Source organism: Schistocerca nitens, chromosome 1 (genome assembly GCF_023898315.1).
Source record: "Schistocerca nitens isolate TAMUIC-IGC-003100 chromosome 1, iqSchNite1.1, whole genome shotgun sequence".
Taxonomy (NCBI): domain Eukaryota; kingdom Metazoa; phylum Arthropoda; class Insecta; order Orthoptera; family Acrididae; genus Schistocerca; species Schistocerca nitens.
Window position 1 is genome coordinate 75,562,815 of NC_064614.1, and position 72,089 is coordinate 75,634,903.

Below are 72,089 nucleotides of genomic sequence, written 5' to 3' on the forward strand. Positions count from 1 at the left end.
GACTGTGAGGGACGTTCGGTACACCTCAGTGGAAGTACTACTCTTGGTACTTAGAATATACCCGATGGGAAGAAACCAGATAAATAAAGTTATCGCTGTATGCATAACAAACACCAACTTAAATTCTGGCGAGATGGATACATAGCAAGATGAGTGGGACACAAGTGTCAAGGGGCATAGAGTCAAAGGTGGCAGCATTAAATGACCTGTCATCTACCTTGTCTTCTATTTTTACTCTTGCTAATTACGAAAATATCATTCATATTTCCATTTCAGTTATCTGGATTAAAAAGAGTGCAATCAAAATAACAGAAAAAAGGGGAAAATGGAAACGGCCCACCTGCACGTTGGGGAGCACGGGCAATGGTGAGTGTGGGTGGGAGAGCTGTATGTAGCTACAGTCAGCCCCCCCTTAGACCCCTCAAAAGGGCATATTGGCAAAGCTACCAATTCTAGTCCCAACTCAAGAAATCGGATGGTAGGCTACTAAAAATACATCAGAACGTGAAGAAAAAGTATTCAGTGCAAAATTCTTAACTGATGTTCCGTTAGGGCTGATTGCCTTTTTCGCTCTAAGTAGCCTCAAGTGCCTTTCAGTAGGGTGGCAGTAATATCAAGGTCTTTCCATTCATGGTGTACTTCTGGGTACACAGCTAGTTCTTGTTTCAATATTTTGTACAATATTTCGCCGACCGACCCATTTGTCGTCTTCTGGAGCTGTGAGTTTTGCTGTTATGTTCACTCAGTGCATGGACTCCAGCCTGACAGAGGACGCACGAAACAGTAATACTCGGCAAAAATATTGTGCAAAACATGGAGACAAGAACTGGCCGTGCATCGAGAAGCTCGTCACTAATAAATGATGCTGAGAACATCCGAGATGTCGTGAACTCTCATTTGGGAGTCTTTGCATCGGTCATACATTTGTAGGATAATAATTATGTTCATGCATGAATACATTTTGAAATAGGGAGTTTAATATCGAAGGAAAAACCAACAATCAACCGGCTGCATGCCCAAACCTGATTGAATATTCAATTTTCGATTAATCATTAGAAACCACATTTAATATAACTCGGTGATTGATTCAGCTAAATGCATTTGGTTAAGCCTCCCCCCCCCCTCCCAAACTTTGTGGGTAACCACAATCAACACAACCATCCCCTTGAGAATACGTGTGTGTGAGTGTGTGTGTGTGTGTGTGTGAGAGAGAGAGAGAGAGAGAGAGAGAGAGAAAGAAAGAGTACGGTCGCAGAAGGCCTTAAGCCTCTCCGGCTGCAGGCGAAGAAAGCCCCTCTGCTGGTGCGCGTCTGCCCCAGGGCGAGACTAGACTGGTAATGAATGCCCCCGTCAATCGTACAGCTGTTTACGTCACTTCCTGCACCTTTGCGAAAGGCAGGCGGGGCGACGCTCGCCGCGCCTCCATAACATTTTATGGAGATATTTTCGGACTGGTTGTGCGCTGCAGTACGCAGGAGAAGAACGGCGAGTGGGGAGAGTGTGTGTGTGTTTGTGTGTCAGAGTGAGAGGGAGAGAGAGAGCGTGGGGGTGGGAGAGAGAGAGAGAGAGTTACCAGTGCCGGGTTCTGACGGAGGCGGTGCTGAAGGCCCCCGGAAACCGTAAAGTCGCGCGAAGACCTGTGCTTCTCAACATGATCTCCGCACAAACAGGGACAGAATCGGTCTGCGCTTCCAGAGGCAACATGAGGTGAATGCTATATCAGTGGGACCGGATTTTTGCTATTTCCTTCCCGAAAAAGAGAGCTCGTTCGAGTCTCTTTCAAAACCAAAAAACAAAAGTACAGTTTGGCAAAACAGAAGATTGGGTGAAGCAAGAACAGTGATCATTGTGGTAGAAACGGTTCGAAAAAGCCAGGGTAGGATTTTGTCTTTTGACATACTTAAGTGTCGTACCAGCAACACAAGTGCTATTGTTGTCATCTGCAGACAGTCGTCTGCAAACGCTGAAGTGATGAGTATAATGGATCGGTTTTTGATAGTGTTATTTACCAATGGCTTAACAAAATGTTCAAATGTGGGTTGGGTTGTTTGGGGGAAGAGACCGAACAGCGAGTTCATCGGTCTCATCGGATTAGGGAGGGATGGGGAAGGAAGTCGGCCGTGCCCTTTCGAAGGAACCATCCCGGCATTTGCCTGGAGGAATTTAGGGAAATCACGGAAAACCTAAATCAGGATGACCGGTTCAAATGTGCGTGGCTTCCTAAGGGAACAAACTGCTGAGGTCATCGGTCCCTAGACTTACACACTACTTAAACTAACTTATGCTAAGAACAACACACACACACACACACACATCCTTGCCCGAGGGGGGACTCGAACCTCCGGCGGGAGGGGCCGTGCAATCCGTGACATGGCGCCTCAAACCGCGCGACCGCTCCGCGCGGCAATGACTTAAAAGATAGTATTACTTGCAATCGCAGGTTTTTCTGAGATGATGCAGTTATCTGTGAGGAAAACCAATCGAATAAAACCTACAGTAGTGTTCTATCAAAAAGGGAAGGACCTGAACGCTGGGACAGAACATTAATAGATATTGAACATGATATTCAAGGCCATCAGCAGATAGCATACAAAGCTTTCAAAGCATTGTGTACAACAGAAAACAATACAGTGCGTTTGTCTAATATTACAGATGATGATTGGACTGACAAGGGGAGGCCGCCAATTGTGAAATTCAGATTCGATTCATACTGCGCATAATAAAAGCTCATGGCCAGAGGTGTAATGTGGCAAAGCACGAAGATGCACTTCTCAGCCATTGTCAAGAAACTCGACAGTTAAAAGCAACCGTTACACAGCGTCGTGGCGCAGCGGTAAGCTCTCTGGTTTGTAATCCGTAGGTCGCCGGATCGAATCTCGCACCATGCAATTTTTTTTTAGTATTTGTTTTTTGTAATTCATATATATATATATATATATATATATATATATATATATATATATATATATATATATTTCCAGGCAATCAGTTGCAACAATTATGCATACAGTAAGTTGTTGAAAGTCGTTTGTCGTGGAAAAACTGGCGACTTCGAACATCATTATGTTTTCCGCAAACAAAGTTGTATTTCACAAATGTTATTAATTGTCTTCATAATGTTAAACACGTATAGTTAACGGAAGACGTAGAAACGATATTCCGAAACGAATACGTGTAGCGTAAGTCAAGCGTTCGAATTAGAATAGAGACCCCACGAACACAAATTCGCTGCGGCAGGTATGAAATATGAACTCCGTTACTCGCTCGTTACACTTGAAGGACAGATGTTGAATGGGCCGAAACGAGCCGTCGCATAACAGCGTAGTTGCCTGCTAACTTCGAAAGAAGGTAGATGCGGTCCCTAGCGCAACTTATAACATCGTCGAAAATCAGTGCGGACGGGAGAGCTTTGGTACACCCTGTTAAAAAAACGGAAAAATGGAGGCGGTACAATTGGAGAGCGATCTGCCTTCACCAACATGTATAAGCAATTCATTAATATATATATATATATATATATATATATATATATATATATATATATATATTTGAATTACAAAAAACTAATAACAAAAAAAATTGCTTGACGCGAGATTCGGTCCGGCGAACTTCGGATTACGAACCCGAGCGCTTACCGCTACGCCACGACGCTGTAGAAAATTATTAATCGTATAGAGTATTTCACCGCAACCGTTTCTTTTAACTGTCGACTTTCTCGACAACGGCTGAGAAGCGCATCTTGGTGCTTTGCCACATTACACCTTTGGCCATGAGCTTTTATTATGCGCAGTATGAATCGAATCTGAATTTCACAATTGGCGGCCTCGCCTTGTGAGTAAAACAGCCTTTGCAGCAAATCCGCTTTCCGCAAGTCAATCAAGAAACCTCGCGTCACTTCTACAACCGAGCTAGGTAATGAATGCTACATCTACGTCTCCATCTACATCTTTGCAAACTACTATGAAGCCCATAGTAGAGCGTACTTCTTATTATAGCACTTGCTAAGGTCAACTAGACCAAGTTAGATTGGCATCATGATGGTGAAAAAAGTTTTCATAACCTATTTGTGTAAGCAAGGGAAGCCATGTTGTGTAATATAGATTACGAATAGTGCGCTGAGCGATAATGTATTACCAGTCCCCTCCAGGATGTCTCATCCAGTGAAGGCCTTAGCACTGTAGATATTTATTCATCCATTGCCTAGGTATATTATGCAAGGCGATCATCATTGAGGATATTTGACAGAGTTATTCTATTTGCATTCTACGTTTACATATGTACTTCACAACGGTCCTGGAGTGCGTGGAGGAAGGTAATTAGAGTGGAAAATTAATTGCGTAGTCTTAAGTTAGAGTGTCTGTAACAGCTAATCGGTATCGTAAGCTGCTTCCATGAATGTACTGACAACAACACGGTACATGTGGGAAATTAAGGATAGGATATTAGCAAAAATGAATCTATAAGAACGGATGGTCAGGCGAGAATTCCCAGAAGAGAAAAATGTTCTAAGTTAATTACCTCTGTACGTTAAATAAGGAGTTTATCTATTTTAGGCGCAGACTTCTGCAGGAGGCGATATTATGGCCAGTGGCTTGTATAAAGAATGCAGATGACTCAGAATTAACCATTTTCACTCCCTGAGATAATGTTTTATGAGGTAACAAATTAGTTTATTATGTTCCATTAACTGATAAAAATAACTAAATATAACTAAAGTCCATAGAAACTGGCACATTGCATTGCATTATAAGGAAACGCAACATTCTCTTGTCTTCAGGGTGGCTAGATAAGAGAAAAAAAAAAGAAACAGAAAAGAGCCGCGATATCAAGCGTGGCAGTCACAGGTAGCGGATGTGGTAGACGCGGTATTGTATATGCGAACCGCATTCTGGGTGTATACAAACGAGAATTTCTTCGTTTTATTCGTCTTGCCAGATGTATGGACTTTTGTTGCACTCAATGAAAACTGTCTTGGCATCATAAACCGTTAACTGAAAAGTGGTTGCCGACTGCTATCCAGCCAACATCTTCCTAGCGACTAATGTACCATCAAAGAAAAGTGACTAAGTACCGACGACAAATCGGTGCCTGCTACGACAAGGGATGCTGGATGAGTGTTTGAGGTGACCCGGAATTAGAATTTAGCGATGTTTACCTCACATGTATGTTGTCATCTGTGATGTCCCAACTCTACTGTATGCCCAGTAGCACTCTCAGGTTCTGGACGTGACAGCAAATGGGGTTAATTTAGAGAAAGAGAGAGTCTTGCTTTGGCACGTGTTTATTATCCGTCAATATTCATGAAGTACTGATGAAAGCCGTACAAAACTTACGGCCGATGTTATGACGTTTCCTGAGCCCTCATTCAGTAATGCTAAAAACGTCATCTGATGAATTTCAGTGGCTGCAGAAGACAAAAAATTTCAGGAGTGTGGTCCCAGAGTTCACTTGTACTATTGTATTTTTCTATGTGCCATGTAAATACTAATAAGTCAAAATATACCTTCATAATACAATTATTAAGTAAATAACTCATAAAAAGTTCCACAGTAACAACTGACATCGGACATGTTTCCGTACCGTTGCGAACCTAAATTTGGCTTGGTGTAACAGGAATAGTGGTGGTTTATAGGATCTACCATAACATCAGTTCAATCTGAACTGCCATTTCGAGTCTTTCTAAAATATTTTTATAGACGCCTCTCTCTCCTGACCCAGTTTGAGTGATGTGAGGTCAGAAAATCGAAGCATAAACGTCAACTCAATAACGGAATTAAGACGCCTGACGACAAATATTATTTTAATTTATATTAGCATTCAGTGAAAAGAGTTTCTCGTTTACGTACTACATTTGTTTGGGTGTACATCGATGTGGTAGAAATCACACCTGAGTCCACTACTATTCCCAAAACACTGTCTGCCACCACAGCAAAATGAAACACATGTAATTTTTACCGAATTTAAAACTACTGGGAAATCACGTGTAAAGCGTCTCATCTTAAAGGAATTTTCGCTCTGATTTGAAACTGGTTATCAAATTTTATGAATCTAATATTTCTGAAGTTATGAGAAATTTAACAATATGATCGATAGTGTGGTAATTTTAATTCAGCTGATCCATTTGGGTTAATGTTCATCCGTAAAATATAATCGTTATTTTTCAAAACAGTCGTTTAGTTCAACAATGGCTTCCTCTGTTAATGTGATATTGTTTTAAAAGTAGCTAAATAAGTAGATCCCCTGGGAATCTATTACCGTACTGTGGTCTTTAGTTGTTACAGTTCCTCAGATCGTGGTAGCAAACTATGGGGTGATGAATTTATATTTCTTATGGGAAGCCTAAAACACGATTTTAGAAGGACTCTATGCTATATGTGGAATCAGCAATCAAGAATGTTATGCTGTTGTTGTAAATATATCTTATGAACGAGAAAAAATGGAATTGGCGTGATGTAAATTTAGATTAGGATCAAATAGATTCCAGGATGAAATTTTCATTCTGCAGCGGAGTGTGGGCTAGTATGAAATTTCCTGTCTGATAAAAAGTGTAAGCCAGACCGAGACTCTTACTCGGGATCTTTGCCTTTCTCAGGCAAGTGCTCTAGCGACTGAGCTACACAAGCCCGACTCAGTACTGTTGTCATAGCTTTACTTCCGCAGTATCTCAAAATGGTTCAAATGGCTCTGAGCACTATGGGACTTAACATCTATGGTCATCAGTCCCCTAGAACTTAGAACTACTTAAAGCTAACTAACCTAAGGACATTACACAACACCCAGCCATCACGAGGCAGAGAAAATCCCTGACCCCGCCGGGAATCGAACCCGGGAACCCGGGCGTGGGAAGCGAGAACGCTACCGCAGTATCTCGTCAAATGGCTTGTTGCTAGGTGTCTCGAGAGACTTTGTTCGACAAACGGTAATCAATTATTATATCGGCGTCGAACTCACGGTAGTAATCACTAATCAGTGACACACAGATAAAGGAACGCGAATATGTTTAAAAAATTGGATGTGGAGGCTCCTAGAAGGTCTCAGGAAACATACTCTGACCAGACTTCACGCCGAAGTCCTCTATTCAAAAACAAACGTCTCCGCTATGCCTCATGAAGTGAAGACGTGGAACACTGTTATTGTTTTTGGATCAATTCATTGTCATTCAAGAGGAACAGCTATGCGTCATCAGATCCCTCACTATCCCTTCGCTTAACACCTCCAGCAACACGTACATTGCACTATACACCGAGATTCAGGTGCCCTCACCTGTGGGTTTTAAGCAACCTATACCATGAAAAAGACATTCACATTTTCTCCCTTGCTACTGTTGGGAAGCAGCCTACTCACGCCATATAAAATTCACATGCTTTCCATTGTGTGCCAGCCTAGTCCGCTGTAACTAGCTATGACGTCACAAATGTTCCGCAATACCTTAAAAATAAAGTAAATAATCGGAAAAGTTAATAGCATGTCATGAGTGATGCTAAACTAATAATGTATTAGTTTCAGTTTGGTTACTTAAACAGTTTTCGAAATTTGGACATTTTACGTAAAAATCATCGGCGCAACAGAAAGGAGCTAGAAACGTCAAAATTGATATTCAGATTCCTTTTTCATTGTAATTTAATGGAAACAGCATGCTGGATCTCACAAAGTAATATTTTGGTTGACACTCATGATTTCCTGTTTTTGTGTCCTAAGAGTACAGAAGCAAGACAGATTAAGTAAGTCATTAGATAAAGCTAGGACGCTTAGGTTTAGGTAGAATGGAGATACGCTATAATAACAAATACGTGAGAAGATTCAAAAAGGTAGCTATAAAACTATAGCTGTAGCGTCTGCCCAAAGAGCAAGTTCAGAGCTCATCTATTGCGTGCAGGACAACTAAAATAATTCCCTCGCCAAAAGTATTTAACCTAGCCACATTAGAATTTTATTATAGATACTTACCTGTGTGCTGAATGCACAATTAAATGGAGAGCTTCATTGGTCTTCAGCGAATGAAGCAATTAATTATTTAGTAACTTGAAGTGGTGTTTTGTTGGCCCAGCGGCTTGCCAGTAAGGCAAATGTTGTCGGCTGCGTCTTCGGCGGTCCGCATGGCGGTTATATAAATAAGAGCGTGCGAGCTAAAGAAAGGCCCCAGCTCTCTTCTGTATTCATATCAGCGCGTACTCCGTGTCGGAAGCCGCGTCGCGTTTGTGCAGTTGCCAGTAACAGCCTTGGATGCCATATTATGTAACTCGATATGCACTTGACAATGAGTTCGCATTGGGGTAAAGAGTTAATAACGGAACGACTCCAGTGATTTAGTCTCAGTTTGCGTATGTCGTATTTTCACGTGTCGCCGCGGGACAGACTTTCTACCATTATTAGTGTGGCGTTTGATGAGTGTTAACATCAAATTTTGGCGAACATTCACTTTGAACATTTACATCGATAACGTTTATTGAACAGTTTCGTTATCTAGCGATAATTGGATCCGCACAATAGACTCTGAATAGCTCTGATAGTACAGTGGCTGATATGGGTAATCATTTGTCTGGGATTTTACGCTTTATCGTTTTCAGAATATATTGAAGATTGTTATAATAAGCTACATTTTCTATGAATCCCAGACATCATCCTAAATCCTCAGAATAACGAACTCCAGTAATCAATAACTTAAATTCTCCATCAGAGTGGGTACAGTGAACTTTAACTACAGGCATGACGTTTTTGCTAATCACTTTCTGGTTGCCAACATTGTGGTTAGAGAGCCTGTGTTGAGGATGGCAACAGACAATAGAAAATATAATTCTTTTATTTTCCACCCGCTGCCCCAAACTACGTTCAAACTACTAGTCCTACAGAAAAAAATGAAGAGCATGTTTTTGTAGAAAATTTAATGTAGTCCGATTTTATACTGGGATGCGTTCTTGCTAGAGGCTCCAGTTTTCGAACTGTCCAAGAAAAATGTACAAAAGTAACGTTTTTCTTGAATAACTCGGAAACCATGGCCTCCAGCGAAAATGTAACCCGCGACAAAATTTAACTACATTAAATTGCCTACAGTAAGGCCCTGTTCACTTTTTCCTTACGAGTAATAGTTTACACGTAGCGAGCGAGAGAATATGAAAATCTCGTGCATGGTTTATGAGGGCACAGAGGATTGCGTAAAACATATAGACATGGGCAGCTGAATCACCCATATCACCCATTGTGTACACTCATCAGAGTCACATACACTAAAAACATGCCATTGAGGCATATGTCAAGTACCCGTCCAAGTACTGCCTACTGAAAGGGCTTGGTGCACACTGTGTACAAGACGAGAACGACAAACGTGATTTGAAGTAACAAGGAAGAAATCATTCTTCGCAGAACTACATATGAGTTTTTTTCGTCCAGTAGAGAAAAAATCCACACCTGGCGGTAATGACTAAGGTAGCTTCTGGATGCACAGTAACGTGAATCTTCCGTAACAGTGGGACACACAGTGATTTTAATCAGTAGAGCCTAAATCTCCTCGCAGTTCCGCTTAGGAGAATTGTGGCGCCGGCGCTGCGTTGAAAGCAACTAATCGCAGCAATTCTCAGATAACAGCGCCGGCTCGACAATAAATTCTGAGCGCAACAAACACGCAGATAACCGGAAGAGAAGAGCTGGGGAAAAAAGTACGCACACTTGCTCTTCCTACGTCGCTGTCTGTCTGTCTCTCTCTATCTCTCTCTCTCTCGCGCACACACACACACACACACACACACACACAGACAGACACACACACACACACTGGCCAGAGTACAAACAGCTCCAACATGTAGGAACAGAATTAACACAAACACGGTTACGTCGAATATACGACGTGCACTTGTGAATAAATTTAATCCTTTTTTCTCCAAATGTGTAGCCTACTCTCGGACCAATATTTAAAGAATTCGCCATCTCTTGAACGATTACTGTGAATGTTTAATTAAAAATTCCAGAGTACGTCACAGAATGCAGGCGACAAATTTCTCATATTCCCTCGTAGGAAAGAATGTCACCGTCTAAAGCGGTCAATGGAACTTCAAGTGCCCCTGTATCCTATGAATAGAACGTCAGTGTTGATCTTGTAACGACTATTTCTCATTTGTGCAACAGTTCAGAAACCAGCATGGAACGCAGATGATTTTCTCCCATGAAATTTTCTAGTATGTAATATTGTGAATCGCGAACAAGCGAATGGTGTCGCTGTGGCGTCTTGTTATGTTACCTGGAAGTATTTGACAGTCTGGAGTGCAATGTTTTATAACTTCGTGTCATATTGAAACTGCCTGCCACATCTGAACTCGAAACTGGCGGCTTGCAACGTAGTAATTACAGATGATTGCAGTATTTTGTTCCGCTTTATGAGCCTGTGTTTGAATTTTTACAGAATGATTTCAATGCAGTTTCTGGTACGTATTTCATGACATTTATGTCTCAGTTATAACCTCGTACGTTTTGGAACGAAACTGAGAATATACGTCGCAGTTATGGCTCCTCTGATTCGCTGAATGCGCTAATCCTTTGCTTTCTGCTCCTCTTCTCATGATAATGCTCATGATAAATATCGTTTATCTATTGAAAATATTTGTTTTATCGTTCTGCGTCGTATTTCGCAATTTTTCAGTCCTTTGGTCACTACACCTACTCCTAACAAAATTCTTTCAGCTTTTCTGCTCGACAGGTGGTTAATTTCTGATCTGTTTCACGGTATATTTTTACATACAAAGACGAGCCGTACTTCTAAAGCATTTTAGGAAGTTTTATCGGAGAGAGGCTACCATAAGTCCACATATTTGGTCGTCGCATTCTCACGTACAGTCGTAGAGAACGACAGGAGCTGTTGCTTCTGTGAGTTCAACAATATAGTGGTATGCTCCTGGAAATATAAGCACTGCTATATCATTCAAGCTTCCAAACCAACTTATATTGACAGATGTGAAAATTACCGGACTATCCGTTTAATAAGTCACGGCTGCAAAATACTAACGCAAATTCTTTACAGACGAATGGAAAAACTGGTAGTAGCCGACCTTGGGGAAGATTAGTTTGGATTACGTAGAAATATCGGAACATGTGAGGCAATACTAACCATACGACTTATCTTAGAAGCTAGATTAAGGAAAGGCTAACCTACGTTTCTAGCATTTGTAGACTTAGAGAAAGCTTTTAACAATGTTGACTGGAATACTCTCTTTCAAATTCTGAAGGTGGCAGGGGTAAAAGACAGGGAGCGAAAGGCTATTTACAGTTTGTACAGAAACCAGATGGCAGTCGAGGGACATGAAAGGGAAACAGTGGTTGGGAAGGGAGTGAGACAGGGTTGTAGCCTCTCCCCGACGTTATTCAATCTGTATACTAAGCCAGCAGTAAAGGAAACAAAAGAAAAATTCGGAGTAGTTATTAAAATCCAAGGAGAAGAAATAAAACTTTGAGGTTCGCCGATGACATTGTAATTCTGTCAGAGACAGAAAAGGACTTGGAAGAGCAGTTGAACGGAATGGACAGTGTCTTGAAAGGAGGATATAAGATGAACATCAACAAAAGCAAAACAAGGATAATGGAACGTAGTCGAATTAAGTTGGGTGATGTTGAGGGAATTAGATTAGAAAGTGAGACACTTAAAGTAGTAAAGGAGTTTTGCTATTTGGGGAGCAAAATAACTGATGATGGTCGAAGTAGAGAGGAAATAAAATGTAGACTGGCACTGGCAAGGAAAACGTTTCTGAAGAAGAGAAATTTGTTAACATCGAGTATAGACTTAAGTTTCAGGAAGTAGTTTCTGAAAGTATTTGTATGGAGTGTAGCCATGTGTGGAAGTGAAACATGGACGATAAATAGTTTGGACAAGAAGAGAATAGAAGCTTTCGAAATGTGGTGCTGCAGAAGAATGCTGAAGATTAGATGGGTAGATCACATAACTAATGAGGAGGTATTGAATAGGATTGGGGAGAAGAGAAGTTTGTGGCAGAACTTGATTAGAAGAAGGGATCGGTTGGTAGGACGTGTTCTGAGGCATCAAGGGTTCACCAATTTAGTCAATTTAGTATTGGAGGGCAGCGTGGAGGGTAAAAATCGTAGAGGGAGACCAAGAGATGAATACACGTAGCAGATTCAGAAGGATGTAGGTTGCAGTAAGTACTGGGAGATGAAGAAGCTTGCACAGGATAGAGTAGCATGGAGAGCTGCATCAAACCAGTCTCAGGACCGAAGACCACAACAACAACAACGACATATATATTAATTTGTTTGAAAGATGCATGTTCCTGTAATTACAAGTACAGCTACCCACGAACCCTCGGAGGTCCTATGTGGGCTGTAATTATCGTATGGCAGCGAAACTTGGTGGATACGCTAATGTGTTAATGCAAAAGCAATTGTCATAATGTGAGAGAACAGTGTGGCTATTGGGAAGAGAAACGGTGCACTACTAGTGGAAGTGTTTTGTGCGAACGACAGAAATTACAATGCTGCATTAAGAGGGTTTTACCGACTGAAAGATCCAAGGAGAAGCCTGATGTTATTCAGTGGTTTAAAGAAGATGATAAATTCGAAAACACCGGTGAGTCTAGTGTGGCACCTGGAAGAACAAGGCATTTTATCGCGGTGTAAGTTACTGACGAGGTTGCTGATACTGTTAAATCACCATGCAGCACGTGCCCCGGGACATGCTAGTGCTCGAGCAGTGACCCGAGAATTGTTCATCCCATGGTCAGCACTACGGAAAGGCTGGTACCTTTACGATGTCCAGGCGGTGCAGCAACTGGAACCTCATGATCCGGAGCAACGTTCTGAAATTTTTCTTCGGCTTTTGGCGTGGATCAGAGTTGATGATCTGTGGCAGGGAAATATTCCGTGGAGTGACGAGACCTATATTACACTGCAGGGTACCGTAAAAAAAAGAACTACCGAATTTGGAGTATTGTTAAACAGTGTGTTATGCAGGAAGAGCCGTTGCAACCTCCCATGACCCCCACCCCCTCCCCCCTTTGTCATTGTGTGGTGTGGATTCACCGTTACTATTAGTCCGTGAGCAAACAGAGGGCCTGGCAGGTTTACCGTGAGGTCAGCACGTTATCGAGACCTCCTTGTACGACATGTGATTCCTGCTTTTGAAGAGCGCAACTGCGTGAAGACCTCTGTTTTCAAGCAAAATTGGACAACACCTTATATCACTTGCCCAGTAAAACGTCTGCTTAATGTAACCTTCCACGAAAGTATTATCTCCAGAGGTTATCCAGATGCATGGTTGCAACATCACTTGATCTGAACCCATGTGGGGCTTACTAGCCACACTTTCCTGATGACAGGAATACGTTGCTCAGATTCCATCGGATATGCTGCGAGCAATAGTAAACATGGTGAACAAATCGTACAAGCTGCTGTTAATAACAGCATCACCATTATGCCTTTCTCACTTGATTCATCTTTTCCGCGCACCTCCTGCTCCTAAACCATTACTTATGGAAACATTTCTATACGCCTTTCATGCATTCACAATGGCAGATTTGCACGTGGTGGCCAAAATTGGAACTAATTTACTTTTCCAGCCTAAGTCGGTTACGCATTAAGGTTTTAGAACACCTGTCAAATTCCGTTGCCATACGACAATTACAGCCCACACTGGGTGTCTGAGAGTAGCTGCACTTGAATTATAGTCTGAAATTACAATGAAATCCAGACCATCAGCTGCTTACAGGTGTCGATAAGTATCAACGGGGACAGTTGAAAATGTGTGCCCCGACCGGGACTCGAATCCGTGATGTCCGGAAGAACAGATACCATCTTCATATAGATAAGGATTACCGGCCAATGATCTTCTTCAGTGCAGATGCACTCACATTGCTCAAACTCTTACGAGAATCGTGCCGCGTGTAATGAGTATAGTGGGAAGGGACACTACAAATGTAGTGTGTGGACAATTAGTTGCAAGTGTGGGTCTCACGGAGAGAGTGCCAGAGATCACTCCCTGCAGTCGAACTATGTGTTCTCCATGGCTCAGTCTGATAGAGCGATGTAAGCAGGAGATCCTGGATTCGAGTCCCGGTCTGGGCATACGTTTTCAACTGTTCCAGTTGATATTTACCAACGCCTGTATACAGCTGTTGTTGTTGTTGTGGTCCTCAGCCCTGAGACTGGTTTGATGCAGCTCTCCATGCTACTCTATCCTGTGCAAGCTTCATCTCCCAGTACCTACTGCAACCTACATCCTTCTGAATCTGCTTAGTGTATTCATCTCTTGGTCTCCCCCTACGATTTGTACCCTCCACGATGCCCTCCAATACTAAATTGGTGATCCCTTGATGCCTCAGAACATGTCCTACCAACCGATCCCTTCTACTCGTCAAGTTGTGCCACAAACTCCTCTTCTCCCCAATCCTATTCAGTACCTCCTCATTAGTTATGTGATCTACCCATCTAATCTTCAGCATTCTTCTGTAGCACCACATTTCGAAAGCTTCTATTCTCTTCCTGTCCAAACTATTTACCGTCCATGTTTCACTTCCATACATGGCTACACTCCATACAAATACTTTCAGAAATGACTTCCTGACACTTAAATCTATACTCGATGTTAACAAATTTCTCTTCTTCAAAAACGCTTTCCTTGCCATTGCCAGTCTACATTTTATATCCTCTCTACTTCGACCATCACCGGTTATTTTGCTCCCCAAATAGCAAATCTCCTTTACTACTTTAAGTGTCTCACTTTCTAATCTAATACCCTCAACATCACCCGACTTAATTCGACTACATTCCATGATCCTCGTTTTGCTTTTGTTGATGTTCATCTTATATCCTCCCTTCAAGACACCATCCCTTCCGTTCAACTGCTCTTCCAAGTCCTTTGCTGTCTCTGACAGAATTACAATGTCATCGGCGAACCTCAAAGTTTTTATTTCTTCTCCATGGATTTTAATACCTACTCCGAATTTTTCTTTTGTTTCCTTTACTGCTTGCTCAATATACAGATTGAATAACATCGGGGAGAGGCTACAACCCTGTCTTACTCCCTTCCCAACCGCTGCTTCCCTTGCACGTCCCTCGACTCTTATAACTGCCTTCTGGTTTCTGTACAAATTGTAAATAGCCTTTCGCTCCCTGTATTTTACCCCTGCCACCTTTAGAATTTGACAGAGAGTATTCCAGTCAACATTGTCAAAAGCTTTCTCTAAGTCTACAAATGCTAGAAACGTAGGTTTGCCTTTCCTTAATATTTCTTCTAAGGTAAGTCGTAAGGTCAGTATTGCCTCACGTGTTCCAGTATTTCTACGGAATCCAAACTGATCTCCCCGAGGCCGGTTTCTACTAGTTTTTCCATTCGTCTGTAAAGAATTCGTGTTAGTATTTTGCAGCTGTGGCTTATTAAATTGATTGTCCGGTAATTTTCACATCTGTCAACACCTGCTTTCTTTGAGATTGGATTTATTATATTCTTCTTGAAGTCTGAGGGTATTTCTCCTGTTTCACACATCTCGCTCACCAGATGGTAGAGTTTTGTCAGGACTGGCTCTCCCAAGGCCGTCAGTAGTTCCAATGGAATGTTGTCTACTCCGGGGGCCTTGTTTCGACTCAGGTCTTTCAGTGCTCTGTCAAACTCTTCACGCAGTATCGTATCTCCCATTTCATCTTCATCTACATCCTCTTCCATTTCCATAATATTGTCCTCAAGTACATCGCCCTTGTATAGACCCTCTATATACTCCTTCCACCCTTCTGCTTTCCCTTCTTTGCTTAGAACTGGGTTTCCATCTGAGCTCTTGATATTCATACAAGTGGTTCTCTTATCTCCAAAGGTCTCCTTAATTTTCCTGTAGGCAGTATCTATCTTACCCCTAGTGAGAAAAGCCTCTACATCCTTACATTTGTCCTCTAGCCATCCCTGCTTAGCCATTTTGCACTTCCTGTTGATCTCATTTTTGAGACGTTTGTATTCCTTTTTGCCTGCTTCATTTACTGCATTTTTATATTTTCTCCTTTCATCAAATAAATTCAATATGTCTTCTGTTACCCAAGGATTTCTACTAGCCCTCGTCTTTTTATTTACTTGATCCTCTGCTGCCTTCACTACTTCATCCCTCAGAGCTACCCATTCCTCTTCTACTGTATTTCTTTCCCCCATTCCTGTCAATTGTTCCCTTATGCTCTCCCTGAAACTCTGCACAACCTCTGGTTCTTTCAGTTTATCCAGGTCCCATCTCCTTAAATTCCCTCCTTTTTGCAGTTTCTTCAGTTTTAATCTACAGGTCATAACCAATAGATTGTGGTCAGAGTCCACATCTGCCCCTGGAAATGTCTTACAATTTAAAACCTGGTTCCTAAATCTCTGTGTTACCATTATATAATCTATCTGATACCTTTTAGTATCTCCATGGTTCTTCCATGTATACAACCTTCTTTCATGATTCTTAAACCACGTGTTAGCTATGATTAAGCTGTGCTCTGTGCTTAATTCTACCAGGCGGCTTCCTCTTTCATTTCTTAGCCCCAATCCATATTCACCTACTACGTTTCCTTCTCTCCCTTTTCCTACACTCGAATTCCAGTCACCCATGACTATTAAATTTTCGTCTCCCTTCACTATCTGAATAATTTCTTTTATTTCATCATACATTTCTTCAATTTCTTCGTCATCTGCAGAGCTAGTTGGCATATAAACTTGTACTACTGTAGTAGGTGTGGGCTTCGTATCTATCTTGGCCACAATAATGCGTTCACTGTGCTGTTTGTAGTAGCTTACCCTCATTCCTATTTTCCTATTCATTATTAAACCTACTCCTGCATTACCCCTATTTGACTTTGTGTTTAAAACCCTGTAGTCACCTGACCAGAAGTCTTGTTCCTCCTGCCACCGAACTTCACTAATTCCCACTATATCTAACTTTAACCTATCCATTTCCCTTTTTAAATTTTCTAACCTACCTGCCCGATTAAGGGATCTGACATTCCACGCTCCGATCCGTAGAACGCCAGTTTTCTTTCTCCTGATAACGACGTCCTCTTTGTAGTCCCCGCCCGGAGATCCGAATGGGGGACTATTTTACCTCCGGAATATTTTACCCAAGAGGACACCATCATCATTTAATCATACAGTAAAGCAGCATGCCCTCGGGAAAAATTACGGCCGTAGTTTCCCCTTGCTTTCAGCCGTTCGCAGTACCAGCACAGCAAGGCCGTTTTGGTTATTGTTACAAGGCCAGATCAGTCAATCATCCAGACTGTTGCCCTTGCAACTACTGAAAAGGCTGCTGCCCCTCTTCAGGAACCACACGTTTGTCTGGCCTCTCAACAGATAGCCCTCCGTTGTGGTTCTACCTACGGTACGGCTATCTGTATCGCTGAGGCACGCAAACTTCCCCACCAACGGCAAGGTCCATGGTTCATGGGGGGTGTATGGAGCAAATGGTCTGTATTTCACTGTAATTTCACTCTTCGAGAGCTGCAAGACCACCAATGTCCGACATGGCAGAAAGAACAGACACCATCTTCATATTAATTATTGTCATCCGGTATATATCAAAGATTGGTTGATTCAAGATGTAAGTCAAAATGGTTCAAATGGCTCTGAGCACTATGGGACTCAACTGCTGAGGTCATTAGTCCCCTAGAACTTAGAACTAGTTAAACCTAACTAACCTAAGGACATCACAAACATCCATGCCCGAGGCAGGATTCGAACCTGCGACCGTAGCGGCCTCGCGGTTTCTAGACTGCTGCGCCTTTAACCGCACGGCCACTTCGGCCGGCGATGTAAGTCACTTACATTCGGCGCACACGTATGAAAAATAACGATAGTGATGCATGCTAGTAAATACAGCCTTGGAGAGAATGAATTTGTGTTTTAATCTGACTTTCTCTTTTACTATTTATTAAGCGAGAACCTCTTACCAAGATATTACCAAGAAAAATGTCTTTGATACTCGTCGTAGAGTTTTCCACCATTCTCCAACATTGACATGAAATACACTAATGGCCATTAATATTGCTACACCAAGAAGAAATACCGATGATAAACGGGTATTCATTGGACAAATATATTATAATAGAACTGATATGTGATTTCATTCTCACGCAATTTGGGTGCATAGATCCTGAGAAATCAGTACCCAGAACAACCACCTCTGGCCGTAATAACAGCCTTGATACGCCTGGGCGTTGAGCCAAACAGAACTTGGATGGGGTGAACAGGTACAGCTGCCCATGCAGCTTCAACACGAAACCACAATTCATCAAGAGTAGTGACTGGCGTATTGTGACGAGCCAGTTGCTCGGCCACCATTGACAAGACGTTCTCAGTTAGTGAGAGATCTGGAGAATGTCCTGGCCAGAGCAGCAGTCGAACATTTTCTGTACCCAGAAAGGCCCGTACAGGACCTGCAACATGCGATCGTGCATTATCCTGCTGAAGTGAAGGGTTTCGCAGAGATCTAATGAAGGGTAAGGCCACGGGTCGTAACACATCTGAAATGTAACGTCCACTGTTCAAATTGCCGTCAATGCGAGCAAGAGGTGACCGAGACATGTAACCAATGGCATCCGATACCGTCACGCCGGGTGATACGCCATTATGGCGATGACGAATACATGCTTCCAATGTGCGTTCACCGCGATGTCGCCAAACACGGATGCGACCATCATGACGCTGTAAACAGAACCTAGATTCATCCGAAAAAATGACGTTTTACACCCAGGTTCGTGCACCCAGGTTCGTCGCTGAGTACACCATCGCAGGCGCTCCTGTCTGTGATGCAGCGTCAAGGGTAGCCGCAGCCATGGTCTCCGAGCTGATAGTCCATGTTGCTGCAAACGTCGTCGAACTGTTCGTGTAAATGGTTGTTGTCTTGCAAACATCCTCATCTGTTGACTGAGGGATCGAGACGCGGCTGCACGATCCGTTACAGCGATGCGGATAAGATGCCTGTCATCTCGACTGCTCGTGAAACGAGGCCGTTGGGATCCAGCACGGCGTTCCGTATTACCCTCCTGAACCCACCGATTCCATATTCTGCTAACAGTCATTGGATCTCGACCAACGCGAGCAGCAGTGTCTCGATACGATAAACCACAATCGCGGTAGGCTACAATCCGACCTTTATCAAAGTCGGAAACGTGATAGTACGCATTTCTCCTCCTTACACGAGGCTTCACAACAACGTTTCACTAGGCAACGCCGGTTAACTGCTGTTTGTGTATGAGAAATCGGTTGGAATCTTTCCTCATGTCAGCACGTTGTGTAGTTGTCGCCACCGGCGCCAACCTTGTGTGAATGCTCTGAAAAGCTAATCATTTGCATATCATAGCATCTTCTTCCTGTCGGTCAAATTTCGCGTCTGTAGCACGTCATCTTCGTGGTGTAGCAATTTTAATGTCCAGTAGTGTAAAATAAAGGACTAGTGTGAATAATAGTCGCTCTCTCAAGGTTCAGTACAAACTTAAATATGTATGCGCAAGGTAGATAGTTCACCCTTAACTTTTGATGATTGAATTTGCCAGCGTCAGAATATGACATAAATGGCAGTATCTTTTGACTGTATTGATACAGAAGCTTAACTGTTTTTCACCGCCACGGACCGTAGACCTTAGCACTTTACAAAAATCTCAACTTTGTACCTCTGCCCTTTCCTAAGTAAAACGGGTCTTAACAGATGGAATGACAGACAGGCGGACAGCAAAGTAATTCTAGAACGGTTCTGTTTTTACCAACTGTGGGACAGAATCCTAAAAAGTGTCTAAAAATGACCAATTAGTTTATTAAAACATTTCTAAAAATTTAAACTCGTATATCTTTGTTATAACTATTGAATACATATGGTGTTTGATTTTGTGGAAATCGTAGGACTAAATCCTATTTCATGTAACATCTAAGAAAAATAGAAGCGACGCACTGCTAAGGATATATCCGAATGGGTCGGAAATCGGTAGATGTAATGCACACTTACAGACAAACGAATGATGACAACTTCTGAAAAATGTACATGATTTATCCGAGGGAAAGAGTTTCACTAATTGAGCCAGTTAATAACGCATTGGTCTACCTCTGGCCCTTACTCAAGCAGTTATTCGATTTGACATTCAGTGGTTGAGTTGTTGGATGTCCCCCTGACGGATAAAGTGCTGTTCAGTTGGCACGTTAGATCGGCAAAATTCCGAGCTGGTTGGAGGGTTTTGCTCATAATGCTCCAAATGTTCTCACTCGGACTGAGATTCGGTTACCTTGATGGCTAATACACGGATTGGCAAGCACAAAGGCAAGCGATAGAAACCCTTGTCGTGTGCGGGCGAGCATTATCTTCCTAAATTGTGAGCCTGGGACGGCTTGCCATGAAGGGCAATAAAACTGGGCGTAGAATATCGTCGACACACTACTGTACCAAACCATGTAATCTTAATTCTTGAATCTGGTACCATCTACAAAATAAAGTGTACAGCACCTTCATGGATACAGTTAAGGATATGGCAGAGATGTGTACAGAATTACATCCACGTGGGAGGACGACACGTGAAATGCCTCAGGAAGAGCGCTCATTACATCACCATATTTCACATCGTAAGTAGGACATAGGTCAAGTCAGAGACCATTTACGTATGGGCTTAATCGATAAGTGTAGATTTCTAATAGATTTGTACAAATTAGGGCAGTTTTTCGTAATGAAGTGAGTGCCTTTCGTAGCCACACATCCGCAGTTATCTCGTTAATTCCTGTCATAGCCAGGATGGAGACAAGTGATTTAAAAGGTTTACATTAAGTTAGATTATTTTTAAATAAAAACTTTTAATAATCAAGATCGCATATTAATAACATTAAATGATGACCAATATCAACTGATACTACAGCTATCTTCAGATCTGGAATAATAACAGAAAAGCGCACTAAGGTAGATTAGCAGAAGGTATTATACAAACCGTAATAACACAAGCAAACGTTCAGTTAAATACCGATTAGAAAAACATGTGTAGTTTCTGCTGCCAAAGCAAGACTAAGACACGTCTGCACAGTTGACCCTCTCGTAAGAGACAGATCTCAGTAAGATAATGGGGTATGTTATTCAGACAAAGTATTATGTATTCGAACCTAAGAAATAAAAAGAGGCGCCATTACAAAACGAAATACAAAAATGCGTTAATCCGAGCAAAGTTATTCATAGTACCAACTCTTCTTCGTAGTCCGTATTGCTGTGCAACATCTTGTTCGTGATATCGTTACAGCAATAATTTCTTAACTAAACCAGGCTATGTGTTGGTTGTTTGTGAGTCTAGTAGTATGTGGCCCATCCGCAGCTATAATTACACTAATTGTCTGTACAGGGATCGCACGTCCGCAAGGAAACGGCAGCATGCCCATAGATGGAGCCCGAGTAGAAATAATTAGAATAAATAAGACGTTGCAATACACGTAATAAAATGCAACAAGTAAACAGAGGATAAAGGAATTAATTGTTAGATTTACTGGAAAACTTTTGGCTTCTGTTGTATATTTTCTACGTGTCACTTTTCTCTAATACATATTTTGCAATAGACTTCGTATATTGTTATTATTGAAACATGTACAGTGAAAGGAAATTAAGAATTTCAAGCTACAGTGGTTGAAAAATATATAACTGTGAAACATAAACGTGTCAACAGCGAAATTAAGAGATTGTGGTTTACGTCGTTATCGGATGACTGCATTACTTAACAAAGATGACCGTTAGCTACAATGAGACGGCTGTTAGTTTTCTGCAGTTAGACTGCATTGGTTTGGAAGAAACTGTGTATTACGAGGAAGTAACAGCTCGAATATTTGTATTGACTAAACGGAATTAAAGCTGATAGGTAACTACCGAAACACGCACAGACCAATTAAATTATGTCAAAGCGTTCTGCAGCAAACTTCACGCCATTTCACGTGAGTGCAGAGTGGAATCCAGATTAGTGGATTAGCCAGTCTAGAGTGATCCAATACGACAGAAATTCCTTTGATGACGCTTATCGCCCGTGGTACCGAAACGTTAAGTAGCAGGAGCATCGTTACACGGCCCAACAGCAGTCCAACTCATGCTCTGAACATCTGCCGTCGGTCGACATGTTAATTAAAGACGCATACACGCGGTTCCTCAGTTATGGTAGATCGGGTGGTTAATTTTAATTATCTAACAGTGGATCTGGTAAATATGAAAAAAACTAAAAATTGAAACGGAGTGTTTCTTCTTTTCATTTCTTATTTGTTGCATATGGACAGGCTCCACGATTATTCACGTAATAAATTGTGACGGCATCAATAACACTAAAACTTTTTCGTAAATCAAATTGCTCAATCATAATTATCTGTTTGCTTGCGTCCACAATCCTGCAATATTTTAGAAAGGACAGCATTTTTGGCTGGGAAGTTATTACATGTATTTATTCAACACGCTCGCGGTTTCGGCATAATCTGCCACTCTCATGTCCGATATCAGCTTCAGATAGCAGTATTATTACATTAAGTTATATGTTACATTACATAAATGATTACGTGTATAATTATACAAAGGGAGTATGTAAACATGGTTGAAACACAGGCAATGTTCTCTTAAAAGGATGCAGTGACACATTAGTATGTCAGCTATCACATGAAAAACGAGTGATAGCCCGAAATCGTGACCGTGGTATTCGACATATTATTCATTTTTAGGTATTCCTCCATCATCATTTGATGTTACGTTTTCATCTCATATATATATATATATATACTTATTTTGTTCTTACATTGTCATATAATCTTTGGAAAAAGACATATGATTGCTTGCCGTAACTTGAGAAGGGAGGGCAAATGTTTCTCACCTTGTCGACGTCTGCGTTATTAGAGATGTAGCATAAGCCGTAACTGGAATCAGATTCGGTTAAGTGTCCATACGTCGCTTTATTTTAAGAATCATCTGGACATTTGCTTATGTGGGACTAGGCTAACCAAATATTATGAACAACCGGATACTTGAAATAATTATTAATTTCTACAGATTGAAACACTATATGTCACATTCCTTGAATTTCGACTGTCTCAGAAGCTAAAGCACGTGGTGACAGTTCTGAATATTACCGAACTATCAGTTTAATAAGTCATGTTTGCAAAACATTGACAGGAATTCCTGACACAAAAATGGAAAAGCTGGTAGAAGCTGACCTCGCGTGAGATCAGCTTGGATTGCAGAGAAATGATGTACCATGCGAGGCAATAGCGACGCTACGATTGTCTTAGAAGGTACGTTAAGGAAAAACAAACCTTCGTTTACAACTTTTCTAGACTCAGAGAAAGCTTTTGAGAACGTTGACTGGAACACTGTCTTTGAAATTCTGAAAGTAGCAAGCTAGAATACAAGAAACGAAAGGGTATTTGCAGCTTGTACAGGAACCAGACGGCAGTTGTAAAGATAGGGAGGCATTAAAAGTGAAGCAGTGGTTGAAAGGAGAAAGACAGGGTTGTAGCCTATCCCCGATGTTATTTAATCTGTACATTGAGAAAGCAGTAAAAGAAACCAAAGAAAAAGTTGGAGTAAGAATGAAATTGCAGGTAAAAGAAATAAAAAGCTTGAAGTTTACCGATGACACTGTAATTCTGTCAGAGGTAGCGAAGGACTTGGAAGAGCACTGGAACGGAATGGACAATGTCTTGAAAGGATGATATAAGGTGCACATCACCAAAGGCAAAACAAGGATAATGGAATATAGTCGAATGAAATCAGGTGTCGTTGAGGGAAGTAGATTAGAAAACGTGACACTTACATCATCAGATGAGTTTTGCCATATCGACAACAAGACAACCAACAATGCCCGAAGTGCAGAGAATATAAAATGTAGACTGAAAATGGTGGCCGGGGGGAGGGGGGGGGGGGGGCAGGAGGAGCGTTTCTGAAGAAGAATTTCTTAACGCCGAACATAGATAATTAGGAAGTCTTTTATGAAAGTATTTCTATGGAGTGTAGTCATGTATCGAAGCAGAACATGGACGATAAACAGTTTAAACGAGAACAGAATAGAAGTTTTTGAAATGTGGTGCTACAGAAGAATACCGAACATTAGGTGAGTAGATCTTATAACTAATGAGGAGGTATGAATGGAACTGGGAAAAAAAGAAATTTGTGGCACAACCTAACTAGAATAATGGGTAGGTTGGTAGGACATATTCTGGCACATCAAAAGATCTCCAATTTAGTACTGGAGGGAAGCGTGGGGGGGAAAATCTAGAGGGAGACCAAGAAATTTATACAGAAAGCAGCTTCAGAGTCATGTAGGATGCAGTAGTTACTCGGAGATGAAAAGGCTTGCATAGGGTATAGTAGCGTGGAGAGCTGCATCAAACAGTCTTTGCACTGAAAACCACTTCAACAACACAACAAGAAGCTAATATGATTCAAAAATTTTATTCGGCTTGTTAAGACCCCCATACACGATCAAACAATTCGTCAAACTTTACTATTTTTGCCAAATATTTGACCATGTACTGTGCTGTTTGACGTGTTTATCGGTGAAAGAGTATGTTTGATGTATTCGAGAGAAATCGTGATTCACCTTAAAATTTGGCAAGAGGTCAGACTGTTTTGCGTTGATGTTTCGCTGCATATGATTAGTGAAAAGGAGTTTTATTAACAATTTACCTCACTGTATCATGAGTTTGTACAACTGTTGAAACTACGATTAATAATAGAGAAAAACAGCGCTGACAGTTATCAGAATGGTAGCAGTAACATATCTTTCCAAGACATACATGATGCAGGAAGAGGTTAAGAAGAAAATAAATTTTCTATACACACGTACAAGTGGAGTTGGAATAAAATAAAATCGTAGTTCTCTGGTCCTTCGGCATACGATGTACGCTCCATGTTCCCCGGTGTGGTATTGTACTGAACTTTCATTAGAGGTACAAGTGAAACATAAACGTTCGCAGAGCTGTGTCGTCTTTTCCAATGTGTGGTAAGGGGAGCTGAGGAGAAAGTAACTCTAACAAGTTTTTAAAAGTTTCACCCTCCATTCTGCAAAAGTTGATGTAATCATCACGTTGCATGTGTAACATTTCTTTTAACGGGTTTTAATGTGTATATTTGTCTCTCATTTAAACAATTCCCTGGATCAGAATCTGTTTTCTTCTTCTTCTTTAAATACAGTAGCCAGAGTTAGTGCTAGATTATATCTCTAACCATTCCCACTAATGTTAAAATACAGCGTACACGAATAGCTTCTGCTTCGAAAGTAAGGTTAAAGTGACAAACGTGCTGTATTGTGTGGGGTCTCGTTTAGGAAATCGGTGAATAGATAAGAGCGAAGTTGACAAATACGTTTGATAGTGTGCGGAGGCCTTTAGTCTCACTGATCTCATAGCCAGCTCGTATAAAACAATTTATGCCCGCATAGGTTGTTATTCGACAGTGATTATTTCTTAAAATTTAAAATAATATAAACAAGAGTACTAGAAACGGTCATTGGCAGCGCCCTTCAAAAACTTTATACGTGTTAGTAATCTACTGGGGTTCCAGAAAAAAACAGTCTCGGTTGAGAAATTATTTAATGTCAGTGACGAGTTTCGCCCTTTTGGACATCATCAGATTGCAAGAAAACAATGAATTAGATACAAATGGAGGAAAAGAACATTTTTATATAATTTGTCGGTTTCTTGTTTTTGTAAATAATCTGATGATGCCCCAAAAGGGTGAAACGCGTCGTTGACATTGGATAATTTCGCATCCGAGGCTGTTTTTGTCCTGAAACACTTTTAAACTGGTTGCTGTAACAGTTTGCCATTACGGAATGGGAAAATCTATTGTGAACTAATGTAAGTAGGCTGTTCAGGTTTTCTTATTGGTAACGCCACGTAGCGCTCTGTATGAAAATCACTGGCTGTGCTTTGTGCAGTCTGTGGCTGGTTTGCATTGTTGTCTGCAGACAACAATGCAAACCAGCCACAGACTGCACACAGCACAGCCAGTGATATTCATACAGAGCGCTATGGCGTTACCAATAAGAAAACCTAAACAGCCTACTTACACTAACAACGGCTATAAATTGTTAGGCTATTTTCCTTGCATTCACAGATTGAAATAAAATTACTGGAAATAATGATAGCAGTATTTGTGTACAAACGATGTTGACGGTAACGTACGATATTTAGGGCAACATCTGTGCACAGAAATGAGCGCTAAGGATTATGTACGTTGAAACCTACTGCCTGATCAAAACTATGTACCGGCCTGGGACTCGAACTTGGGATCTTCGCCATTTGCGGGAAAGTGCTCACAAATTGAGCTATCCGAGTTCGACTCACGAGCAGCCCTCACAGCGTAAATTCCACCGAACCTCACACAAGTTCTCCTGCAACCTCGCGGGCCTGTTGGAAGAAATGGATATTGTCGGAGATACGACTTAGCCAAAGCCTGGAGTACTGTTTCCCCGACGAATTTCCACACTGCAATTAAGTGTGAGCTTGTTTTAAATTACGTAGCAAATTAAAACTGTGTGCCGGAAAAGAACACCCAGGTGGTGGGTTAGTCGTGTCTTCGTAATATCCTTTCTTCCAGGAGAGCTCGTTCCTTGAGGTTGCGGGAGATCTTCAACGAAAACTGGAATATAGGTTACGAGGTACTGGTAGGAGTAAAGCTGGGAGGACGGGATGTGTGTTGTGCTTGGATAACTCAGTAGGTGGCCACCCACCCTCGAAAGCGATAGACCGCAAGTTCGAGTCCGGGTCCGGCACACAGTTTTAATCTGCTAAGTTTCAAATCAGCTCAGACTCCGCGGCAAAGTGAAAATGCATCCAGGCATCTGTATGTTGTTCACCCGTACCCATTTTAAGGCATTTCACCAGAGTTAGGCAGCTTGACGAAGTTCATACTCGCTACTGAAGCACCTCATAACGAACTACTCGCAATTTGAGAAGAGCTGTGATGTCCATCAGAAGGTAAACAGTCACTTTCCTTAATCCTTACCACAGTTGTCAGTGGCACGTAGAGGTATTCAGTATGCAGATTAAAAAATGGAAACATCTTTTGTACGTTGCGCTCTAACGTAATATATCCGTCAGTTTAACAGAAAAATAATTGTCAAATCTTAAATCTGCTTCGCGAGAGAATTACAGCTGCGAAGTTATTTCAATTTTTCATTAAAACTAGAAACCCTTGTAGTATAGAGGATAATGGTAATACCTTCGTTGTGAAATTTAAATGTTTGTTATTTGTAACGTGATTGCTATGAATGAATAATGCTTTAATTTATGTTAAATTCAAGTCACAAAGCTGTTTAGTAACCAGAGAATAGCCATAAAATTGAAGTATACACAAATAATAAACGGTAAATGTTTTGTTGTATTAGCTTCTCTTACTTGTATCCCATCAGATATAGCCGACTTTGTTGATAGATGTTGGTTGATTCTCTGCTCTCCACATCACATTCCCCGGGTCCTATCGTTCTGGTATTTGTTTGATTGTTTAAAGGAAGATATTTAATGCCACAAATTTGGAAGTCTATATACAAGGATACGTCTTGTTTGAGTCATCCCCGTTTCGGTACTTCTGCGATGGGCTTGGATATTTGGTAAGATCGGTAGATAAAATCTTACTTCTGAATCCATTGGAAGTTTCGCGTTTCTTTCGGTGTAGCCGTATTAACATAATACTAACGCCACTTGTAATGGTGAATAGCAGGTTATATCTAGCATACGGTTGTGTACTTAAACGAGTAACAGAATTATACGGAACGCAGCCTTTTGTGTTCAATGAATACAAATGTCTTGAGGGTATTTCTGTTCTGTCGTTGCAACTACAAAAATGCCTGATTTTTTTCACCAGACGCATTTCGCTTCATTGAGGTAAAGCACCATCAGTGGTCTGTAATTAAGTTATTTACCTTTCGTCAGTGGTCTGTAATTGAGTTATTTACATTCCCTATTTGAATAAAGCGAAATACGTCTGGTGAAACAAATCAAGTAACAAAAATACCTTCAAGAATTATAAAGCAACTACGGACACTGTGCCCACACAAATGAAGAATTTAGTATAGATCTCTTTTATCACCATCAGGCTTCAACAACGTGTCGCAGAACAAGAACTGCTTTCTCGTAAATGAGCTAGGATTTACAGATAACGTATACTCAGAGATCGGATGAGTATTTTTCAAATCTCGTTTCGCAGTCTTGTTTCTGTCAGTCCAGATAACCTTAATCTATGCTACACGTAGAATATTATGCAGATCCTTGGTAATGTGTAAGAGTTGTAAGCCATCACCAGTAATTTCTTTAAGTTTTATTTTGCAGTGTAGTACAAACGTACAATCTTTGATTTATAAATGATAACCAAAAACAGAATTTCAGCTGTACCAAACATTCGGCTTCACTACCATTCAACGAAAAAATAATTTAAAATATTGTCTGTACTATGAAACACTTAAAGTTTTTCTTTTGTTTGATCAGTACTGCAGGAACGTTATTAATTAGCGTTGGGTGGTTTTTATATTGAGTTGACGTCACCATCAGAGTTATCGGAAAAATAAAGCACATGACGCTAAAATCACGTTGGCAAGCAGTTTCAATGGTTTCTGAATTCCGCTGTTTGGCTTATCAGCTCCACACAATTCAATTACATCTGCATAGCGAGGTATCAATTACTGCACTTCAGTCGCAGTTTGTTTTAAAGATTTACTCTTAAACTGTATTTTCGACAGGCGGAAAACGAAATAACAAATGGTCCATTAATGCAGTAACGGGTTTTCGCAACGTAGTAAACAATAAATCACAGGCACGATGAATTAGTATTTTTACCGTGCAAACAATGTAATGATTCCGCCGATCACAAATTGCGCTTCTGCCGAAACAAAACAGCGTTTTGATGGACGGCGTCCGACATAATTTTGTATGAGAATGGAACTGATTACGGGGGACATTTTCCGCTGATAACCGCGCCGATTCGAATCACCGTTCAAGAGACAGATACTATAAACGAACGTGTATTCCAGCTTTGTTCCTTAAGATGTAAGATACAATAACTATTACTTTAAGCAAACTTGGAAACATTATGAATGAAAACACACACAACACTGGTGTAATATTCTTCGATATTTATTGTATATTTCACAAAGCGGTTTTCGGTTGTTACGCCACCATCGGGAACGAAGAATCATCTACCTGATGGTGGGGTAGCAGCCGAATACCAGTGAAATAAATAATAAATATTGTATAATATTACACCAGTGCTGTGTGTATTTTTATGGATGAAGTACAAAATATTCTACAAGGAACAGACGGAATAGTCAATCAGTGCAAACTTAGTAACATTATTTTATGCAGTAGGTGATGCAATTGTGACCTGACTAACCTAAGGACATCACACACATCCATGCCCGAAGCAGTATTCGAACCTGAGACCGTAGCAGCAGCGCGGTTCCGGGCTGAAGCATCTAGAACCGCTCGGCCACAACCGCCAACCTTCTGTTATGAAGCCCCATCTCTTGAGGTTGTCTCTGGATCGACCAACTCCTCATTGTAATCTGTTGAAAGATTTCCACACCATCCAGCTTTCATTGTGTCCAGGTGGTAGATCTTCAGCTTCTGGCATCCATCCACGCAGGTGGGGAGTCGACGCCGGCCGGTGTGGCCGAGCGGTTCTAGGCGCTTCAGTCTGGCTCCGCACGACCGCTACGGTCGCAGGTTCGAATCCTGCCTCGGGCATGGATGTGTGTGATGTCCTTAGGTTAGTTAGGTTTAAGTAATAATTCAAGAACAGTCTTAATCGCATTTATTATTGTTATAATAAGGCCAACCGGTTTCAACCCGACGTAGGGGTCATATTCTGGGCGTTTACACCATTGGTCGACTGCTGGTGGTGTCACTCCTGCCGCTATGTAGACAGGAGTGACACCACTAGCAGTCGACCAATGGTGTAAATGCCCAGAAGATGACCTCTACATCGGGTTGAAACCGGTTGGCGGTATTATGACAATAATAAATGCGATTAAGACTGTTCTTGAGTTATTGATTGATCATACTAATCGCTGCTTCTCTCCACAACCATGCTGTCCAAAAATCTAGGTTTAAGTAGTTCTAAGTTCTATGGGCCTCATGACCTCAGATGTTAAGTCCGATAGTGCTCAGAGCCATTTGAGGCGTCGACATCTTCCATAACTTCAGCCTTGCCTTCTCTGGTGAAATGGTGAGCTCCTCCGATGTGTTCAGGAAGCTCTTTGGCGAGCTCAGCCGTTGCTGTGGTGGATTATGTCCATGTAGCAAATGGGCACTGTTCTGTTACACTTTCAGTGTCTTCTTGCTGGCAGCCACTGGTCTGCACACCGACGGTGGCTCAATTCCAGCCAGGTACCAGAGCTTATCGGTTGGGGTAGGTCTTAAGCAACCTGTGATCAACTTGCAGGTTCCGTTGAGAGCAGTGTCTACTTGTCTGGCATGACCTGTACCTAACTGGGGAAGCATATTCGGCAGTAGAAAAGCACAGGCCCATTGTAGAAGAGCGAATAGTCTGTGGATATGAGCCCCATTGTGTCCCCGCTGGTTTCAGAATTAAGTTGTTTCGAGTGGAGATTTTCATTTTGGTGTTCTTGCAGTGGGTTTTGAATGTCAGAGTTCTATTGAGAGTGACTCACAAGTATTTATGGGCGTGATGGTGCTGCAATTGTATGCCTCACCGTTAAACATGTAGCTCACGATTAGCTTCCCTGTTCCTTATGTGAAAGGCACTTGTGTCTTCGAAGGGTTTGGTCTGAGGTGGTTCCGATTGTAGTAGCTTGACAGTGTCCTAAGCACAGTTATCAGGGTTTTTTTACACTGTTTTAAACAATGGGCTCTGCGTAGCAAGGGCTAGGTCATCTGCGTATAAGAATCTCCTCGTGCCCGGGGTCAATAGCTGGTCGTTGATATAAATGTTGAAGAGAAACGGAGACATAGGATCCTCTGAGGTAGACCATTTTTCTGCGCTCTCCAGCGACTGCATTGTCCTTGAAATTAAACAAAAAACTGCGGTTTTGGAGTAGAATTCCGCTCCACTTTCATATCTTGTTATTCGTCATTTCGTTTTGGGCAGCTCTGAATTACATTTATTCGGAACAATTTCTTTTCTTTCGGTATGCCTTTTGTCAAACTTCTTCGCTCCTCTGTCCGCGATGTGATTGTAAGGTGTCTAGTTCTGTCATGGAAACTTGTGGCTGACTACACTTTCAACTTAATATTACCGTGTTGAACATTTATTTGCTGTGTTCCCATTTCTTACGGAACTCTTTGTACGTGATGAATAGAGTATACTTTGGTTTATTTAGTCATAAGAAACTAGTCTGACCAGTCAATATTCTGGCCTGATTTGCAAATCTTCACTGGTCTATTTTACGTGTGTATACGAAGAACGAATGTCCTCTTTTGCTTTCTGTCCGGTATTACTATTCATCTGATTTTTCATGAACCGTCTCTTATTCTCAGAAGTCCCGATATCGTCCTGAGAACCCACCGTTATTAATTTTACAAATCCAGAATAAATTTAGACTTTGCAGCCATGTGTCCGCTGATTTCAAAGTTCCTGGCAGATTAAAACTGCGTGCCCCATCGGATCCCGAACCAGGGACTTTTGCAGTTCCCTTGGGAAATGTGAAAGGAATGTGTGGAGAGGCGTGTGTCGTGTCTGGATAGCTTACTCGGTAGACCACTTGCCCGCAGATGGCAAAGAGTCCCCGTGCAGCATACAATTTTAATCAACCAGGAACTTTCATTGCTACGTGTATTTTGTTTTACTCTGTTTTATTTCATTTACAGCCAGAGAACCATTTTAACACTGCAACAGGTCCTTCAAACAGATTGTATGATACATAAATCTGCAACTTGCATGTAAATCACGTGTGGATTATTTGTAATTTGTAGACACAAATTTTTATTAAAGTCGAATGGTATATGTTGTATGAAACGAGTAAAGGGCCGACCAAATAAACAATTTGCTGTCGTTTGAAAGAGGCAACAACATAGTATGTGGCGTCGAACGCTCCGAGTTGGATACATAAACCTTTCTCGTACCTGTAGCACGCTGTTGGTTATAAAGGAGGAGTTAAAAAGGGCTTTACAACTTTGGAATGATATAGAAATTTTTTGAGCTAACTTACAAAAACGGTAGATATGTCATTTTGCAGGAAAAATCGTCAAGTATGATTCACGTAGTGCATCAGTAGCCTATTCCGCCACCGAGAGCGTACTGCACAGTTAAAGTGGCTTCTTTCGCTGGCGCGGAACGTTCTCCCTGTATGTTTTGGTTTCTGGAAGTTTCTAATTCCACAGATCGAACTCAGTCACCAAAACCTGTAGTTGAACCACTTGCAAATGTTTCGGGCCTGACGCTCTAGCGGGAAAGCGTTTGCTTGTAAACCGAGATATCGCGCGGTCGGATCTCGGTCGGACGACAAGTGTTTCAGTCTTCGTTTTAACCTAGCCCTCAAATCTCTACGATTTGACTAACCTTCAGGAACAACATGCGGTTCGGATTCCACGTTAAACTGTAGGTAGTCGTTCCCTCATTGAATAACTAGAGTGGGCAGGGGACACGCATGTCGCCGAAGTGGCGTCCAATAGAAAGACGTGCACAAAGGCACTGAGCCACGCGAAATTATTCTTACTTGCTATCCTTTAACAGAGCGAGTCCTACTTGCAGTTGCCCGGCCTTTTTTTTTTATGTTTGTCGATTGGGGTTACGCATTCTGTTAACAAAATTGTAAGGCTAACTGGTGAGTCCTCTTTTGTGTGGTTTTTGTTTTAAACGAATGATTTGGTGTTGATAATAAAAAAACTTTTATTGTTAATATTACTGCGTAGGCTTCAGCGGCCAGAGTCAGTCGACGTAAAAGTTTTCTTGGCATGGTAACGCGTCATATCGTATAAAACTACTGCTGGAGGAAACCAACGTTCCCGCCACGGTTGCTACGGCCATATTCTGGGCCTATTGGTGCGCTATAGCTATGCAGTGTCCCTTATATTTCGTAATTACTGTTCACTGCGATTGCCATTAGGTCATAATTATAAAAATATAGTTCATTTCATTGGTCACTTAAGGAATCAGGAGAGGGAACTTCACTTTAAGAGGTTACTGCGTTGGAGGGAGAGCATAACCTCTGTTGTCTGTTGGCTCTTGTATTGTGTACCATGATTTGTGGTCACGGGCGAATGAGAAGTTGGCTCCAGTTTAACAAGTGCTGGGCGTCGGCCGCTTGGCGGCAGTTATTCGCCGGTAGTCCTCGAGCCTCGTGTTGACATTGCGGTCTGTTGGGCTCTGATTTCTGGCAGCCAAGATGGAGCAAGCCTAAGTCCATTCTCTTTATTCATGTTCTTAGAGTGTTAAAGTATTTCGACGGCCTTTCTGATTTTACGTGTAGTCATAACCGGCTGCTTGGCCAACACTGTCTTCGCTGAATTTTATTCCTTTCCCGCAACCTTGCTGATGTTCTGCTGCTGCATATTTGTTGTGTTGCCCTAAACGAATAGAGCGCTCGTGTTCCCGAATGCGCGTTGCTATTGGCCTGCCAGTCTCGGCGATGTATGCCTCTCCACATTCGCATTCCACCTTGTACAGGGTGGTCCATTGATAGTGGCCGGGCCAAATATCTCACGAAATAATCATCAAACGAAAAAAACTACAAAGAACGAAACTCGTCTACCTTGATGGGGGAAATCAGATGGCGGTATGGTTGGCCCGCTAGATCGCGCTGCCATAGGTCAAACGGATATCAACTGCGTTTTTTTTTAAATAGGAAACCCCATTTTTTATTACGTATTCGTGTAGTACTTAAAGAAATATGAATGTTTCAGTTGGACCACTTTTTTCGCTTTGTGATAGGTGGCGCTGTAATAGTCACAAACGTATAAGTACGTGATATTGTAAGTAGGCTGTTTAGGTTTTTTTTATTGGTAACGCCACCTCTGTATGAAAATCACTGGCTGTGCTGTGTGCAGTCTGTGGCTGCTTTGCATTGTTGTAATACTCGCCATTGTAGTGTTAGGCAGCTGGCTGTGAACAGCGCATAGCGTTGCGCAGTTGGAGGTGAGCCGCCAGCAGTGGTGGATGTGGGGAGAGAGATGGCGGAGTTTTGAAATTTGTCATGAACTGCTATATTTATATATGATGATATCAAGGTAAATACATTGTTTGTTCTCTATTAATATCTTTCATTTGCTAACTATCCCTATCAGTAGTTAGTGCCTTCCATGGTTTGAATCTTTTATTTAGCTGGCAGTAGTGGCGCTTGCTGTATTGCAGTAGTGGGAGAAACGAAGATTATTGTAAGGTAAGTGATTTAGTGATTTGTGAAAGGTATAGTTTAATGTTAGTCAGGGCTATTCTTTTGTAGAGATTTTTGAAAGTCAGATTGCGTTGCGCTAAAAAAATATTGTGTGTCAGTTTAAAGACAGTCGAGTATAAGTGTTCAAAAGGGGACGTTTCAATATCACGTAACATTCAGCTAGTGCGGACGGTATTTGCTTCGTGATACATTACCCGTGTTAAAAAGGACCGTATATCAATTGCGGAAAATGTCTATACCGTGTTGATGTACGGCTGTTATGATCGAAATGATGCCCAACGGCCGTGTGCTCTGTACGCTGCTCGGTATCCTGGACGACATCATCCAAGTATCCGGACCGTTCGCCGGATAGTTACGTTATTTAAGGAAACAGTAAGCGTTCAGCCACAAAGTGAAACGTCAACCACGACCTGCAACAAATGATGTTGCCCAAGTAGGTGTTTTAGCTGCTGTGATGGCAAATCCGCAAATCAGTAGCAGACAAACAGCGCGAGAATCGGGAATCTCAAAAACGTCGATGTTGAGAATGCTACATCAACATCGATTGCACCCGTACCATATTTCTATGCACCAGGAACGTCCTGTACAGCTCTTCCACCGGGCACAAGAGAAATTACGGGACGATGACAGATTTTTTTGCACGCCTTCTATTTAGCGACGAAGCGTCATTCACCAACAGCGGTAGCGTAAACCAGCATAATATGCACTACTGGGCAACGGAAAATCACGATGGCTGCGACAAGTGGAACATTAGTGACCTTGGCGGGTTAATGTATGGTGCGGCATTATGGGAGGAAGGATATTTGGCCCCTATTTTCTCGATGGCAATCTAAATGGCGCAATGTATGCTGATTTCCTACGTAATGTTCTACCGATGTTACTACAAGATGTTTCACTGCATGACAGAATGGCGATGAACTTCCAAAATGATGGATGTCCGGCACATAGCTCGCGTGCGGTTGAAGCGGTATTGAATAGCATATTTCATGACAGGTCGACTGGTCGTCGAAGCACATTCACCGGATCTGGCGTCCCCGGACTTCTTTCTGTGGGGAAAGTTGAAGGATATTTGCTATCGTGATCCACCGGCAGCGCCTGACAACATGCGTCAGCGTATTGTCACTGCATGTGCGAACATTACGGGAGGCGAACTACTCGCTGTTGAGAGGAATGTCGTTACACGTATTGCCAAATGCATTAAGGTTGACGGAAATCATTTTGAGCATTTATTTCATTAATGTGGTATTCACAGGTACTCACGCTGTAACAGCATGCGTTCTCAGAAATGATAAGTTCACAAAGGTAAATGTATCGCATTGGAACATCCGAAATAAAATGTTCAGACGTACCTACGTTCTGTATTTTAATTTAAAAACTTTACCCGTTACCAACTGTTCGTCTAAAATTGAGAGCGATATGTTTGCGACTATTACAGCGCCATCTATCACAAAGCGAATAAAGTGGCCCAACTAAATCGTTCATATTTATTTAGGTACTCCACGAATATGTAATGAAAATGGGGGTTCCTATTTAAGAAAACGCAGTTGGTATCCGTTTGACCTATGGCAGCGCCATGTAGCGGGCCAACCATAGCGCCATCTGGTTTTCCCCTTCAGGCTAGACAAGTTTCGTTCTTTGTAGTTTTTTCGTTTGACGCTTATTTCGTGAGATATTTGACCCGGTCACGATCAATGTACCACCCTGCATACGCCTGCAGTGTGTAATGCATCCACATTTTAGTTAGTGGATCGTCCGCAGCTCGTGGTCTCGCGGTAGCGTTCTCGCTTCCCGAGCACGGGGTCCCGGGTTCGATTCCCGGCGGAGTTAGGGATTTTCTCTGCCTCGTGATGACTGGGCGTTGTGTGCTGTCCTTAGGTTAGTTAGGTTTAGGTGGTTCTAAGTTCTAGGGGACTGATGACCATAGCTGTTGAGTCCCATAGTGCTCAGAGCGTTAGTGGATCCTGTCACGTCCTGGATCCTGCGACCAGTATAGAAGACAGGCTGCACACCAACACGGCGGAGGTTTGCCTTTTCGGTCAGTAACATTTTTCACATAAGGTAAGCGCACTACTGGCTGCAGTTTTTTTTATCGTTGTTGCGCACTCCTCGAAACCCGCACCACCATTTCCGCCTAAGGCAGTGACACTATCGGCTCCCACTATCTACACCTCGGTCTCAGCTACCTTCCGGGAAATCAGGAATCTTCTCGAAGGTCAGCGATGGAGCTCGTTCTACAGACGAGTTGCAGCAGAGTGAATTATACGACTATCCGTTCCTGGTAAGCTCGGCGGGCGAACGCGCGCGGCTTCTCCGAAGACTTCAGTACCGCGCCGCAAGTGGCGTAGGCGGGCGCCGACAGTACTTGCGCCGCAACTGTTTGATGCAGCCTTTGATCTTCACGGGGGGCCGCGTCTCAGGAACGCGGAAAGGTATTCGCCGAGAGGGGCGGGCCTGTTCGCGCCGGCTCACGCTGCAGCCTGCGAGCTCCCGCACCCGCCGGCGCGGGCGGAAGGCGGGCAGAATTGCGGGAGCGGCGCATCTCATTGTGGAGTCCTGTCGTTTGTTCAGCGGGGCTCGTGACCCGTGTCCAAAGTGCAGTCACCGCCGCCAGGGCAAGAGAAAAGAACAGACAGTGAAAATACCCAACTTTCAACTTCGCTAGTGCACTCGCGATGTCGAGAACTGTTTATTTTTATTCCTGCCGTCCCGAAAGGAAAGGCAGGAGAATAAAAATGAGACAGCTGCTACGGCCTGCTTGTTCGCGCTGGCGGCGGGGGCCTCGCTCCAGCTTGCGAGGAAATCGCATCCCCACCTCCTCTGTGATGTTTGACTGCGAAATTAAATGTGTTCCGTCCCGTGAGACAGTAGCGCACTGAAAAATCAAGTATCATTGTCGAGTTTACTGTGGACGAAATTAAATTAATTACGGGCATGGAATTGATTTTGTCAAGTGCAACGTGGCCCAAAGGGAATAGCACAGTTTCAACTGGCCACCCTCTTCGTACACGCATTTAAACAGACCCGCATGGCAAGCCGTTCAATTCAGTATGAAACGTTGAGAGGTTCCATGCCCTCTTTTGCATGTCTCCTCACATTTTCATCAATTTTATTAATGTTCTATGTGATTGCACGGTAGTAACAGACCGAACAAGGTTAATATAATGAGAGTATTTGTACTGTGAGCCGTGGCGCGTCTCTCGGGCGCAAGACGCTATCTATGATTCCTCTGGTTGAGGTTGGCACTGTGTGCGATCGCGAGCGCCTCCTGTCGGAGCGGGTCCTAACGAGGGAGTGGGTGCGAGTACGGGAGTCTGGGGTGGACAGCAGGGGAGAGCGGACATTGCGGCCGCACTCTGAGGCGACCAGAGGAGAGTTGTTGTGCACGGCCGAGAAGGGAGCGTTGAGCAAGGCGGCAGTCAGCATCGCTTTCCGGGGACAGAGAGTTGAGACAGTCCAGCGAGCAGACACCAGCTCCGGGAGCAGTGCTCCGTTTTGTGGACGTGACGTGGGTCGTATTTTGGCTCAGTATAGTTTGCTTGGTACGCATCTGCTGCTCCTTTTATGCCCACGTGTGCTGTTCTGTCCGTATGTGCATTGAAATGGTTACGCTCCGGCTGGAACAGTGCCTTGTGCTTTACGTTCATGCACCCTGACTCATTTGCTTGCTGCAGGCAGCTGTAATTTTAGAGATTTTTGTCGCGATTGTCTTAGCCCGGTGGTGCCTAGTATCCGAGAACAAGACAGCTAACGTGTGACCTGTTGTTTTGGGTTTTAGAGTCCTGTTTGGGCAACCTAGTTATCACGCACACAAATGTATTGCTGCCGAGTGAAGTTAGCCCTAATCTTGTGAAACTGAGCTTTCAGTGACTGGCTCGTCTGCAAATTAATTAATTTAACCTTTGAGCGGTGTTTTTTTTGCTTTCAATGGTGAATTTCTTGTCATTCATTTGTGTACGAGGTGTGGCTAGAAAAAAACCGGACTAGTACTGGTGAAACAATAAAACGAATGCAATAAGGCTGAAAGTCGCGTGGCCTGTCACGTGACTCTCGCTCCGCCTACTGCTCGAGTTTCATCTGCCTCCTGCACTCAGTCTGCCCGTGGCGTCTGTTTTAAGTAGTTGACGTTTTGTCTGTGCGTCGGAAAATGTTGAATGTACAGAAAGAACAGCGTGTTAACATCAAATTTTGTTTCAAACTAGGAAAATCTACAAGTGAAACGTTTGTAATGTTACAACAAGTGTACGGCGATGAATGTTTATCGCGAACACAAGTGTTTGAGTGGTTTAAACGATTTAAAGATGGCAGCGAAGACACCAGTGATGACACTCGAACTGGCAGACCATTGTCAGCAAAAACTGATGCAAACATTGAAAAAATCGGTAAACTTGTTCTACAAGATCGCCGTTTAACAATCAGAGCAGTGTCTGAGTTAACAGGAGTTGACAAGGAAAGTGTTAGGCAGATTCTTCATGAAAGTTTCAACATGAACAAAGTGTGTTCAAAAATGGTTCCAAAGTGTCTCACAATTGAACAGAAGTAACGCCGAAGAATGATTTGTTCTGACATCCTGGAAAACATTGAAAGTGATCCCACCTTCTTACAAAATGTTATTACTTGCGATGAATCGTGGTTTTTTACTTACGAAACGCCAATCGATGCACTGGAAAACTCCTGGTTCTCCACGACAAAAAAAAAAGCACGAATGTCAAAATCGAAATTCAAGGCAATGATGATTGATTTTTTTTGACATCAAAGGGATTGTGCACATTGATTGGGTACCAGAGGGACAAACAGTGAATCAGCATTACTACATTAGCGTCCTGGCTACCCTACGTGAGCGAGTACGGAGAAAACGGAACGATTTGTGGAGAAAAAAGTCATGGATCCTTCACCAAGAGAATGCCCCAGCTCACAGTGCGTTGTCAGTGAAGACGTTTTTGGCAAAACACAACATTCCCATCTTAGATCATCCACCCTACTCACCTGATTTGGCCCCCTGTGACTTTTTTCTTTTCCCTAAAGTCAAGTCAGCTTTGAAAGGAACTAGATTTGAGACTGTTGAAGCAGTAAAAGAAAAAGCGACGGAAGTAATGTATGGACTTACCGAAAATGATCTGCAGCATTGCTATGAACAGTGGAAAATTCGTATGGAGCGGTGTAGAGACCGAGGAGGAGATACATTGAAGGAGATAACATGAAATTGTAAATAATTGTAAATAAATGTTTTTTCCAGCATGAGTCCGGTTTTTTTCTAGCCGCACCTCGTATGTTTCGCCGTTAATGATAACTATAGGATAGCAAGGTCTTGAAGAGCTTGCGTATCGTGACTGTATTTTGGCTACTGTTTAATTTGATTTCTTGTTTATCAGTCTGGTGAAAACTTATGCCAAGTTTAGTAATTCCCGCCTGTGGTCCGAAAGTTGGTTTGAAGGTAAATCCGTGGGTAAATCTTTGCTGGACCTAACTGTTAACTGATCATGCGTTGAACTAATGCCATTATTAAATCGTTTGTTGTGTGCTATAAATTGTATTACCATAGACAAGGAGACTGGATACATTCTGTGGTCGAGGGGTAGGCACGGTTGCTGCTTTGCGCGTGGCGTCTTGTCGCTCGCTATCATCTCCCGCGTTAGTACGGGCGGAGTGAGATTTGTTTGCTCGCGGTTGTATGGCCGCTAGTCAGCTGTGCCTGCTCGCGCTTCAGGGTGTGCCGGGTTTCGTAAGGCGTACGCCGACTTTGTCACTGTTACTCCTGTGTTGTTGTCGGTCGCTTACCGAAACGTTAGTCTGTTTTAGCACGGTGGCCACTGGGCCGTGACGATGTCGGTGGATGACCAGCGTTGGGGCGGTCGTCCGCTCTGAGTGGCTTCGGTCGCTTGGACTTGGCAGTTACCTTCTGATTAAACAGATCAAATTTGTTTATTTGCAGTAAATTCCTAAGTAGATTGTGAGAAAAGTTGTAACTGAGCTTTTCACGATTTTGCACAATTTAAGCATTTTGGTAAGGCATTTTCCTATCTTTTTTATTTAAATGAGAATTCTTTATTGGGGTTATTCACCTGTTGAAGCATAACATAAAATTTGTAACTTAGCTTCCATGATTTTATTTAAGTTAAGAATTCTTGTAAAGCAGTCCTTTATCTATGTTTTATTGATTGGTAATTCATTATTGGTGTTATTCATTGGTTGAAGGTTAACTAAGTTTATGTCCTTGCTTAATTGAGATTTGTTAAGAGTCTTTATTGCTGGAAGATCATTAAAGCTTGGGTGCTTGTAATTGTGAATACTGTTGTCTATGTTGTGGGCTACCCTTCCACTTCCACAGCCAAGCTGTCCTATCTACCTACCATACTGAAAGCTCAAAAACTAATTTTCACTTGATTCCCATGCACGTTGGTTTAGTTCCATGGGTGGGCCTGTGCGAACCAAGTATCGGAGGACGCGGCACACGGCATTTCCGGTTCATGGCTGCACTTCCCAGAATTCTGTGGGGTTCGTACAGTAGGCTTAAGTGCCTGGCGGAACGACTATTGTATGCAGGGAGAAACAGGGAGAAACGACCTGTGAGACGCCTGAGTGTCGTTGCATTTAATGTTTACCGTTCCGGCGCGTCCGGAACGAAGATTCCTGGCACCGACTGACTGCACTGTCCTAACGATTGTAAGAATGCTTGTGGACTGTGCCCTGATGGGTGCGACTGTCTGTCACCGGATGGTCAGTGGTCTAGCCAGGTTGCTTTTGTAGCCGGTCAAACGGCAAGTTCAGTGCCCTCAGCTGAATAGTAGAGGCATGATTGGTCAATGTAAACTGAGGCTAGTTGACATCATAAAAACCCTGCTCGAAATTAGAGGGAACGGTCGCTATTGGCGCAATTAAGTTGTAGGGGAATTTTAGAATCAGCACTGAATGCTGATTCGCAGTTTTTGAGGAGAGCATGGAGTACTTGTATCGCATCACAGAGGGAATTCGGGATCTGATCTTTGTCGGAGTCGGACAGTCTTGCGACTTGGTCGCTCGTTTTCGGAAGAGCCTAGAATTCTCGGACAGCCAACGCGGCCAGGCGTTGACATAGAGTTGCTGTACGGCAAAAGTCGGCGCCTACATCATCAGGACGCAGCCTACCGATGACGTGCTGCAGATTTCAGTACTCGTACAGTATTTTGAGGCTCCAGCATTGTAGGACCTTATCAATTTTATACTGAATCCCTCAGCAGCACGCGTGCTCGCTTTGCTACAAGTACACCTTGCTTGTTTCTCCATGTGATCCCATTTGAGCTCTCCTACTAACCGCGATACTTCTGTATAGTCGGGAGATTAATATTTGATTCATTAGGACCTCCAGTCGTTATTGTCAATCTATTGCATCACAGAGAGTAGGAGCCCCTTGTTCTCAAGCCAACTCTTATTCTCATAATATTTGAGTGTACCCTATCCTTTAACTTACAGTGTGTGTCGACAATCATTTGCATTTATGTCCTGATGTATAATAAATCTCATTGTAATACTTAATCCGCATATCATTTCGTAGATATAGGCAGAATCCCATTTCTTGTTGTTTATTACGATAAAGTTCTCTTTTTTTGAGTAGATTACGATTTTTATTAAATTATTGTGAGTGTGCACTCCTTACTTCACCAACTAGCAGGGTCCACCAACATTTCCTTCCGTTACCATTGTGCGCATAATTAATTAGCTGGTAGGTAATGAGGGGGTCGAGTGCATGTCTGGTTCTAATGCAAGATTTGTCTGAATTACAGAGGCACAAACTCTTCCCCACCCCGGCACCTCGCAACGTTGGCTAATGAAAGTGCGGATTAAGGCGGTGTAGGAGTTGTGTCGTGTGCAGAACGTTGCTACAGTCCAGCATCCATATCCTAGTTCCAGAAGGAAGCACAATATCCAGGCGGACAAAACGGTGGCTTGAGTCAGTTTCTGTAACCAAAGTGGAGGATCAGGGACCTGAAATGACACAACACCGGAAAATACCCGACGAGTTTGTGCAACTCTGCAACGAAGCCCGCAGCGATCTGTCCGTCTCCTTTCCAGAACATTACAAACCCCTCGCACGTCTTTGCAGACTTTGTTGAACAGAATTTAATGTTCCATCCTTATAAGCCGCAAGTGCCTCAACAGCTATGGCCGGGAGATAAGGGCGTTGATTTTCTTATTAAAAGCCGCTTACACACAATGTTCAATATGAACACCAGAGACGTCGACGAGATACTGTACAGTGCTAGATTTGCATCTGGTGGCCAAATTTGGAACTAATTTTCTCCAGTGTAAATCGGTTCCACATTAACACGTTTGCGTATCCATCAAGTTTCGCTGTCATACGATAATTACAGCCCGCACCGGATCTCCATGCGGAGCTGTACTTTAGTTAAAACCACCTGGTACCATCGTGATGAATCTCTTCACACCTGAAATACATGTTGCGACAGTTCATCAACATTGCTGCTTCGAGACTAGTGTGAAAGTACACGCCTTTATATGGTATCACAGACATGCTCTTCGGGCAGGCCACTCAAGGATCTGTACACTATTCAGGCATTTGTGGAGTTTACAGCTGAGTGGGGATCTGTCATAACCAATGCTATGATACCTGCTACACTGGTAGTGGATAGTATGATAATAGGGTCTATCACACTTACCACGTGCTGGCGAACATCTAGCCTACCTTCAACACCTGAAAAGTCAGTCCTCTATCCAAATGTATAGTAGTCGCCACGATTGCTGCTTCCTGTGCCCTTTTAACAAATCGTTTACGGACACGTTGCCGTTCTTCTAACCTTGTATATGAAATAAAAGAATGGGAAGAAAAGAAAAATTGCCAGACGCTTCCAGCCGCACGGGGCATTGTTGAAATGCAACGGCGAAAGTTGAAAATTTATGCCTGACCAAGACTCGAACCTGAATTTGCCGCATCTCGTGAGCGATGGCCTTAACCGCTTCGGCCATCCGAGCACGATCACTGACTGCCTAAAATTTCTAATTTATCACACACTGCAGTGATGCGTCCCTTGTCCTGCTCACAAATTATTGACTCCCGTAGGAGTTCGGACGATGTTGGTGCATCTTTACTGAAGGAAATGTCTTGGAGCCGTAAAGCTATCACAGAAGTTACATATACAAATCACAATCACAACAGAGTGCCTGCGTTGAAGCTGGTGCTATACATTGCATGAGTCTGCTGTGACTGTAATACGATGTTAGCGTCAAACAACCAATAGCAACTCTACATCTCAACCTAACTGCCAATAATCACTTCTGGCTGGTTCGTAGCCACAATCTAACCTTTACCCTTATTTCAGCTGTTACCATCAGTCTATTCGTCAGAGTCCGTCGAACAATCCTACCATCTCCTTCTGTAGTGTTTCTGGGACAACCTGTGTCTTTTCACCACACAGTTTTCCTGACGCGATGTGTACTTGTTGTTATTGTGGTCTTGACTCCAGAGACTGGTTTGATGCAGCTCTCCATCCTACTCTATCGTGTGCAAGCTTCTTCATATCCAAGTAACTACTGCATCCTACATCTTTCTGAATCTGCTTAGTGTATTCACCTCTTGGTCTCTACGTTTTTTACCCTCCAAGCTTCGCTCCAATGCCAAATTGACGATCACTTGATGCCTCAAAACGTGTCTTGCCAACTGATGCCTTCTACTAGTCAGGTTGTGCCACAAATTCCTCTTCTCCCCAATTCTATTCAGTACCTCCTCATTAGTTACGTGATCAACCCATCTAGTCTTCAGCATTCTTCTGTAGCACCACATTTCAAAAGCTTCTGTTCTGTTCTTGTCTGAACTGTTTATTGTCCATGTTTGTTTTCCATACATGACTACACTGCATACAAATACTTTCAGAAAAGACTTCCTGACACTTAAATCTATACTAGATGTTAAAAAATTTCTCTTCTTCAGAAACGCTTCCCTTGCCATTGCCAGTCGACATCTTATATCCTCTCCACTTCGACCATCCTGTTATTTTGATACCCAAACAGCAAAACTCATCTACTACTTTAATTGTCTCCTTTCCTAATCTAATTCCTCATAATCAACTGATTTAATTCGACTACATTCCATTGGCCTCGTTTTGAATTTTTGGTGTTCATCTTATACGAGGGTTGGAAGTTTAATAGTAGCAACTATTTATTTACAGCTTGTACAAAATGGATACATGTTTCAAAGTTTTACTGACCTTCAAAGTAGTCACCAGCATTGTGTATATCCCGTTGCCAGCGATGTGGAAGTCGTAGGATACTCCTAGCAGTGCCAGTTGTGTTGACAGTTCGAGCGACGCGGTCTATTGCCCGACGAATATGTAGCAGTTCCGAAGCGAATGCGGTGAAGTGTCTCCTTCAGTTTAGAGATCGAGTTGAACTTACGAGAGCTTAAGTCAGAGGAGTGCAGGAGGTGGTACAGCACTTAGCAGCCCCATTAGTCAAATAAATCAATAACAGATTGCACTGTACGTGCTTGAGCATTGTCCTGCAAAATGATGGATTGTATCACAACCCCCTACGTATTGGTCACATAGCGATCGTGGAGATAAGATTAAGATAATTACTGCACTCATAAAGACCTTCAGACAATCATTCTTCCTGCGCTCCATACGCGAATGGAACGGGAAGAAACTCTGCTAAGTGGTACAATGGGACGTACACTCCTGGTACTGTGGGACTTATCCTCTGCCATGAACTACACGGTGGTTTGCAGAGTGTAGAGGTAGATGTAGATGTAGATGGAATGCAGATTGCTCGGCCTCGCGGGACAAGAATTAGAAGACTGTACTCGGCTTGTTCAGACGAAAACAAGTGTTGTGCAACCACATCTCGAATACCACCATCAGCAAGCAGGCTATTGTCGGTCTTCCCCCGATGCGACAACATAGAGAAGTGGTGTATCCAACGACAACAATGGAATACGGCATCTTCTCAGATGCGTCGCAGTTATGGATACGGGATCACGATGGATGTGTGTGTGTTTGTGTGTGTGTGTGTGTGTTTGTGTAACGAGGGGTAGGGGAGACGCCTAAGAGTAGAGTGAATGTTGTCAGATGGTATTCGTCGTCGCTATACAGACTTACCTAAAGTGATGCCGCGGCCTGGCACTGGCTACACAATACGATGATCTCTAGTTCGCGTACCCGCTAATCTGGAGAGCAGATGCTTCATTTCCGTCGTGTTGGTATCGGTGGCTGTGCTGTGAATTCTCTGTGACACCTCTCAAGAAGATAACGCAGTGCTCATGCTGCCATGATCTACCTCTGGACTGAGAGTGTGCGACTGTGACCAGTACGATCTCCAGACCTCACTCCCTTTGAAAACTTCACGATAACGTTTTTGAGAGACCGGCACGACACCGCTCTCCAACTACTAGCACTGATGAAGAAGCTGACGTAGCAAGGAGTGGAGCACTTGTATCTGTCATCCAAGGACAGACTCGTCACGGATTTCGGATGGAGATGTCGCTGGTGCCGTAAGTGACCGCTTTGTTTATTAAATTTCGCACAGTGTATACACCCCCCCCCCCCAGTCTAAATCATCTTTAAATTGAATAACTTGTACTCCTTAGTTTACTCCACGTATACAATAGTTCCGGGGTTACAGTTCTGAAGCCCACCAGTGTATATGGGAACGCGCGCCGTCGCTGCCCGTCCAGGCGGTTCCGGCGTCCTCAGGAAGCAGCGGAGAGCGAGCAAGTCGCGCAATGAACGTTACCACAGTGGCTGTCTCCCCGCGCAACCGCGCCGCGCTTGAAGTGGACAATAATGACCGCGGGGAGCCAAGTTGCGCTCACTTTGCGACACCGCAGTCTGGCCGCGAGGGTGGAAAAGTTGCAGCGAGTTGTAACGCTCGCCGCCTTGTCCTCGCCGGGCGGCGAGAACGAGGCGAGACGGTGCGAGAGAGAAAGGGAGAGAGAGACAGAGAGAGAGAGAGAGAGAGAGAGAGAGAGAGAGAGAGGCTGATGGTGGAGGCTGGGACTAGAGAGAGGGAGAGAGAGACACACACAGTGGGACGGAGGAGGGTGGGACTGCGGGAGGCTTTCTTGGGGGCGCCACGCGAATAGCAAAAGTTTCTTCGCGAGCGCCACTCTGGGGCTGTGATTTATTAACTTACTTTATTATCGTTACTCGAGGTACCGACGCCCGTTATTACTGGCTTCCATATTTCTCCCGTACTCGCTAAGGAACTGGGCGACCGCGGCGACAACTTTACGCCCTATTCCCACGCGGGCAGCTTGTCACTCTTGAGGAACGTGCGTGAGATGCCGAGAATGGTTGCCGATATTGTCGACTTGGGCTGATCAGGAAATCCCTTTTTCCTTATTTTTTTTTTTCGTCCCTGCTCGCCTAGCCTAACGCGATACGTACTAGCTCTTAAGACAGCCAGCTGTGCCAGACTCAGCGATAGTTAAGTGTGGATCGGTCAGCCTTACTGTGTTTCTCAGGCGGTTTTCCACGCTTATACATAGAGGTGTCAGAAGTAATGGGACAGCGATATGCACATATACAGATGGCGATAGCGCCGCGTCCACAGGGTATAGATGGTCAGTGCATTGGTGGATCTGTTATTTCCACTCAGGTGTTGCATGTGAAAAGCTTTCCAGCGTGTTTATAGCCACGCGATGGGAATTAACATACTGCACACATCAAAAAACGTTTTGCATCACCCCGGTTCCCAGAACCCCTAAGGATATACGTTGACTATGGATATTGTATCACAGGTACAGTCCCCTTTGACTGTTCAGAGATTGTCACTGAACCCGTCCAAAGATGTAAACAAGCACGCATGAGCAACGCCTGTTAGAAGGAGGGGGTCCGACAGCCCATCAGTTCCAGTCATTCCAAAAGGAAGGACATAAACGCCTCATGTTGTCTGCAGTTCAACCGTGCCTAGACGATCGATACCGCGCTTCGATCGCGTCCGCATTGTTACTTTGCGTCAGGTTTCACAACGAGGGGAGTGTTCAGGGGCTTCGGAATGAAACAAAGCGACGTTGTTCTGACACGGATGAGATACAGAGAGACAGGAAGTGTTGATGACATGCCTCTCTCACGCCGCCTACGGGCTACTACTGAAGTGGACGACCGCTACCTACGGATTATGGCTCGGAGGAACCCTGACAGCAAGGTCATCACGTTGAATAATGCTTTTCGTGCAACCACAGGACGTTGTGTTACGACTCAAACTGTATGCAATAGGCTGCATGACGCGCAACTTCACTCTCGACGTATATGGCGAGGTCCATCTTTGCAACCACGACACAATCCACCGCGGTACAGATGGGCCCAGTAACATGCCGAATGGACAGCTCACGATTGGCTTTACGTTCTCTTCACCGATGTGTCTCGGACATGCCTTCAACCAGACAATCGTCGGAGACGTGTTTGGAGGAACCCGGTCAGGCTGAACGCCTTACACACACTGTCCAGCGAGTGCAGCACGGTGAAGGTTCCCTGTACTTTTAGGGTGGCATCATGTAGGGCCGACGTACGCCGCTGGTGGTCGTGGAAGGCGCCGTAACGTCTGTACGAGATGTGATTGCCATCCTCCGACCGATAGTGCAACAATATCGGCAGCATACTGTCGAGCCATTCGTCTTCAAGGACGACAATTCGCGCCCCCATAGTGCACATATTGTGAATGGCTTCCTTCAGGATAACGACATCGCTCGACTAGAATGGCCAGCATGTTCTCCAGACAAGAACGCTACCTAACAGGTCTGGGAAAGACTGAAAAGGGAGTGGGACAATCTGGACTAACGATGCCTTGATGAACTTGTGGATAGTATGCCATGACGAATACAGGCATGCATCAGTGCAAGAGGACGTGCTACTAGGTGTTAGAGGTATTGGTGTTTACAGCAATCTGGACCACCAACTCTGAAGGTCTCGCCGTATGGTGGTACAATATGCAATGTGTGGTTCTCGTGAGCAATGAAAATGCAGAAATGATGTTTTATGTTGATCTCTATTCGAACTTTCTGTGTAAGCTCGGAACTCGGAATCGAGGTGATGCAAAACTTTTTTCGATGTGTGTACCAAAAAAGTTTTATCTGCGGTAATTACATACAACATAAACAAAGAGAAAGTTGGATAGCATCACCCGGCCATTATATACAATTTATAGAACCGACATTTGAAGATGACTGCCGATCGATTTTGCTGTGCTAACGTAAATAGTGCGTAACGACCACAAGATAAGATACGAGAAATTAGGGCTCATACTGAGGCGTACAGACAGTCGTTTTTCCCTCGTTCTGTTTGCGAATGGAGCTGGAGGGGAAATTATATGTAGTAGATGTAGATGCAAATGTAGACATTCGTTGCCGTCATCAGCGAGGAACGGGTTCGATGTGCCAGTCGATCTGATTTTGTTTTGGTGACCATTACGTTTACATTCACCGTTACCTACATAACATTTAAACTGATAGCCAAAGATCTGTGACCACTCTGCTTCGATAAATACGGTAGTAGTCAACGCCGATAGTTTCAAAGAGTCTTACAAATATTGCCAACGCTGTGTTGTCGTAAGTAAGATTACTTTGAAAATAGTTTGTTTCTGTTTTTGAGAAAGTCAATCGAAATTTATGGGTGCTCTTTGTATTGCGATTCTACTTATCGGAGGATTTAATGGAATTCTGCCTTTGTTCCACATATTGTGGGTATCTGTGTTCATATTACGTGTACCAAGGGCAAGTGCTTGCACACGCACACACACATGCACACACACACACGCAAGACAGATTTTCACCGTTAACTCGTAGCGGAACTGCCACCATTCTGATTCTCCCTTTTCCGAAGACCATTACGGTAATGAGATGAAGTACCCACATCACGCCCAGAGTGCCATCCACCCCTAATGCGTATCCCTTGTTTTCCTTCGCCTGACGTTTAACAGAGGGCGAGGGAAAACGTATTTCGAGCGGCCGCCGCAGTAAATAAATCTTCATTACCGCAAGTTTATTAAGTCAAAGAAGTAGTTCGCTGTCAGGAGACGCGCAGTCGTAGCCAGTAGAATTTTAAATGCGGCTGCCTTAACTGTGCGCCATAAAACTTTATTTTACTGCCAGCCCCTCATCGCACTGTCTATATGAATGTCGTCCGTGTCGTATTACGGGTGCACGCTTGTTTATGGGCAAGGGACCGGCGAGAGGGGACGTTTATGCTTCTAATAAAGGATTAACTGCCCCATCACTTTGTACTGCAGATATCTTACGCGATTCTGCTATTTATTTTTATTATTTGTTTTCTTTGTGCCAAAACACACACACACACACACACACACACACAGAGAGAGAGAGAGAGAGAGAGAGAGAGAGAGAGAAATTGCGGAAATCTGATAGCCGTTTTATCACCTATAACAAAAGATGCAGTTTTCCCTTTGTACCTCAGCCCTGAGTAAACGTGGGCTTATCGGCGCTTCATAATTTTTCCTGCGTGGGAAACATTATTGTCTGGAAAAAGATTGCCGTGCGGTTTATTTTCTCTTCTGTCCCGGCTTATATATACCAATTGGCGAAACTTCATGACTTATTTGGCTCATGTTTGTGTGAATCATATCTTTCTTTCATCTAGTGAGCAATTAGTGATCGGTGCTATATTGTGGGCTTACGGCTGGTTTCGCTTCACCGAATGGATTAGCTTATTTGAGTGTGCGCCAAACACAAATCTTAAATATTTTCAGTCAGTCTGGGTCAACGAAAGTAATAATGTCTTCAGGACCAGTCTGTCACTCTGAACATGTTTTGGGCTGTCTGTTGAAAACTTTCTGACGTATTATAACTGAGTGCAGGAATGGAATTCCGTTGGTTTTAGCGACGATTATACTATATTTTTATTTTATCATCATATCATCCAGATTATCCAAGACTTAACATATACAAAATTTAGTACTTTACAGCATAAATTTGTAAGAAGGAGGATTATAATATTATAAAAAATGTAAATTTTAGTTTTAATAAGGTAAAAAATATGTTACAGAAAAGTCTGGAGTACATACACATATATTTAATGCCATATATTGTAACAACATTGGTTAGAAAATAATAATGCTATCAGTACTAATACTGTGACCAATAATAATAATAATAATAATAATAAGTATTCAGCAATGATATAAGTATGGCTTTTGGAACAGACAAATGTAAGAAAAATAGCATAGTCAAGGGAAAACACACTAAACAAGAAGATTACATATTGGATAACCACAGCGACTGCATAGAAGCGATGGAAAAAACGGATGCCTATAAATATCTAGGATACAGACAAAAAATAGGAATAGATAATACAAATATTAAAGAAGAACTAAAAGAAAAATATAGACAAAGACTAACAAAAATACTGAAAACAGAATTGACAGCAAGAAACAAGACAAAAGCTATAAATACTTATGCCATACCAATATTGACCTACTCATTTGGAGTAGTGAAATGGAATAACACAGACCTAGAAGCACTCAATACACTTACACGATCACAATGCCACAAATATAGAATACATCACATACATTCAGCAACAGAAAGATTCACATTAAGCAGAAAGGAAGGAGGAAGGGGATTTATCGACATAAAAAACCTACATTATGGACAGGTAGACAATTTAAGAAAATTCTTTCTAGAACGAGCAGAAACTAACAAAATACACAAGGCAATCACTCATATAAATACATCGGCTACACCACTGCAATTTCATAACCACTTCTACAACCCTTTAGATCACATAACATCAACAGATACGAAGAAAATAAATTGGAAAAAGAAAACACTTCATGGCAAGCACCTGTATCATCTAACACAGCCACACATCGATCAAGACGCATCCCACACATGGCTAAGAAAAGGCAATATATACAGTGAGACAGAAGGATTCATGATTGCAATACAGGATCAAACAATAAACACCAGGTATTACAGCAAGTATATTATTAAAGATCCCAATACCACAACAGATAATTGCAGACTTTGTAAACAACAAATAGAAACAGTAGATCACATCACAAGCGGGTGTACAATACTAGCAAATACAGAATACCCCAGAAGACATGACAATGTCGCAAAAATAATACATCAACAGCTTGCCTTACAACATAAACTTTTAAAACAACAAGTTCCTGCACACAACTATGCACCACAAAATGTACTGGAGAATGATGAATACAAATTATACTGGAACAGAACTATTATAACAGGTAAAACAACGCCACATAACAAACCTGACATCATACTCACCAATAAAAAGAAGAAATTAACACAACTAATCGAAATATCCATACCCAATACAACAAATATACAAAAGAAAACAGGAGAAAAAATTGAAAAATACATCCAACTGGCTGAGGAAGTCAAAGACATGTGGCATCAGGATAAAGTTGACATCATACCAATTATACTATCAACTACAGGAGTCATACCACACAATATCCACCAGTACATCAATGCAATACAGCTACATCCAAACATATATATACAACTACAGAAATCCGTAATTATTGATACATGTTCAATTACCTGAAAGTTCCTAAATGTACAGTTAATAGGAAGTGACGCTTGATCAAGGTCCGCGTCACTTTCCATTCTTAACCAGACTTAACGTCTGAGAAAGTAAAGAAATAATAATAATAATAATAACTATAAAAATAATTTCAAGCAGTAAAGGGTACAGCAATCAGTCGCAAATAATGTTTATTGAGTACCAAAATTTCGGTCATTATGAAACCATCTTCAGTGCTAAAGGACATATAAAGAACCAGTTACAATAAGGTAACACACATGCTTCATTAAATGTGCAGTGGTGTAAGCTTTAGATGTCAGTCAATCATAAATACCGGTAAATATAAGTTAAAGCATAAAAGCCACGTATCGTATATATACGTAGTCCCAAGAGGACTATTCACGTCAAAGGGTTAGTTCATAGTGAAGCTGCTGTTTACAGTTACAATATGGCTGGCTTCAGTGTACGAAATAACAGTTTACTATACCCTTTACCACCTGAAATAAACAGAGTCGTTGGGCATGACGGCTTCCCCATGGAATGAAACCGTGTATAATAATAGCAATAGCCGCGCGAGATTGACGAGCGGTCTAACGCGCTGCAGTCATGGACTGTGCGACTGGTCCCGGCGGAGGTTCGAGTCCTCCCTCGGGCATGGGTGTGTGTGTTTGTGCCGAGGATAATTTAGGTTAAGTAGTGTGTAAGCCTAGGGACTGATGACCTTAGCAGTTAAGTCCCATAAGATTTCACACACATTTGAACAACTGAATAGTAATAACCCGACCGCCGGAAGTTGACACAGTAGAACCATGTAATGAAAGACTTTCTTCTATGGTGCAGATATGATCATCTCTCCGTTAGACAGGAATAATTCAATCTTATTAATGACCTATATCGTTTTTAAACGATGTCATGTTACCCTTATCTGTAGCGGCCTTTATATTAAAATTGTAGTTTCGACATTTGAGCCATATTCAAGCATTCACCAAAAATAACACAACAACCACTTGACAGTTCGTTGACATTTATATGTTACCAAGGTTCTTTAACATCCGGGTTGACATTGGGCAGAGATAAAAACGTAATATGTATGCACATCAAAGAGCAAACATTTACCCGTACCAGACAGTTATCGATCATGACATTTTATGTATTGCAATTTTATCACGACAAGATGATACTTCTAAATGTGTGCTCATCCAATATAATACAGGGTGATTCAAAAAGAATACCACAACTTTAAAAATGTGTATTTAATGAAAGAAACATAATATAACCTTCTGTTATACATCATTACAAAGAGTATTTAAAAAGGTTTTTTTTCACTCAAAAACAAGTTCAGAGATGTTCAATATGGCCCCCTCCAGACACACGAGCAATATCAACCCGATACTCCAACTCGTTCCACACTCTCTGTAGCGTATCAGGCGTAACAGTTTGGATAGCTGCTGTTATTTCTCGTTTCAAATCATCAATGGTGGCTGGGAGAGGTGGCCGAAACACCATATCCTTAACATACCCCCATAAGAAAAAATCGCAGGGGGTAAGATCAGGGCTTCTTGGAGGCCAGTGATGAAGTGCTCTGTCACGGGCTGCCTGGCGGCCGATCCATCATCAACTGACGCTGACGCCTAGTCAACAGCGCCTCAAGCGAACAAATGTACAACTAAATGAAACTTTATAGCTCCCTTAATTCGCCGACAGATAGTGCTTAGCTCTGCCTTTTGTCGTTGCAGAGTTTTAAATTCCTAAAGTTGTGGTATTCTTTTTGAATCACCCTGTATAGTAATTGTCTGAACCAATCGAGAACACTTTTATTCCTGTCATCTGCTTGTTCACTGAGTATAATACAGAGGTGTCCAAAATTATAGCAACAAACGGAAATTTTGCAAGGTTGCTTTCATTTTGCCACTAAACAGTAATCACATTTGATAGTAAAGTACAAACTATGTAAAGAATACAGAACGTAGACAAAAATGTTCTTCCTTTTTTGCAAATTAACGCATTTGCACACACATTCTAACAGTTGGTTAATGTCCTCGTATTGGGTGTGACTGCCTGTGGCAGCAATACAGGCAAGACAACGACAGGGAATGCTGTGAATGATGTCATCAATCTCATGTTGAGGCAATAACGTCCGTTCCTCTTGCAGAGCTGCTTGAAAGTCTTAGTGGAAGCTGACGTGATGCAACCCATCTCCTCGTGCATCCCAGATATGCTCTTAAAGGCCTGGCCAGACAGAACGCGGCCTGGCCGTCCGGCCTGTGGCCTTGAACCGCAGCCGGCAGGCCGCACTGTTGAATCTCTCGTTACTGTATGGCGGCGGTCACACAGTGTGCGGCTCTGACGCACCGGCAGCCGGCCTGCCGCAGCGGCCGCCGCCGGGTTGTCACAGATTACAGATTCGCCACTAGCCGGAGCGGCTGCTTGCCTCTGTTGGCCCACACTGGAAGCAGTGACGTGAGGCGGTTTTTGTCTTGTAGCTCGTGCTGCATGCATCGTGGACGCAGAAAGACTTATAGAGCAGGTGAGACAATACAACTTTTTGTATGATACACGCGATCCTGATTTGGAGGTAGAATACTTTTGCCCTCGGTATACTCTTGATAGAAAGCTGAATTCTCAGAAATAGTGTTGCCACTGTGACGTCCATGATTTACAATATCAACTAGGCCCATACTGTAAACTGGTAGTATGGATCAATGATCGCCAGGAGAAGCAGCGAAAAGAATTGTTTGTAACAGAAGAACTGGCATGTACTATCCTTCGGGCATTTTAACCTGATATGCTTTCCGTCTATGCTTCAAAGGCAGTTCGGAAACCCCCAGTTCTAGAAATCCTCCTTCAGATTTCTTCCACATCTCTGTTGTAGGAGTAGGTAAATACTTGGGTTATAGAACAGTCCATATTGCCTAGCACACTTGTTTCACAATTTCTGAGACTGTTGAACGTCCTAACCGAAAAGAAACAGTCGCCTGTAGTCAAGTATGTTGAAAAGATTAAAATAAATTATGTCGATAGAACGAATAAAGTTAACGACCAAAGATATGTTTGTTTAAATTCAATGACAATGTTATGAATACAATGAAACAAACAATCTATTATGTAGAAAGCGCTCTCTAGAGGGACATACAGAACTAGATGTTACTATCGTTGGCTGTATTCGTAAACACTGCAGATAAGTTTATCACTCTACTCGTAACTACGTTGTGGGATAGCACTTTCTTCCGCCAAACCTTTCATATGATACAGCAAAACTGAAATGGAATGAATTATATGACTTCCGTTTAAAGCACAAAGAGACCACAAATGGTAAAACTTACCTCAGACAAATGACTAGTCTGTGCCTTGTATCAATTGGCTTTTTCCAGTTTGTTGTGCGCTTCTCGGTGATGTATTTTATCAGCCGATGCAGTTCCTCGAAATATTCTCGCGACATATGAAAATATTTGAAGAACCTATCTTCGTCAGACTCTAGATCAATACACAGACGATGGTATTCTCCTAAGCTTTCTCTCTTGCTATTAATGTCGTGCACCCAACATCTCCTCTTCTTGGTGCCATTTCGTATCGCTAGTGCAAGCTACTCATTTCCTCGCACAAAGAAAACGTGTCCCGCGTGAAGCTTCCAAATCGTCTAACGCCAAGACAATCGCGCTACGCATGCAAGCTCAATAATGGGGTTTGGCCCCCTCCACAGTGTAACAGCTGACGCAGCAAGAATCGCTGCGGCCGGCCGTTGCCTGTGTGGCGTCCCTGGCTGCTGACTGGCCCGGCCTCCCGCTGTGCCGTCCGTCTCAGCGGCAGGCCGCATTCTGTCTGGCCAGGCCTTAAAGGCCTGGCCAGGCAGAATGCGGCCTGGCCGTCCGGCCTGTGGCCTTGAACCGCAGCCGGCAGGCCGCACTGTTGAATCTCTCGTTATTGTATGGCGGCGGTCACACAGAGTGCAGCTCTATCGCTCCGGTAGCCGGCCTGCCGCACCGGCCGGCGCCGGGTTGTCACAGATTACAGATTCGCCACTAGCCGGAGCGGCTGCTTGCTTCTGTTAGCGCACTCAACTGCTCTGTGGTCACACTGGAAGTAGCGGCGTGAGGCGGTTGTTGTCTTGCAGCTCGTAGTGCATGCACACAGAAAGACTTATAGAGGAGGTGAGAGAATACAACTTTTTGTATGATACACGCGATCCTGATTTGGATGTAGAATTCTTTTACCCTCGATATGCCCTTGATAGAAAGCTAAATTCTCAAAAATAGTGTTGTCACTGTGACGTCAATAACTTCCAATATCAACTACTGTAAACTCCGTAGTATGGATCAACGATCGCCAGGAGAACTAGCTACAAGAACTGTTTGTAACAGAAGAACTGGGATCCTCTATCCTTTGGGCATTTTAACCTGGTAGGCTTTCTCTCTATGCTTCCATGGCAGTCCGAAATCCCCAAAGTTCTAGAAATCCTTCTTCAGATTTGTTCAACAACTCTGTTGTAGGAGTAGGTAAATACTTGGCTGTAGAGCAGTCCATACTGCCTGGCACACTTGTTTCACAATTCCTCAGACTGTTGAACGTCCTAACCGAAAAGAAAAAACTATGGTCTGGTGACTGTCGCCTGTAGTCAAGTATCTGGAAATGATTAAAATCAGTTATGCCGATAGAACGAATAGAGAAGTTAACGGCCAAAGATATGTTTGTTTAAATTCAATGACAATGTTATGAATACAATGAAACAAAACAGTCTATTAAGTAGAAAGTTCTCTCTAGCGGGAGTACGGAACTAGATGTTACTGTCGTTTGCTGTATTTGTAAACACTGCAGATAAATTAATCAAAAAATGGTTCAAATGGCTCTGAGCACTATGGAACTTAACAGCTGCGGTCATCAGTCCCCTAGAACTTAGAACTACTTAAACCGAACTAACCTAAGGATGTCACACACATCCATGCCCGAGGCAGCATTCTAACCTGCGACCGTAGAAGTCGCGCGGTTCCGGACTGAGCGCCTAGAACCGCGAGACCACCGCGGCCGTCCATAAATTTATAGCTCCACTCGTAACTACGTTGTGGGATAGCACTTTCGTCCGCCGGACCTTTCATCTGATACAGCAAAACTGAAATGGAACAATTTATATGACTTCTATTTGAAGCACAAAGAGGCCACAAACGGTAAAACTTACCTGAAACAAATTGGCTTTCTCCAGTTCGTTGTGCACTTCTCGGTGCTATCTTTTTATCAGGCGATGCATTTCCTCGAAACATTCTCGCGACATACGAAAATATTTGAAGAACCTATCTTCCTCAGACTCTAGATCAATACACAGACGATGGTATTCTTCTAAGCTTTCTCTCTTGCTATTAATGTCGTGCACTCAACATCTCCTCTTCTTGGTGCCATTTCGTATAGCTAGTGCGAGCTACTCATTTCTGCAATTAAAAAAAAAAAAAAACGAACTCGCACAAAGATAACGTGTCCCGCGTGAAGATTCCAAATCGTCTTAACGCCAAGACAGTCGCGCTACGCATGCAAGCTTAACAATGGGGTTCGGCCCCTTCCACAGTGTAACAGCTGACGCAGCAAGAGTCGATGCGGCCGGCCGTTGCCTGTATGGCGTCCCTGGCCGCTGACAGGTCCGGCCTCCCGCTGCGCCGTCCTTCGCAGCGGCAGGCCGGATTCTGTCTGGCCAGGCCTTAAGGGAGTCAAATCGGCAAAGCGAGCAGGTCACACCGTGGGTGCAATATCTTCCAGTTCCCTGAAAACGTCAACCACCTGTGCTCTATGAGATGAGCATTATTGACCACCAATACGTTGTCTGGGCCGACAAAAACTCGCAACAACCCGCCCATGAGGTCCCAAGATTTCGTCACGATCCTGATAGGAGTGAAACGTTGCTGTTTCACCCGTACAATTTCGTGAAGTGGTGTTCATGTGGTTAACATAATCCCTGTCCACACCATTAGGATCGTCCTCGATATAGGTCTATTACCAAAGTTTTTGGGTCCCGAAATCGAGATCACGTTCCCTCCAGATGCGAATCCGTCGAGAATGACTCTCCAGACCAAGAGTAGGCTGAAGTTCAAGACATTAGTCAGGAAGAATCCTACGCAAAGAAGTGGGATACGGAAGTACTAAGGAATGACGAGATACGTTTGAAGTTCTCTAACGCTATAGATACAGCAATAAGGATTAGCGCAGTAGGCAGTACAGTTGAAGAGGAATGGACATCTCTAAAAAGTGCCATCAAAGAAGTTGGGAAGGAAAACATAGGTACAAAGAAGGTAGCTGCGTAAGAACCATGGGTAACAGAAGAAATACTTCAATTGATTGATGAAACGAGGAAGTACAAACATGTTCCGGGAAAATCAGGAATACAGAAATACAAGTCGCTGAGGAATGAAATAAATAGGAAGTGCAGGGAAGCTAAGACGAAATGGCTGCAGGAAAAATGTGAAGACATCGAAAAAGATACGATTGTCGGAAGGACAGACTCAGCATACAGGAAAGTCAAAACAACATTTAGTGACATTAAAAGCAACGGTGGTAACATTAAGAGTGCAACGGGAATTCCACTGTTAAATGCAGAGGAGAGAGCAGATAGATGGAAAGAATACATTGAAAGCCTCTATGAGGGTGAAGATTTGTCTGATGTGATAGAAGAAGAAACAGGAGTCGATTTAGAAGAGGTAGGGGATCCAGTATTAGAATCGGAATTTAAAAGAGCTTTGGAGGACTTACGGTAAAATAAGGCAGAAGGGATAGATAACATTACATCAGAATTTCTAAAATTATTGGGGGAAGTGGCAGCAAAACGACTATTCACGTTGGTGTGTAGAATATATGAGTGTGGCGACATACCATCTGACTTTCGGAAAAGCATCATCCACACAATTCCGAAGACGGCAAGAGCTGACAAGTGCGAGAATTATCGCACAATCAGCTTAACAGCTCATGCATCGAAGCTGCTTACAGAAGAATGGAAAAGAAAATTGAGAATGCGCTAGGTGACGATCAGATTGGCTTTAGGAAAAGTAAACGGACGAGAGAGGCAATTCTGACGTTACGGCTAATAATGGAAGCAAGGCTAAAGAAAAATCAAGACACTTTCATAGGTTTGTCGACCTGGAAAAAGCGTTCGACAATATAAAATGGTGCAAGCTGTTCGAGATTCTAAAAAAAAGTAGGGGTAAGCTATAGGGAGAGACGGGTCATGTACAATATGTACAACAACCAAGAGGGAATAATAAGAGTAGACGATCAAGAACGAAGTGCTCGTATTAAGAAGGGTGTAAGACAAGGCTGTAGCCTTTCGCGCCTACTCTTCAATCTGTACATCGAGGAAGCAATGATGGAAATAAAAGAAAGGCTCAGGAGTGGAATTAAAATACAAGGTGAAAGGATATCAATGATCCGATTCGCTGATGACATTGCTATCCTGAGTGTAAGTGAAGAAGAATTAAATGATCTGCTGAACGGCTTTAACAGTCTAATGAGTACACAGTATGGTTTGAGAGTAAATCGGAGAAAGACGAAGATAATGAGTAGTAGAAATGAGAACAGCGAGAAACTTAACATCAGGATTGATGGTCACGAAGTCAAAGAAGTTAAGGAATTCTGCTACCTAGGCAGTAAAATAACCAATGACGGACGGAGCAAGGAGGACATCAAAAGCAGACTCGCTATGGCAAAAAAGGCATTTCTGGCCAAGAGAAGTCTACTAATATCAAATACCGGCCTTAATTTGAGGAAGAAATTTCTGAGGATGTACGTCTGGAGTACAGCATTGTATGGTAGTGAAACATGGACTGTGGGAAAACCGGAACAGAAGAGAATCGAAGCATTTGAGATGTGGTGCTCTTGACGAATGTTGAAAATTAGGTGGACTGATAAGGTAAGGAATGAGGAGGTTCTATGGAGAATCGGAGAGGAAAGGTATATGTGGAAAACACTGAGAAGGAGAAGGGACGGGATGATAGGACATCTGCTAAGACATGAGGGAATGACTTCCATGGTACTAGAGGGAGCTGTAGAGGGCAAAAGCTGAGAGGAAGACAGAGATTGGAATACGTCAAGCAAATAATTGAGGACGTAGGTGGCAAGTGCTAATCTGAGATGAAGAGGTTAGCACAGGAAAGGAATTCGTGGCGGGCCGCATCAAACTAGTCAGTAGACTGATAAAAAAATTCCAAATTAATGGGTGCCACTGCCATTCTTTATCAACAAATCTAAAAAATATGTGGCCTGTTGTTTTCCCAGTTCCACAATGAAAACAATATTCGGATATACACTGATAAAATGGGAAAGTGTATTTTCGATATCAGCAGTCGTGCCATTAACGAAAACAAGAATGGTATCTTCATACATCTTTTGTTATAAAATATTGCTAGACGGATTACTAAATTTTTCAAAGAATTTTTTCTCTGTAATGTATATATACGAAAATATCTACCACCATTGCTCATCAGATAGTGATTGAGTGCCACTGCTCGCAACATTGTACTTATTCCACAGCTGTTGATTGAATGTCTACTGGAATCAAACCCTCCAATAACCAACGAATTTGCACACAACAGTTAAAATCGTAAATGTCTTATTGCCACTGTTTCAGTGTAATGCTGTATCCGAAATTTTTACGGAAACGAGCATTATCGTTTAACCGGTAGTGTGAATAGAACCCCAGTACTGACAACTGGAGCGTTTTATTTCGGTAGAGTACGATGTGTGGCTGTCTTGATGCATGATAATGTTAAGAGTCACTGGTTAAAAAGAAGCTACGACGACTAAAGGCTGGTGGTTAGATACACCATGTGTGGCTCACCTGTCACTTAAGCTAATAGGGTGCTCATGTGATCGTTTTGTGTTGGCAACATTGATGATACCCAAATTTATTTTTGTCTGTCTCCTCAATGTTGCTGGGTGAAATTACACAAAAAACAACTTCACAACCAGAGGAAAAGTCGTGGCTATGTCCCTGAAGATAAATAACAAGCTGTAAATTAAAAAAAAAAACAGTATCTATGAATGTTGTTTGTTTTCCGACCAACGCCCTTACATCATTACGAGTTAGAAATATTTGTCAGTAGAGATTAGGTAGATCGCATACTGCTTTGTCATCTGGAGGAAATCAAGTGACTTTGGCATTTCCTTCTGTAAACCTTCCAGTCTAAGAACACATGGAACATGTTTGGTATGAACGTCTGTGGCATTTCTCCAAACACCTGGCAACAGTACTACACGTTGACAGACATTGGTCATTTTTGTGGAATCCATCACTGATTGCGGTACAGATGCTTGCTTTGTTATGTAATAAAATGGAACACCTACTGCATTCTTTGCGATATTATTTATTACTTGGCTACCAGTTTCGGCGCAAAAGTGCACTATCTTCAGGCCTTAACAGACGCTGAGGGGGTTAATACCATCCGTATACACGATTCATCAAATGGTTCAAATGGCTCTGAGAACTATGGGACTTAACTTCTGAGGTCATCAGTCCCTAGAACTTAGAACTACTTAAACCTAACTAACCTAAGGACATCATACACATCCATGCCTGAGGCAGGATTCGAACCTTCGACCGTCACGGTCGCGCAGTTCCAGACTGTAGCGCCTAGAACCGCTCGGCTACCCCGGCGGCCACGATTCATCAGTGGCCAACATCTGTATCTGGTTTTAGCAGACTACTTGTAACAATGTTGTTTCTCCAACCGTCAACTGTCTCTTTGCTCAATAGATATAAAATGGGTGGGAAATGAAATTTATCAGCTGACTACTAAACGATAAGTATCGCAAAGAATTAATTTTATTAATAAACACGTAAATATGCGATTTACTAAACAATGCCTTAACAGAACAAGGACACAAAATAATGGTATTGAGCATAAGTTGTTGACAGGTTTTTAAATACGGTAATCTGTTACGAGTAGCTCCGGCAACAAAGATAATGGAAACCCTGACTGTACGACACAATGCCTATCGGAAATGATAACTCTGCTGCTGTAGCGCGAAGACGAGAGCTTACACTGTTGCTGAAGAGAAGAATTACGGTTCCCATTACGAGCGTGCTGCAAACACTTTACCCCCAAGATCTCAGGCAGAGTGCAGGCAGCTACCAGCAGTCGGATCGTGCAGCGGCTGAACGCTGTACTGATGGGCTCTCTGGTGATCGATGACCACGGATAAAACCCGATGAAATGACTTCCGGAGAGAATGTAAACTTCTGTCCAGGTCAGCGAGACAGCCTTACTCGTAAGTCTGCGCAAGAGTATCTCCACTATCAATACACCTGTCCTCCCTGGCGGTCCATAGGAGACTACCTGCACATCGTGCACAGCGCATCGACAATGAAAACAAGTCCTTCGTGACCCCACCATGCTCGATTGTTTCCAATTGCAGAAGGCTGTGGAAAAATGAGCAAATTATCTGTGTGGTCAGTGCTCTCCGCAAAATCCCATTACGCCCGACAGCCACAATGTTGCCTCCAGTTCTCAAAAGGTTCTTCTTGAAGTGCCCACCCAACTCACTGCATTTCTCCTGAAGTGCGATAGCAGCTCTGAGAACCGCCGCCAAGAACGAACAAGATATCGCCTTGACGACAGTGTGTCGTGCTTCCCATGGCTTCAGACTTCAGATTCTGAGAACCACTGAAAGCAATACCAACACCTGGCTTCGGCCAAGCGAGGCCCAGACGGCAAACATCAGTAAAACGTTTAACGCTGGTTCCAGCAAGTCGCGTTCACCGTCGCTTCATGCCTAATACAATGGCCGTAGCATTTCGACCGCCTTGAGGAGCTGGCGCGCTTTATTGTCCACTGCCTCTGGTATTCGCAGAAAAGCCGACCCGGCCCGACGTCACGTTTTTCTGCCACAGTCAATGCAGGTAGCCGTCGCACAGCCCCAGCTTACCCACGTAAGGACAGAAGATCAAGCAGTGTACCAGTTCGAGTTGAAATATCACGAATAAAAACCGGAGTTCTGATTACCAAAGTCATTAATGCAAGGACCTCTCTTCACACTCCTCCGCTAAGACACGTTAGTAAAATGATATCGAATAACAAAAATAGAGAAAAATGAGAGGAGTCTGTAACCTCTCATAAAATGCCTCAGTCGGGCGCTAGTATTTTTTTCATCTGACTACATTAAATAGTATTTTACCACTACAGGCGCCACTAAAAAACAACAAACACAAAACGTTAATTCCAAGGAACATTGTCATAGCTTCTTGCAGTGATTTAATAACTTCATGATACACAAAACTGGTGAAAAGAAAATGAGAACTCTTTCACATAAAATTTAAGATATTTCTCATTTATTTTTCCATTTCAGTTGCACATTTCTAATAGGATGACATGTTTCTATCACTCCAGATCAACTTCAGAACTGAAACGAAGTAAAACTCAATATGCACCATATAAAATTTTACAATAGGCAGAAAAGAAAAAAAAAAATTACATAAATGTAGATTGACCTAAGTAGCCTCATCAACCCGTCGTGTCTATTCAGAAGCACATGTCAGAGGACTGTGTTTTGCAACTATGGGCAATATTTTACATTAGTATGCGTTGGAGGTAGGTATGGGGTGGGGAGGGCGAAGGGAAATTGAGTGAGGCTGATTGGTGGAGGGGAAATTAAGCAAGGAGGCGGTTGTGGAGATGCCATGACTTCAAGAAGAGAGGTGGCAGTAAAATTACAGAACGTATAATGGTGTAAACATTATCGTGAAACATTAATAGTGTAGAGCAATGGGCACGTAAAATGTAAACAGCATGAAATAGTGAAATTATAAATAGAGCGAGGGCGATTGGGAGCGAACCGCACACTAACCCTGGTTTCGGTGTGGGGCGGCGTTTGGGTGGGTTGTGGGGTTGTGAACCACTGAGGGCTACGGCGGGACGAAGCCTCTCCATCATTTCTAGGTCCCCAGTTCAATACACACACCAGGGATAGGCATAAAACGATAATGGCATCCTTCTGTCGCACCACTGATCTAACCGAAAACTTTACACAAAATAGTAGTTCGCTTGTGCATGAGTTTCCCAGTCATAAGTAATCACCGGTGGAGACTTTAAGCATCCAACAATTAATTGGAAAAAAGTAAGATTTTGTTAGTGGCGGTCGTGATAAGACATCATGTGAAAAATTACTAAATGACTTCTCTGAAAACTACGTAGAACAGAGGCGCATCTCACTCATGATGGAAATATATAGGATATAATGGTAAAAAATAAGCTTAACCTCTTTGAGGGTACTCACATCGAAACTGGTATCAATGACCACGACGCGGTTGTGGTAACAATGATTACCAAAGTACAAAGGACAACTAAAACAAGCAGAAAGAAACATATGTTCATTTAACTACATAAAAAATCTGTAGTGTCATACACCACTGAGGAACATGAAACTTTGAGCACAGGGCACGAGCATGTAGAGGAACTTCGGCTCAAGTTTAAAAGAATATGAAACTTTCTGGCAGATTAAAACTGTGTGCCGGACCGAGCCTCGAACTCGCGACTTTTGCCTTTAGCGGCCAAGTGCTCTACCATCTGAGCTACCCACGACTGACGTCCCGTCCTCACAGCCATGCTTCCGCCAATATCTCGTCTTCTACCTTCCAAACTCCACAGAAGCTCTCCTGCGATGCTGCAGAACTAGTACTCCTGGAAGAAAGGATATCGCGGAGACATGGCTTAGCCACAGCCTAGCGGATGTTTCCAGAATGAAATTTTCACTGTGCAGCGGAGTGTGCGCTGATACGAAACTTCCTGGCACATTAAAACTGTGTGACGTACTCAGATTCGTTAGGTTAGGTTAGGTTAGGTTTGGTGAGCTACCCAAGCACGACTGACGTCCCGTCCTCACAGCCATGCTTCCGCCAATATCTCGTCTTCTACCTTCCAAACTCCACAGAAGCTCTCCTGCGATGCTGCAGAACTAGTACTCCTGGAAGAAAGGATATCGCGGAGACATGGCTTAGCCACAGACTAGCGGATGTTTCCAGAATGAAATTTTCACTGTGCAGCGGAGTGTGCGCTGATACGAAACTTCCTGGCACATTAAAACTGTGTGACGGACTCAGATTCAAACTCGGGACCTTTGTCATTCGCGGGCCAGTGCTCTACCATCTGAGCTACCCAAGCACGACTCAGGTCCTGACCACACAGCTTAAAAGAATAGTTGACTCGGCACTGCTAAACAAAGGTCCCTGTTAGATTCTATACCGAATTTGCCCCTCTTCTAAATACATATAATCTGTCATAGAAACCTCGAACATAAAACGATGCCTATATCGAAAAAAATTCAGGTCACACCCATCTATAAGAAAGGTAGTAGAAGTGACCCCTAAAACTACCTTCCATTATCGTTGACATAGATATGTTACAAATTTTTAGAACATGTTCTGACCTCAAATATAATGAGGTATCTTGAATAGAATGACCCCCTCAATGCCAACCAGTATAGATTCCGGAAACGTCGATCATGTGAAACACAGTTCGCACTTTTCTCACGTGACATACTGAATGCTTTGGATCAAGGCAGTCAGGCAGATGCAGTATTTCTTGATTTCCGAAAAGCATTTTACCCAGCTTATTGTCAAAAGTACGATCATATGGGGCATCAAGTCCAATTTGTGATTGGACTGAGAACCTTTTGGTAGGGTGGACACAGCATGTTATCTTGGATGTAGAGTCATTGTCGGACGTAGAAATAACTTCAAGTGTGCCTCAGGGAAGTGTGTTGGTACTATTACTGTTCATGTGGCATGCCAATGGCCTTGCAGACAATTTTGATAGTAACCTCAGACTTATTGCAGTGCAGCGTCTGAAAAAGCGGCGTGAAAATTAGTCAGATATTGATAAGATTTCAGAGTGGTGCAAAGATAGGCAGATTGCTTAAAATATTAAGAAATGTAAAACTGTACACTTCACAAAACGAAAAAAAAGACATAGTATCCTGTGACTATAATATCAATCAGCCACTGTTTGAATTAGAAAGCTCATACAAACACCTAGGTGTCACACTTTGTAGGATGTGAAGTGGAATTATCACATAGGTTCAGAATGCTAGAATACTGGGGAAGTGCAGTCAATCTACAAAGGAGATTGGTTACAAATCACTAGTGCGACCGGCTCTAGAATATTGTGTCACAGAGATACCTAAGGAACTGAACTGGAAGGCTCTTGATGATTTACGTAAACAGTACCGAGAAAATCTGTTGAAGTTTCAAGAACTGGCTTTCTATGATGACTCTAGGGATAGAATCATTCTTTTCAAGCTCCATAAGTGAATGGAACGGCAAGAAACTTACTAACTAGTACAATGGAACGTACCCTGTACCATGTACCGCAGTATGGTTTGCGGAGTATAGACGTAGGTGCAGATGTAGATACTGTTAATTCTTCAGTTACAGAGTTTTAGGACGACGTAACATTCTGTATATTTTTAAAACTATTTGCTTAATGTGTGGACGCTTAAGCCATACTTCGGCAATCATGCAACATCTTATACCTTTAAACGGAATGTCTTGTACCACTTACACGTGATGTTTGGAAATAAATCGAGTTTCTTTAATGTCCTAACAATTTTCCCACTCTTGAAAGAGGAAATTCGTGTTTGTTGCTAGTAGCTTCTATTTCAATTTTTTTAAACATGTACCTATTTTTTGGTTATACTTCTTCTTAATTTGGTTAACTTACTGGTTACTGGTGTGTAGTAGAATAATAATGTAACAGATAGACTGTTAAATAGAGTATTGACAAGATTTTCCCGGCTGCAACTCTTTTCAGTTTGTGCAGAATATTTCTTCCTACGTACATGACCAAAATGCACCATGGGACAGTTTTTCACAGTTATTCACATTTGGGAATATATTACGTTTTTTGAGTCTTTTTTTTTGTTGTAATTCCAAAATGACAACACAACTGAGAAAACTGTAACTCCAAAACACAGTCGAGAACATTCTGGACGCATTTGAAGAAACAATAAGTAACAGAACAAAAAATTGCACTGTTTGACTGCGAGGAGTGTGCTTATGAAAAACTAAAAAATTAGCAAAAGATTTTTGCACCCTGCTGTTACTACGATCATAGCTCAACAGTCTTAATACAAGTATGAGGTGCTCTAATTAGAACATTACAACACTATTTGCTAAGGTCCTCGTTTCAGAAGCAGGGAACTTGAAGGAGTGAACTTTTTCACTGCACGCTCGTATCCACCATCCTCTTCATTCTGCAAGCGTGCAGACAATAAATACAAGGAAGTTGCCGTTATTTTCTCAGCGCTGTTTATTAAACGTGACATTATTTCAGAGAATCGTTAAAATTAATTGCGTGTGTTGCCTACACTCGACCTTTCCGCCGTTTGTTCCACTCAAAGGACGTCATGAATAATTCTGCAAAATTGCTGTTTAATGTGTCTATGTTTTGTATTCATTTATAAGCTTTGCCAGGAGCGCGTTGTAAAAAGTCGTACTCCGAGAACAGATATAAATTCTGGAGAAAATAAAAATGGAAATGTGGTAATTTTTCAATATTTCTGTGCTTTATTTCTGTGGTTCCAGCCGTAATAACCGCTTTCGTGTGTCGACAAAAGCCACATGGCCTACGGAACCCGTGAAACGGCGGAAACAATGAAAATGTTCGCTACAAAAATTTACGTGCTGAAATTCAACAGTACAAAGAAATTCAACTGAGTTCGAAAAGACATCACGTGGATCCAAACTGGTATGCGTTCCAACATATCAGGCACAGATATCTCTTCATATGTGCTGCGGAACCAATTTCCAGTGTCAACAACAATGTACAGGATGGTCAGTCCGACATCCTCTATTTGCTTCCATCGTTACATCTGCAGGTGTTGAAACATACCATAAAATAGAAAAAAATTGTCGCAGTAGAGAAACGACAGGATGCTGAATAATCGTTCCGTTCCCGTATGCAAAACGGCGGATTCTAGCGGTGCGTTCCCTGTTTGAAGTTAGAGGAGAACCGCTTCCACCGATGCTCAACTAGCGAAACTTCCAGAAGGTAATTTTGCTCTGATTTCTTGAAAGAAGTCATTTTCCTGCGTAGGTTGCTTCATTTTTTAAATAACCACTTTACTTCATGATTTTGCTGCTAGATAACTTTCGCTCCGTTATTATTATCAAGCTACCTTGTGGTAAAACAAACACCAAAACTTACAGCAGATTCATGAGAAAACAAGAAATATAGTAGAAATGTAGATTCATTAAAATTTAACTACCTCTATTGCTTGTATCACAATAAAAATTATAATCATATACTCCAACCATGTGTGTGGAAGAAGCAATACTATAACGGTTTCTCACAACCACAGTAAATACGGTGACAATGTATCGCATTGCCGTCAGATGTTAGAATTTCCTGTCTCGGATCTAAATGTAAAAAGCACGACCACTGTTCGGATTTAGTCACTGTACCATTGTGTAACATATTAAAATACAGTATTTTAACATTTAAAATAAAACTAAGCTTGGAGTGTACATCAAATGGAGTAAATGCCGAAGAATTTAACAGATGACTCTATTGTCAAAGATATAAGAACATGTACGAAAACAAGTACATTCTTTTGTTAAAGGCATAAAAATTAGCATTATCTAAAATGTCTACCGGAAGTCTCGTGAGCGAAACGTAATCATGTCGGAGACTTGTGTAGCTTTAAAACGATGGAATATGGGGAGTATAAATTTTTATTATATGCTTAGGTAGCAAAACTGCAGTAAAGAGTTCCAAATAATCAGAATACTGCAGCATGGCATGGTCAAAAAGCTGTTAAAATACATGTATGGAACGAAGGTCTGTTTCTTCCAAGTCAGCTCAATGAACTATTGCGTACAATACTCTCACAGCCAGTGAGACCATTTCATGTGGCTGTGCATAATAAAAAACTAAATACTGAAACAAGAAAGCAGCTATTAAAAACAGCGTAGTGAAATTAAAATGGTCCCCATATGCCTAATGTTATAAAAGACAGGAGGGTCGGTTACAAAAAACAGAAAATCGCATCCTGTACTATTTGTAGTAGGGTACAATTCTAAAGCAGGGGAAGAAATCAGCACAAAATACATACAAAAGACTAATGACACACTAAAATAGTTCAGCAATAGATGTCTACGCATCTCATTAAAGCCGCTTTTTATCAAAGTAGTGTTTGCAATTACCTTGGAATCTGCCGTTAAAACGCACTGCATACCTATTGTCTTCCAAATGGAAGTCACTCGACGACTCGAGTAGAAAAATTAAAGGAGATTCACACTCGGTTCACGAGACGAGATACCGCCAAAGCAGTAGCCCAGGCATGTACAGCTGAAGCTAGAAGAACAGGGCTTTCGTGAGTGTCGCCACCTACATTTTGTACGCCTGTTACTTCATTTTCTCACTAAGACTTGGGTTCAAGGGCAATCGATGCTGTCATACATATAGATCTGAGTTCAACTGCTAGAGTATTCTCCGAAACATTATCTGTTTATTCCTCTGTTGTAGAATGACTATTCGCCTACCATTATCCGTGGTTACGTTCTCTCCGGCGTCACCTCGCTGTTTCCTACCATGGTCTGGTTAATGTTGTCTGATGCTGTGATGGAGTACTCTGACTTTGTCTTAGATCATGTTCAAATTAGTACAACGATGTTTGCACAACGTGTTTCACCTACATATATGGTTCCCAGAAATGTTGCGACCAACTTCGGGGCGTTGCAGAAGATGACTATATATTTCTCAAGACAAGCTGTACAGCCCGTCAAAGCTGCTCGAACAATTTTTTGGGTACCCTGTATTGTAAAAACGACCCTAAGTCGATATTTGCTCAAATATGTTAACACTGTAATGATAAAGTTTCTTACCTATTCTTTCAATTTAGACTGTTGTTGTTTTAGGTTCAAATTTGGGTTATCTCATTTCTATGATTGTTTTTCTCACGAGTTATTTTCTTTGACTATGTTATCTTTTGTTAGATTTGCTGTGCTCCAACACAGGAGCTGCGGCGGCTACGAAACTTGGTCCCTCCTCCGGCCGTAAAGGATTCTGTTTGCTGAACTGGTATCTATTAACAGTTTCGCATTTTTCTGCTCTTCGAACAATAAGTAAATTTTATCCCGACCTGAAGATGACAGTCTAAGCAGGAGAAACTATTAATCACTGTTTTCTGCATTACGATCTTGGCCAAATAAAGGTTTTAATAAAATCTGCAACACTCAAATTCTTGAATGACTGTCTCAATTCAAATAACCATAGAATGAAAAAACTATTTCTGTCCGGTTGCCCATGTGAGGATCTGTAGACCAGGTGTAGACTTTTCGAATGAGTACATATTATTACTTGATCAACTTCTAGGACGACTGTCTTTCCTGCTTCGCCAGCCAGTGTGCACACACACGTGTGTGTGTGTGTGTGTGAGTGAGTGTGTGTATTTCTTCTTTGGTTTTTTAGTCTCAACTGGTTGATGGACCTTTTTGTTAGCTACAGCGCTTATTTCTGGCTTACTTGAGCTGGCAAATATTTTGCCACGAAACTGGTAGTTATTCTTAAATTCCTGTGCTCAGAACCCGAAAAATGAAATGTGCGACAAGTACAATCACAGTAGTCCTCCAGTCTTCATAAAATTTGTGCCGAAAACGAATGTATTAAAAACTACATACTAATGTTTCTGTAGTCTGAGGATGGACCAATGGGCTCGAAACTCACAGCTCCGAACAATCAACCTTAATATGTCTTGTTGACTCGTTATTACTTCCGAGGTCTGCGGAATGTGCGATGCCCCCCGCTGCTTTGTGTAACGGGAAGCGACTGGAACTACATCCTGTCCTGGAATACAGTGCAAGAACAGACCCCTCAGTGCGTGCAACTGTGAGGAAGCGAGTGTGGTATTATCTTCAATTACCCGTCTCCAGCTCCACGCCGTAAGAACGCGCGGATGATGGAAGTGCGGCGCTGCGCTAATCGAGAAGAGCTGAGCCAGCCAGGCAGCCGCTGGCAAAACTAATTCCGCGAGGGACAACACGGAGCCCCTGCCTGCTCATCCCCGGCCAGGTTACGGATGGTAATTAGTTTCTTAATCCGAGCGATTGCTGCAAGGAGCCGGCGGCGGAGCTTATTAGCATGGGCTTCGGCTGACGTATATCTGCGCGCGCTATCTGCCGGGAGCCCGTTGCTCACAACAGCCGCCGCCTCCGTCTTCTCACCACCCCACCCCACAACACAACCCCAACCCCCTACCCACCCTCACCACGAAACCCACCCCCACCTCCGACCCCGACGGCGAACCGCTGCTCCGGTTGTTTGTTCCCGGCGCTGCGTTCTCTCATCGCTATGCGCGCCACGCCCACCTAATTTACTTATTGTTCGTCGAGCAGACAAATGCGAAACTGTTAATAGCTACCAGTTCAGCAAACAGAATCAATACGGTGGAAGGGGGGCCAAGTTTCGTAGCCGCTGCAGCTCCAGTGCTGGAGCACTGCTGTATACACTGTCTGAGACACCCAAACGGATACACACACAACTGAAGGACGTAACTTCCAGCTTGATGTGAAGTAATATTTGTCAAATAACATAACTTCAGTACTAGTTTTACATAGCTGCAACAGCTGAAGAGAGTAACCCGAGTACTTGCTATGCAGCAAAACGTTGTTTAGGAGTGTTGTTGTTGTTGTGGTCTTCAGTCCTGAGACTGGTTTGATGCAGCTCTCCATGCTACTCTATCCTGTGCAAGCTTCTTCATCCCCCAGTACCTACTGCAACCTACATCCTTCTGAATCTGCTTATTGTATTCATCTCTACGATTTTTACCCTCCACGCTGCCCTCCAATGCTAAATTTGTGATCTCTTGATGCCTCAGAACATGTCCTACCAACCGATCCCTTCTTCTAGTCAAGTTGTGCCACAAACTTCTCATATCCCCAATCCTATTCAATACCTCCTCATTAGTTACGTGATCTACTTACCTTATCTTCAGCATTCTTCTGTAGCACCACATTTCGAAAGCTTCTATTCTATTCTTGTCCAAACTATTTATCGTCCATGTTTCACTTCCATACATGGCTACACTCCATACACATACTTTCAGAAACGACTTCCTGACACTTAAATCTATACTCGATGTTAACAAATTTCTCTTCTTCAGAAACGATTTCCTTGCCATTGCCAGTCTACATTTTATATCCTCTCTACTTCGACCATCATCAGTTATTTTACTCCCTAAATAGCAAATCTCCTTTACTACTTTAAGTGTCTCATTTTCTAATCTAATCCCCTCAGCATCACCCGATTTAATTTGACTACATTCCATTATCTTCGTTTTGCTTTTGTTGATGTTCATCTTATA